This window comes from Ammospiza nelsoni, chromosome Z (genome assembly GCF_027579445.1).
Source record: "Ammospiza nelsoni isolate bAmmNel1 chromosome Z, bAmmNel1.pri, whole genome shotgun sequence".
NCBI lineage: Eukaryota > Metazoa > Chordata > Aves > Passeriformes > Passerellidae > Ammospiza > Ammospiza nelsoni.
The window spans coordinates 88399535-88460982 of record NC_080669.1 but is presented as its reverse complement, the minus strand read 5'-3'; the positions used below and the strand labels follow the sequence as shown (position 1 = coordinate 88460982).

General features: G+C 50.5%; 4 protein-coding genes across 9 annotated transcripts in view; 3 read left to right on the top strand and 1 right to left on the bottom strand.

The window, feature by feature from the left end:
* The first annotated feature begins 866 nt into the window (after positions 1–866).
* ATP8B1 (ATPase phospholipid transporting 8B1) lies at positions 867–22806 on the top strand. Of its 2 annotated transcripts, XM_059492313.1 has the most exons (30): positions 867–946; positions 1219–1391; positions 3124–3227; positions 9200–9392; positions 11835–11932; positions 12232–12345; positions 12831–12929; positions 13025–13086; positions 13504–13576; positions 13684–13754; positions 14100–14182; positions 14342–14500; positions 14667–14755; positions 15028–15218; positions 15305–15513; positions 15942–15985; positions 16120–16276; positions 16835–17023; positions 17245–17357; positions 17587–17751; positions 17847–17958; positions 18157–18232; positions 18340–18472; positions 18696–18981; positions 19563–19786; positions 20198–20281; positions 20552–20797; positions 20950–21088; positions 21170–21300; positions 21817–22806. In XM_059492313.1, the coding sequence occupies exons 4-30, from the start codon at positions 9212–9214 to the stop codon at positions 22048–22050; spliced, it is 3762 nt and encodes a 1253-aa protein (XP_059348296.1). In that variant the 5' UTR covers positions 867–946; positions 1219–1391; positions 3124–3227; positions 9200–9211; the 3' UTR covers positions 22051–22806. The 2 variants fall into 2 exon arrangements, with proteins under 2 accessions (XP_059348296.1, XP_059348297.1); XM_059492314.1 differs by lacking the exons at positions 867–946; positions 1219–1391 and adding an exon at positions 1771–1873.
* A 312-nt stretch (positions 22807–23118) lies between these two features.
* Positions 23119–30789, top strand: NARS1 (asparaginyl-tRNA synthetase 1). 3 transcript variants are annotated; one of them, XM_059492498.1, is made up of 15 exons: positions 23119–23200; positions 23792–23874; positions 24057–24122; positions 24229–24321; positions 24495–24584; positions 24733–24811; positions 25146–25216; positions 25464–25550; positions 26801–27022; positions 27125–27324; positions 27482–27617; positions 28223–28336; positions 28753–28884; positions 29163–29294; positions 29437–30789. In XM_059492498.1, exons 1-15 carry the CDS (start codon positions 23158–23160, stop codon positions 29566–29568), a joined length of 1680 nt encoding a protein of 559 aa, XP_059348481.1. In that variant the 5' UTR covers positions 23119–23157; the 3' UTR covers positions 29569–30789. The 3 variants fall into 3 exon arrangements, with proteins under 3 accessions (XP_059348481.1, XP_059348482.1, XP_059348483.1); XM_059492499.1 differs by having other exon boundaries at positions 23147–23200; positions 23795–23874; XM_059492500.1 differs by lacking the exon at positions 25464–25550 and having other exon boundaries at positions 23147–23200.
* Positions 30790–30938: 149 nt separating this feature from the next.
* On the top strand, positions 30939–44499 carry FECH (ferrochelatase). 3 transcript variants are annotated; one of them, XM_059492063.1, is made up of 11 exons: positions 30939–31087; positions 34855–34960; positions 36020–36139; positions 36455–36603; positions 38753–38887; positions 39110–39216; positions 39959–40057; positions 40165–40272; positions 40595–40759; positions 41162–41221; positions 41480–44499. In XM_059492063.1, exons 3-11 carry the CDS (start codon positions 36042–36044, stop codon positions 41612–41614), a joined length of 1056 nt encoding a protein of 351 aa, XP_059348046.1. In that variant the 5' UTR covers positions 30939–31087; positions 34855–34960; positions 36020–36041; the 3' UTR covers positions 41615–44499. The 3 variants fall into 3 exon arrangements, with proteins under 3 accessions (XP_059348046.1, XP_059348043.1, XP_059348044.1); XM_059492060.1 differs by lacking the exon at positions 30939–31087 and adding an exon at positions 32445–32525; XM_059492061.1 differs by lacking the exon at positions 30939–31087 and adding an exon at positions 33604–34102 and having other exon boundaries at positions 34181–34960.
* An 11859-nt stretch (positions 44500–56358) lies between these two features.
* The window catches only part of ONECUT2 (one cut homeobox 2), a 9001-nt gene continuing 3911 nt past the window's right edge, over positions 56359–61448 (bottom strand). The window contains exon 3 of the mRNA XM_059492808.1: positions 56359–56645. Coding sequence (XP_059348791.1) covers positions 56359–56645 — 287 coding nt within the window. The remainder of the gene's footprint in view (positions 56646–61448) is intronic.

Genomic DNA, 61448 nt, shown 5'->3' with positions numbered 1-61448 from the left:
AGGAAAATTGAGTATTGTTGCTGCTGAAAAAGAAACCAAGTGATCTCTGCAATACCTGCCAGTCCAAAACAAAGATCACTTTTAGTACAGAACAGCAGCCCATCATCACTTTAAGGGACAGAATTTTCCAGATTTTTATACTTAATCAGATCAGTAACCATATCTGCATTCCACTTGCCCTAAATTGCATTATTTGTGAACAAATGTGCATATGGCAGAACAGCACTACTGTTATCCCTAAATATGACCACTTTATCTATTAATTAATTTATCTGCTTATTAATGAGCAGAACCATCAGTTAATAATATCACTCCTGAGCATCCCCCAACTCCCCAGTCTTCCTCAGAATGATTTGGGAACCAGGAGTCCATTCGGAGCATTTAAAAGACCAAAAGGCTCAAATCCTGTAGCCCTTCCAAAGCTCTCTAATGCTGTGCAGCCCAGTGAATAAGGAGCGATAAAGCAACCCTGCCAGGAGGCAGGTCCCGGCTGTCACCAGGGCAGGGCTGGACCCGCACCTCGGCACCTCCGGCGGGTGGGATCACCCCGGCCCGCACCTCGGCACCTCCCGCGGGTGGGATCACCCCGGCCCGCACCTCGGCACCTCCCGCGGGTGGGATCACCCCGGCCCGCACCTCGGCACCTCCCGCGGGTGGGATCACCCCGGCCCGCACCTCGGCACCTCCCGCGGGTGCCGGCAGCGGCCGGGGGGTCCCGCTGCCCCCGAGCCCCAGCGGGGAGGGGCGGTGGGAGTGGCCGCGCTGTGCCGGGCCGGCCCCCGGCCCCTCCCCGCTGCCCCCGGCCCCTCCCCGTTGCCCCTCCCTGCTGCCCTACACCCGCCCGCAGAACCGGGCCAACCCGTCGGGCCGGTCTGGCGGCGGCTCCCGGGGAGCCGGGCGGGCGCGGGGCCGGCGGGCGCTGGGCGAGCGGGAACCCGCGGGGCAGGTGAGGCCGCGGCCGGGGGCTCCTGCCCAGCTGCCGGAGCGGGGCTCGGGGCCGGTGCCGGTGCCGGCCGCAGCCGCGGGGCCGTGACCCGGGGGCCGCGGTGCATCCATCCCCGCCAGGGCCGTGCAGCGCCAGCTCCGCAGGTGCCGCGCTCGCTGCGGGCCGGGGGTCGGGGCGGGCTCTGTCCCGGCCCGCCCCGCCGCACAGGTGGGGCCGGAGCTGAGCCCGGGCGCACCCGGAACGCCTTCCCTTCTTTTCTCCTTCCTTCCCAGAACATCCCCCGCTCGGAGCGAGGACCCCGACGCGTTGTTTTGGAGGGTTTAACCCCGCGGGAATCGGCGTCCCCCTCGCTCCCACCCGCGGGATGTGCGGCCGGTGACGGTCCAGCTTAGCGCAGAGTCCCTCCGGTGTGAAGTGTAGAGAAAGCGCAGGAGTTTGCTGGAAGGTGAGCTAAGGCAGCTCGGCTGTCTCCGGTCTCCCCGAGCCCCCGGGCACTGACTCCAGCTCGTGGCCCTGGGCTGGTTGCCTTGCTCCCGGCTTTCCCCCCCATACGTGTATACAACGAGAGCAGCCTTCAGGGCTGACTCATTAGTCAGTGTTTATACAGTCATCAGAGCAGCAATAGGTTTCTGCGGTAAGGAGCAGTAATTCTGCAATAGAAAATACTGGGCGAGTTACTTGTGAGGTCAGTGACTTGCTTGGAAAACTAAACAAAACCTATCCGGTGTCTTGGTCCTGTTAGCTGGTGCTTCGTGCCTGTAGCTCAAAGAGCATCCCTTGCTCGGAGCCGGGATGGAGCTGTGCTGAATGGAGCAGGGAATGGAGCATTTCCCCGGCTCGGGTGTCAGCAGGAGCGCTCTGAAACCCAAGAGGCCGAAGAGCCCGGGAGCTCTGGCAGGGAGCGTGCTGGTGATGAACAACAGCCGGGTGGGTGTTTGGTCTCCGGGCCGAGGGGCTTTGGCTCTGGAGAGCGGGGCCGCTGGGGTTTGGGGTGTTTGGGGTGGCAGCCTGGCCCTTGAGCAATCCCCGCCTGGGTGGCTGCTGCTGGAGCGAGTCCCTGGATTAACTCCCTGTCAGTGTCTGTGCTCCATCAGGCTGCTCAGGTTTCTGTTTGGTCGAGGGTTTTGATTTGTCTTCGTTTTCAAAGCCTGGTTTAGAAAATGAGTAGTATCTGGCCATTTTTGAAGCTTTCCTTGTCAGCTTCTGCACTGGTGGCCACCGTAGAATCTGGTTGCTTTCGTACCTGTCCCGGGCCTCTGTTTGTCTATTTGTTAACTTGTAGCTATTGTAGAGATTATTTTCAGTAATTTCTAAACTATTCTCACTTAATTCTGCCATAAAGACAGCATGTGAGTGTTCTGGACCTTTGCTTTAGAGTTTGGGATGGTGAGTTTCAAGAGGCACTTGCACTGAAGTTATTTTAAAATGAACTGGAATTTATTTCTCTGCTCTCTTGTTGGTGTGGCTGTTGTTTGAGGGCTGAAAGCTTGAAGTGCTGGCTGCTCTCAAATGTGGAAAGGGGGCTGGTTGTTGTTGTTTCAGATCCGAGGGGTTTTGATGTTCTTCCTGGCCGTGGGCTTTGTCGGGCCTCTTTTAAATGAGATGCTTTGTGCAGCTGTAATTGAATGCAGGACGTTGGCCAGGAGCTCCTGAAACCCAGCCCTGGCTCTGTCAGTGACTTACCCAATGGCCTTGGGCAAATCACTTAACCTCTCTGTTTCTGTGCTTGTCGCGGTGAAGGTGAAGGGCACATTCCCATTCCGGATTCTCTGAGCCCCCCTCGGCAGGTGCCCAGCTCTGTGACAGCACTGCTGCTTTTTGGCAAGCTTACACAATCCCTCTGCAACGTCTGCTGGGTTTTCCCCGTGTGTTCTGATAGAAACTTGAAATGTGATTTTCATTTGACAATTTGGCAATCTCTGGTGATAGGAAAGATGTACTAATGACTTCACAAACAGGGTGTGGATGTTAATATCTTTAAAAGGTCTCTACCAACCTCAGGTTTATCACAGAGCCCAGACACCTTAGGGTCATAGGACAAACAGTTCCACACAAAGACTAAGAAATTTTTGCAAGGCAAATAAATGTCACGATTTTTCTACAGAATAGTTTTTGTTATTGTGCGCACACAAGGTGGAATCAGCCAATGAACCATTTTCTACATTGTTTCATTGCAGATGGAGCCTGATTTGAAGATGAACACAGGGGATCCTCTGTGAGTGGCCAGTGCCTGCGTCTGTGATGCAGTCTGGGCTTCAGTCACACACTCCACTGGATAAAGGTCAGTTGAGGAAAATGGCTTCAGTTTCTATTGTAGGTGCTGCCAGAAGAGGTGTGTTAATGGCATCTCCAATCTTGGTAGCAGGAAGTAACCTTTATTTAGTCCAGTTAAAAATACCTGCTGGTTTTGATGGTGATTACTAGGAAAAATCTCTCTATAAAGTTCCAAAAATCTTTTACCCCAAACAATGCAGTTTAGATGTGTACAACAATAATTATTTTTCCCTCTATTATCTTCAATATGTGCTGTTGTGTAACATGAACCTCGAGACCAAGGTAACACCCTCTAAAAGGCAGGCTGAAACCCCTTCAGAGAGGGCAGCTTGAGCAAAGGTTACCAACCCTTTTATCTTCTGCAAAGATAGCTTGCCTTGCCTTGGACTTTAAATGACAGAACTCTGCAGATCTGTTAATGAGAAATCCTAGGGCAGATAACGGGGAAATGATGATTTGGTTTCTGCAATGGCCCATCTTCAGCCCTTTTTGTGTAACCTCAGGCAGCTGTGGGTCTCTTTCTTGGAGCGATTTTCTGTTAAATTCTTGGTGTCTAGTTAATCTCTTCCCTGCCTCAAATCCTGTTGGCTCATCAGGATAAAGGAGTTATATTGGAAAGTCCTTCATTCTTATTTTCATACAAGTTTTAGTAAGTAGCTACACCGGGGAGTACGTAATAGCCTCTGCTTTCTATTTCAATTTTTTTCCCCAAGATGGGACTTGAACATTTGTCAGCAGCACAGAACTGAACCCTCTCTCCTCCCTCTAGAGGGTTTCAGGGTCTTGGTGTCTCAGCTTGCTTGAGCAGGTCTGCAGTGTGTTCAGGGGAGGAACTGTCACCTCCCTGCAGCCTGGTTGGCACGAACAGCTTTTTAAAGTTAGATTTTCAGAGCTTGGTGGTGCCAGGGTTACAGTTTTACTGTGGTGTTTGCCTCCTGTTGGTGCAGGTAATCCGGGTTGTTAGGGCATTGGAGGAGGGACAGGCTTGGTTCCTTGCATAGCATTGCAAGGTTGGCTGCATACAATAGCAATTTAAAAGTCTCTTTTAACTGGAATTAGTCCTTAATCTTTAGAGTTGGTCCAGCCTCCAGAGCAGTAGTAGGTGCCTGTGTTAAGGCCCTGTTGTGAATCAAATAGGTACACTTTGTATTTAAAAATGGTGTGTGTAAAACGTGTGTAAGATGAGGGGCTGGGTGCACAGCAGCACTCGATGGTGCAGCCAGGCTGCCTGCTCTGGGACCTGCCACTGGCAGAACAGGAGCCCCAGGGACCTCTCAGCTTGCAGGGAGAGCTCAGTCCTTGGTGCTTCTGTTGTGTGGGGTATGACACGTTGTGTCTCAGATAGCACATGTTGTGCTCTCCTGAGTTGTGAGGGTGCATCACTTCCCCACAAGCGCTTTATCTGCAGCCGTACTGGGATCCCTCAGGTTTTATCCTTTTGGGGTGGTGGTGAGTCACCCCGTGTTGGCAGGTTCCAGTGGGAGCTGCTCCCAGGGTCACAGGGCAGGGAAGGTGTGCAGGGTCAGCAGTGGGGTTCCATGACCCTACACTCTCCAGGCTCAAAGTACATCCCTCAGCTCCTGAGCTCACCTTCTCTGGGCCGTCCCAGCAGCTGGGCTTTTCCTTTCCTAGGGTGCATGTGGCAGCCAGTGTGTTTGCGAACTGATGACTAAGGGAAATCATTCCCTTCAAGATATAACTTTTGTGTGTTCAATTACTGTAAAGCAGTCATTCAAGGAAGTATCTGGAACTGTTGTGTGTGAAATAGATCAATAAATTAATTAGCTCTAAGCATGTAATTTGCATGGCTATCTACCTGAAGCTTAGTACTGTTTGGAGTGAAGGTTATTTCCTTGGCCCATTTGTGCTGATTCATGCTATTCGAGCTGCTGTTTTCTTTTACTCTCAAAATGTCGTAAAGATTACCTGGAAGGTTTTAGCTGTTCAGAAGACCTGTCTATCAGCCTGTCCAAGCACTTGTTACCAGTCACATTTCACATCTGCTGTGAGTAATCAGTGATCCATCTCATCTATTGGAAGCAAATCCAGTTTGTGATTTGCTGGTTTCCCTGCAGCAGCTCTGGTTCCAGGGAGATGAGCTGCTGAACACATTTTTAATGAAGGCCCATACTCTGCCAAAGTCTCAGGCTGGGATCGCTGAGGGGAGAGCAGAAATGCAATATCCTCTGTTTGAAGCCTTGGCTGTGCTTTGGAGGTGTTAAAAATAACTCCAGAAGCATTAACTGGTACCAGTTGGGTCATTATTGGGCTGAGGGTGAATCATGACCTGAGAGTGGGCTCTGGACTGTCTTTGCAATTCCAAATTTCAGGTCTCAAGTGCTGTTACAGCCATCCCTTAGTCCTGTGCCCATGGATGAACGATGAGCCTGAAACCTTGGGGTATGATATGGACTCGAGCTCCTTGAGTACAGGTGTCTGCTGTGGTGGAGCCATGCAGGTGCTCTGTGGGCTCTCATTTCTCCTCTGGTGCTCTCCAGGGTGGCAGCCCTGAGTGCCCCACCAGGCTCTCTTTGTCCATGTTCCCATTTTGGCTCCGATTCCCTGTTCCTGCTGAGGTGAGCAGTGTGGGACAGCTGAGGATGGCACAGTAATTACTGCTGTCTCTGAGGGGAAATGTAATTGGAGTGATCATGCACTGCCAGCAGGTCCCTGTGGGAACCTCCCCAGAGGCTGGTGTCACACATGGCTTTCTGCTGCAGTTTGGGAGTTTGTATTCAGCCCTCCTGCAAGCAGGTTTTGTTTTGCAATGCTGGATGCTCCAGCAACACCTGGTAAAGAAATAAATCTTATATCTCTGAGGCTCAGGCTTTGCATTTAAGTGCTTTTTAAAATGCCAGGTTAAATCAGTGAAACTTCTTGCTGTAGCTCTTTTGTCCTATTTAAGCTCCAGAGACCTGAAGCAGTTCAGAAGGGTCTTTGAGTTACTTTTTGTACTATCTGAGTTTGCTTTATGATTCTTGCATAAAATACTGATCTTGTTGTGTTCAGGAAGAGCAGTGCGTGGCCAGGTTTGAGCAGCTGTTGAGCTTGGCACTGCCCCAGTGTGTGAGGTAGTGCAGAATGTGGTGCCAAGGACAGGAACATGCAGGGTGTGGGCTGTGCACAGGCTGTGGTGGCCAGCAGGTGTGTAATGGTGAGCCTTGTAGGTCTTTATATCCATAATAAACACAAAATAACCGGTCTAGTGGCATTTTAATCCTTCTACTATTCATGTCCCTTGTTCTAGGTGGATTCCTGAACTTTCAGGGCATTTTGAGTGGTGACCCAATTTGCAAGAAGTCACCCCAGGTTCTTGCAGCAGTGTCATGTGCAGTGACTCTCCAGAGAAAAATTTAGAATAAGATTGCTTTGCGTTGTTGTTTACTGCCTTGAAACAAATGCAGTAAGTGGAGTTTTTACAAGGTTTAATTTATTCCCAATTATCTGGTGCTTGCCCTGAGGCAGAAGTAGACACAAAACCTGAGTTACTGAAGCCCTCTTGCCCTTTTAGTAAATAAAGTGGATCAGGTATACTTAAACCTGTGCTTACTACTGTTTTGATCCCCTTTATCTCCCCATGTATCCATCCTGCTGTTGGATCAGCAGGATTTTCCAGGCTGGAAGGCAGAGCTGGGAGCTGGGCACTGCTCCCCACCCACCCAGGCAGTGGAAGCTGGTGCTTCTCTAGACTGAAGTGGTTAATGGAAGGTTTTCTGGTCTGAAACAGTGTGATAGCCCTGGGTGTCAAGTCAGGAACTAGAAAATGAGGGCTGTGCAGCCAAGAACCAGCTTTTTAAAGTGTTCTCTGAGTATTTGATCACACAGTATTTAACAGCCGTGTTGTTCCACCTCAGGCCCTCCATGACCTGTTTCCACAGTCCTCAGAGTAGTGACCAGAAGCAGTAGTGGCCCCTCTGTTCTTGCCATGTGTGTTCCCCTGGAGCTTCTGCTGGGTGCTTCCTGCATCCAGGCTCTGCTGGGTGTGTGCTCCCTCTCTTACCTGCTCCCTCGGGCTTCGCTGGCATCTCTGCTGCTCCATGCTGTGGTTTCTCCCGTCTCCCCTTTCCCATCATGATCCCTCCCTGCCTTTCTCGGAACTTCTTCCAGACCAGGTGTCAAGAAACTGAGCTCTAAAGCAGTTTGTCGGCCTGCCAGGGGAGGACCCTTTGCCCCGGGTCCCACAGCAGCGCTCATCTCTCTCCCACCTGCGGGAGCTTTTCCTCAGGCTCCCGGCCAGCCCCGGGCACAATTCCATTGCCTCCTGCAGCATGCTAATGGTGTGCCCGCAGCACAGAGCGCTGGTGCTGCCTGCGGGGTAACACTTAATGAGATCTCCTCTCCTAACGAGGTTTTCCAGGGCGGTTTAGTTCTCTGAGGAGGGAAAGTGACTGCAATTAATTTAACCTTACCCCAGGTCACTTGGCGGGCTCTGTTCAGGGAGCATCAGGCTGCTGCTGGTGGCATTGTAGGAATTGCCATGCAGGCACACATCTGCAATGGAGAACAAAAGCAGCAGTTTTTGACATCTCATCTACCCTTTGCATGACTAATTGCTTCATTAATCATTAAGCAGGTAATCAGTAAAATTTAATAGACTAACAGCTGAATCTCTGTGTGCCAGGGATATGAGATTGTTTCAGTTGTTGTAGACTGAGAGCCAGTCAAAGATCTGGTGGCATTTTGTGTTCTAGGCACTGTGTGTGGGAGGAGCTTGTTCCCCCCAGCAGTCCCCATAAGAGGTGTTAGCAGGACAGAAAGAATTAAAGCACAGAAAAAAAGGAGAAATAAACCTAGAATATCACTGTAAGGTATTCAGGGGCCTGAATTGGAGCTTGAAGTGTATTTCCTAACTCCAAGGCTATTTAGGAAAATGTGATCTGTCACAGACGTCGCAGGTTCTTCACCTGTGTTAGTGACCAGCTGGGTAATTCCATGAGGGAGAAGCCTCCAGCAGCTTGAGTGGGTCTTGGAGAAGCTGTGTGGACTCCTGTGCACTCAGCCTGGTGGATTTGTTGTATTTTTGGGCTGTCAGTCTGTGCTGGGCGGGCCCTGCAGCGCTGTGGCTCAGGAACATGGCCTGCCTTGGCTCCCTGCCAGCAGCCTGCCACTTGAGTAGCACAGTCTGTGCTCATGGAATATTTATCTCGCTCTTATAGCAGATATTGGGGAGGGGAGACGATTCAGCTTTGCAAAACCAGAAGCTGAGGGGGACGTCAGCAGGTTTGGTGCCAGCCCTGCTGGTTGCTGAGTTTGTAAGCAAAGGCAATGCCACGGTGGTGAGGCAGGTCAGGGGGCAAGCTGGGAATTGGTGTGTGGTTCAGGATTAGGATCACACCCAGCGGTGGCTGGAGATGTCCATTTGAGGCACAGCTGAAGGGCACATGGGCATGGCCACATCTCAGCTCATCCTCCTCTGATACAGCTCAGGGCTGAGCCAGAATGCCTCCCCTGGTGTCCTCGGGTGTTTGGGCAGCGAGATGTGGGATCTTGCAGTGACAAACACTGATGTTCAGCCGTGGGAAGAGAGAGGAAGCAAGGCTGGGTTGGGTGAGGCTGGGCAGGCTGGCATGGAGGATCAGCTGTGTGACTGAACCCTGGATGTCTGTCCTGGCACTCCGTGCCCAGTTCTGTGTCCCACTGTGGCCAAGCAGGGCTCCAGCTCCTGTGGCTCCTCAGGGCATGATGTAATGGCCCCTGGGAGACGTGTTTGTGTGCTCCCCAGTTCCTACATCTTGTGTTGGGAGCACACGGTGTTCTTGGGCTGCAGGGTGTAATTACACATAGCAGAACAGTAATGAAGGGCTGCCTGGGGCAGGAGTTGCCCCCTGATCCTGCTCAGTGCTGGGAAACCAAGCCCGTGCCCTGCGCTGTTCTGGGGTTTCACATGTGGGGTTTGGTGAGCAACACCAGCACAGTAAAACTGCAGATGTGATTTGCAGCACTTGCTAGGTGAGCTCTTGTCCCTAACTTGTCCCACAGGGTGCTAGCAGCATGATCTCAGAAAGGGACTCGGAGACCACCTTCGAGGAGGATTCCCAGCCCAACGATGAGGTGGTGCCGTACAGCGACGACGAAACGGAGGACGAGCTGGACAGCCGGCAGCCTGGGGCTGAACTGGGACCCAACCCAACCAGCAGGGACCCCAAGGAGAGCAGAGAGCCTGGCAAAAAAGGTAACAGCACCCTGGCCCTGCTTTGGGCAGCGCACGATGCTGGATGCAGAGGCTGAGCCTCAGGGACCGATTGGACTTTTGTATTTATGTGTCAGGTAAGGTTTGGAATGGCTTATTTGACTCTGGAGGAGTAAATTGATGGCAGTTCAGTTTAACAAATGTCAGAATGAGACTCAGCTTCATTCCAAGCTGCAGCCCAGTTCTGTGCCACCGCTCCTTGCGCAAAGATAATGAGCTGCATGGTGACCTCCTGTTAATTAAGGCAGGCCCTGGATGTGCATGGCCTGTGCTCTGGGAACCTTTCAGATAGACCTTCAGGTACTTGGTTTCCCAGCCCTCTGGAAATGGGCTCCAGCATAAGCATTTTGCTGTGCTCAGTGTTTTCCCTGGATTTCTGCTTGTGCAGAGCAGATTCCCACCTCACTGCTCACTTTATAGCCTCATGAATTTCCTAAAAGGTAAAAGGTGAGTAGGAGGAGTTCAAAGGAACCGGCAGGTACAGCCTGTGGCTGCTGCCAGCATAAGAACCTCAGTGGGAGGAGCCTTTCTGCCATCCCTGCTCTGAACCTCTGCCCAGGAAACATCTGTAGCTCCCCTGAATTCCATTTTCTTATGCTGCAATGACAGTATTTTCAATGTAACCAGAGCCTGTGTAATTTATACAGATTTTTTCCTGTTTGTGTGGGAACAGCTGATCAGCTCTCATTTCATAACCAACTGTTGCGTGCTGTCATTTTACAAGCACCCATCACATGTTTAGTTTAAGAGTTTTTTTATGATGACATCCTTTAAAGTTGATGAATTACCAAAGCAGCTTGCCAAATATTAGGTGTTAGTACCACACTTCAATTTCGAGGAGCTTCCTTCCTGCAGGTTTTGCCTCGGACCTAATTTGTCAGCTTTCGATCAGTTTTATCAACACTGCAATGTTTTTGGTATGTGTTAAAGAAATGTTTATGTAGACTTTGTTTTTCTTTATGCCCTGTCACTTTGACAAACTTAGTAACTTTCTAAACTTATGCATATAATATTTAACTCAAAACATGTTTCCTCTAGATAAATATTTCTCTATTATCTTCCGGGCTTGTAACCAAGGTGCTGGAAATGAAAGTTGTATAGTCCCAGGAAAAGTCCAGATAAGTCCGTGTGGAATTTGCTCTGTGGTGGGCGGGAAAAACAAAACCACCTTTGCAGTTGGCTTTGGGTTTTGAAGCGTTAGTCACAGCCGTGCCCACGCCTCTGCTGCCGGCAGTTTCACCCCGTCTGTCCGTCCGTGGTGAGGAGGATCTCATGAAACCAGGAAGAGCAGCACTGGGGACAATCCCTGTGGGCTGCACGAGTGGGGAGATGCCTGGCCGCTGAGTCAGGAGAGCTGCGTTTCCAAACCCTGCCTGCGTCAGTCATCCTTCCCAGGCAGGCAGAGCTGCGGGAGCCGGCTTCCAGACCTGGGCAGGAGCTCCTGGGATGTGGGCAGGGCCCGGGTGCAGCTTCCAGACCTGGGCAGGAGCTCCTGGGATGTGGGCAGGGCCCAGGTGCAGCTTCCAGACCTGGGCAGGAGCTCCTGGGATGTGGGCAGGGCCCGGGTGCAGCTTCCAGACCTGGGCAGGAGCTCCTGGGATGTGGGCAGGGCCCGGGAGCCGGCTTCCAGACCTGGGCAGGAGCTCCTGGGATGTGGGCAGGGCCCGGGTGCAGCTTCCAGACCTGGGCAGGAGCTCCTGGGATGTGGGCAGGGCCCGGGTGCAGCTTCCAGACCTGGGCAGGAGCTCCTGGGATGTGGGCAGGGCCCGGGTGCAGCTTCCAGACCTGGGCAGGAGCTCCTGGGATGTGGGCAGGGCCCGGGTGTCTGTGCTAAACCGGAGCTGATGGGGCTGGGAGGGAAAGCCTGTGAAAGAGCAGGCACAGAAAATTGTGATGGATGCAGTTCCTGTTCCTGAGTTTTCTCGCAATGGAACAAAACTGGTGGCTGAAGATACAAATCTGAAGCACTCATTTTATATTTTTTCATGGGTGTGAGTGAAGAGCATGGCACAGCATGGTTGAATCAATTAATTGCCTTCAAAAGGTGAACTGACCTCTTCATTTCCAGCAAGACACATACCTGGGTTGGAGCGCTTAGCGCTTCGCGGGCCTCACGGAGGCAACCAAAAGAGGGGAGAGAAGGGAATTCACCCTGAGTAAATGTTACTCTGCAGGTGTCCCACAGAACTTTCAAATGTTAAGCAAGCTCCTCCCTTCCTCTGGATGTACTTGAATTGCTAATAAAGACAAACAGCCTGGAAATGCCTTGGAAAGGTTTCTTTAAGGATATGTATTGTAAAGCAGGTACCAGCCTTTCTTCAGCCGAAAGTTCCTTTAAAATAGGGATTAGAGAGAAAACCTGAAAGTGGCAGATTTGTTCCCTCATTGTTTGTAACACTTTTCAACTCCTTTTGTCCCTTGCAGACTGCAGCTGGCAAGTTAAAGCAAACGACCAGCGTTTCTATGACCAGCCGGGCTTCAAGAGAACAATCTTCCTGTGCTTCCAGAAAAGCAAATATGCGGTAAGTTGTTTTATCCCAATGAGGTGCTAATTGTCGGGAGAATGCTTCCTTAATCTGGGTAAGATCTTTGGAACGGCTGGTGAGTGGTGTAAAAGCCACCGTTCACAATTCCTCAGTGTTTCCAGCACAGGAGGGGAAGAATAACTGGGTTGGGGTTTTGGAATGGAAAATGAAGAGTCTATCAAGAGACTTGTTTAAGGTGAGATAGAGAATTGGGAACTTAAACCTATGCACTGTACATTTGTGTTGGAAGGAGAAACTCTGCTGTGTCACTGATGATGTTTGGGTTTCTCCCACAGGGAAATGCAATTAAGACATACAAGTACAACCCCATCACTTTTCTACCTCTGAATCTGTTTGAACAGTTCAAGAGAGCAGCCAACTTCTATTTCCTGGTTCTTCTCATTTTGCAGGTAAGCAAGATGGAGAGTACTCACTGTGAAGGGAATCTGGGCTCAATAATATTTGACACAGTTCAGTGCTGTCCTGCCAGGGAATTGAGGGGCACTATATGAACTGCTGCAGAGACCAAGCCCATCATAACAGAAACCTGCAACAAATCCAGATGAGCTATGGCAGGCTTCTGGGATGAGCTAGTTGCACAGAATTTGAATGAACTCGTTGCAGAGCTCATGAATTTCATGAGGAAAAGATATTTCTTGAGTTCATCTCATAAATCAGAAGCACCACCAGACTATACGAGCCAGTGCAATTGTTAAAGGGAAGCTGATTCCTAAGTAGTGTAACAGCCAAACTCTTCTTTTGTTCATTTTCACAACCTGACTTAAAATTCTCTCTGATGTGTTGGTTTTTTCTCTAGTCAGGTCACTGTGAAATATCTCTGATTTCAATTTGATTGATGATCCCGTGCTGACCTGATTTTATTGGTCTTTTGCAGGCGATTCCTGAAATAAGTACCCTGTCATGGTACACAACTCTGGTGCCCTTGCTCCTGGTGCTGGGAATAACTGCAGTCAAAGACCTGGTGGATGACATTGTAAGAACCATGTTCTGTAAATACAAAAGCAAAACCCTCCCAGTGCAGCTCATGTCTCCTGTTGTGACACAGGGCATTGTTTGCTGTGGTTTCAGGCTCGTCACAGGATGGACAACGAGGTCAATAACAGGACATGTGATGTCATCAAGGATGGAAGGTTTGTGTGTTCCCCTCTGAGCTCTGATCCTGTCCCCGTTGCTAAGCTTTGCCACAGATCTGAAGCTGTAGATGGTAGGAAAGGCTCAGCTCTGTTCTCTGTCTGAAAACCTAACTGAAGCTGGAAGAGAATTGCTTGAAGGAGTAATTTAAAGTTAATTCTCCGGGACTAAATCTGTGCTAAGAGCAACTTCTTTGGAGAGCAGGACAGGAATTCCCAACTAGGTGAAGTGGGAAGAGAAGAGGTAGGTTGGCTTCTGAGCTGTAGACCCTCAGCTAAATTGCAGTTTCTGAGAAGCAAACCCACAGCACACCAAAAGGTCATTTTTTTCCTAAGGAAAGTTCAATATTATAAGATTTATAGAGTGGATTTTTTCTACATTAAAAGTAACAATTATTAAACTATCTTTGGTTTCAGGTTCAAAGCCACTAAATGGAAAGATATTAAAGTTGGTGATGTTGTTCGTCTGAAGAAAAATACGTTTGTTCCTGTAAGTTCCTTTTGCTCCTGCTTCAGATACATTTGTTTGATGTTTCAAGAGAGCTCTGTAGGAGTTTTTACCTGGCTTTATTTGATGTCTATTTATTTGTTTTCTAGGCTGATATTTTGCTGCTGTCCAGCTCAGAACCAAACAGTCTGTGCTATGTGGAGACAGCTGAACTGGATGGGTAAGGCTCTACTTGAGGATGCCTTGGAGTTAATTTGGGCTGAGTAGGAAAAGAGCAAGGATTGTGTATGTTAGAGTCTGCTTGTTAAGCCACACATGGGGAACTGCATCCAGCTGCTGATTCCCACAATTCAAGAATCATTAAAACTTGTCCACTGGAGTGCTACAGGCACATCAAAAGTGTTGGAGAATGTGACATAGGAAGAAAGGGAGAAGGACATGGATTTATTTTTTACTTTAGTATAGGTTGCCCAGAGAAGTGGTGGTACCTTAATTTAATTGTGTTTAAACTTCTCTCCTGTACCCATGGTTTTAATAAAATCACCTTTTTATTTTTTCTTCTTAGTGAGACTAACTTAAAATTCAAAATGGCCCTAGAGGTGACACACAGACACCTTCAGGAAGAAAGTGCCCTGGCAGACTTTGATGGTTGGTACAGTTCTACACCTAATGCTGTTAGAACCTAGCTCAAATTGTTTGCAAGTCAATAAAAGTAAAGCAAAGCTACTTTGATGTTGATGGTGGGTACAAGTCAATGCATTTGGATTTAACTTGTACATTAAACACATTCTCCTCCACATTTTCTAGGTCTGGTTGAATGTGAAGAACCCAATAACCGGCTGGATAAGTTTACAGGAATGTTATCCTGGAGAGACTCAGTTTATCCCCTGGATGCAGATAAGATTTTGTTGCGTGGCTGTAAGATCAGGAACACAGACTTCTGCCATGGAATGGTCATATTTGCAGGTGTGTAATACTTCCCCACTAAAAGCACACCTGTAGAGTGAAAAAGAATCTTCATCCTATAGACACCAACTGTATTTCATGTCCCAGTTTGGTAAAATTGTAATACTAGCATGTGTTTGCTTATCCTATCTTTCCCTTTTTTAATTTTTTCACTCTTTATTTTTAGGTGCTGACACAAAAATAATGAGAAATAGTGGAAAGACAAGATTTAAAAGGACAAAAATTGACTCCCTTATGAACTACATGGTTTATACTGTAAGCTTTTTTTTAAAATTCTGATCTTAAGTGAATAGTGTATGTGAAGTTGGGCAGCTTCTTCCTGTGTATATGTAATAAATATGTTTTGACTTTTTCTGGCCTGCTGAGCTGGGATGGAGTAGGAGGAAATCTGAAATGTGCCTTTGTGGGAAATGATGGCTCCATTTCTCCTCACAAGTATCTGTCACATTCTGTTAGGAGCATGGGGATTTGGGATTTAAGTCGAGCAGATGTTCCTGAAGTGTGAGAGGGCTCTCTGTGCCCTGCAGATCATTGTGGTCCTTATCCTGCTGTCGGCGGGGCTGGCCATCGGCCACACCTACTGGGAGCAGCAGATTGGCAACTCCTCCTGGTACCTGTACGATGCTCAGGACTCCAGCCCTGCCTACCGGGGCTTCCTCACCTTCTGGGGATACATCATTGTCCTCAACACCATGGTGCCCATCTCCCTCTACGTGAGGTAGGTAGGGCAGTCCCTGAGGAGCTGTCACTGGGTGAAAATGGGAGCTGCAGCTGGAGTGAGAACCTCCCTTCTCTTTCGTTCAGTGTGGAAGTGATTCGCTTTGGCCAGAGCTATTTCATCAACTGGGACCTGCAGATGTACTACCCCGAGAAGGACACGGCTGCCAAGGCCAGGACCACCACGCTGAACGAGCAGCTGGGCCAAATCCAGTACATCTTCTCTGACAAGACTGGAACCCTCACACAGAACATCATGACCTTTAAAAAGTGCTGCATAAACGGGCAAAGATATGGTAAGCTGTGCAAAGGAGGAGGAGGAAGAATTTTAATGCTTGCTGGAGGTCAGGTACATACAAGTTCTCTTAGCTCCAGCTGAACTTCCACAATTTAGACCTGGCACTGGGTAAAGCATAGGGTTGAGTTGTTGGGATTTTCTCACTTACAAGGTGGAAATAATGGAACTTTAGTGGGAACTTCTCAGCTTTCAGAAAAACTGAAAATTGGTAATTTGCACCATTTTTTGTACATATTTGCTTTTGCTAGAAATGCTCTGAGGACAAAGTCAAGAAACAGACAGGGACATTTTAGTGTGAGCAGCAGTTTGTCCTTTCCCTTCCCGTCCAGTGGCAGGGCAGTACATGTTGTGGATATGTTTTATTTGTGGTGGGCTGTAAAAGCTGTGCTGTGCCCGGTGCCCTGAGTGTGGGTGCTTGCCTTGCAGGGGACTGCCGGGATGCAGCAGGGCAGCTCCAGAGCCACGCAGAGGTAGGTCCATGCCAGCTCCATGCCAGCTCCATGCCAGCCACTGCCTGGCCCATCCGTGGGACAGAGAGGTGCGGGTGGGCACAAAGCAGCGGCACCTCGGTGACTCAGCCTCTCTTCCCCTGTTGTCTAAGCAGCAAGTTGATTTCAGCTGGAATGCGTACGCAGATGGAAAGTTCTTATTCTACGATCACTACCTGATAGAGCAAATAAAGGCTGGAAAGGAGCCAGAAATCCAGAAGTTCTTTTTTCTGCTTGCTATTTGTCACACAGTCATGGCTGACACTTCTGATGGTGAGTGTGGCTTTTGCTTAGTTTGTTTTCCTTGTGTAGCAGAAAACAATAATTCAAATTCAGTTCCACGAGGGAGACATCTGCAACTAATGCTGATACCATAAGGAAGGAGTGTTCGGCTGCCCTTTTAAATTAAACAAAACTAAATGTAGAGGGGATCAGTTTTTGAATTCATGAATTCATGGGTTGGAAGATTCAATTACAACATGGAATATGAATATTGCTTTACTCCTATCCTTGTGAAATCTCCATGAAACCAACAGTGTCCTGTCCTTTCTTGTTCCTACTGTTTTTGGGGTTGTTTCCACTCACTGTATTGGTGTCTCTGGCCAAGGATGTGTGTTTTGGAGCTTCTTTTGAAAATGTTTAAATGACTGGATTGAGAAATTAGGATGTTGAGGTAGCAAACGTGGAGTTTTGCAGTCTGAGGACCGATCCTGTTTGGGCAGCAGGTGTCACAGACTGGGGCTGTGCTCCCTGCTCTCGGTGTGCCCTGCTGGCGGGTGCTGCAGCAGCGTCCAGTGCACCCTCAGCTGTGTGCTGGCTGCCGTCCTGCAGGTCAGCTCCACTACCAGGCAGCGTCCCCGGACGAGGGGGCCCTGGTGACGGCCGCGCGCAACTTCGGGTACGTGTTCCTGTCCCGGACGCAGAACACCATCACCATCAGTGAGATGGGCGTCCAGAGGACCTACGATGTCCTGGCCATCCTGGATTTCAACAGCGACAGGAAGAGGATGTCTGTCATTGGTAAGCTGACTGCCACCAGCCTGCGTGGAGGTCTCTTGTTTAGGGGTGAAAAGAGATGTGCAGAGGGAGCTGGGGTCAAGAATTACCAGTCCTGGGGCATGTTTGAGCCCACTGAAGGAGAAACGCCATCTTGCACTTTGGTACTTGGCAGTAGGCTGAGAAATCCAATCTGAAGTGATTCCTTGATGTAAGGGTGCCAGCTGTGCTGTTTCCCTCCGCAGTAAGAGAGTCCGGTGGCAATATCAGGCTGTATTGCAAAGGGGCTGATACGGTGATTTACGAGCGGCTGCACCCCTGCAATGTCAAGAGAGAAGCCACAGAAGAGGCCCTTGATGTATGTTTGTATTTTGTATGCACTTTTTAAAACAAAAATTGTTTCTTTCTGACAATAGTGTTATTCATTTCCTTTTCCTAAGCTATTAAGACAAATGGAAACCTGCAATTGGTTCTGAAAGTTGGACTTGTTCTGTCAAACTTGTCAAATGCTCATGTTCTTCCCCTATGTTTGGATTGAAAATGAAGAGTTTTCTTTTGTGATATGTGTGGTTTTAATTGTTTTTCAGGTCTTTGCAAATGAAACTCTCAGGACACTCTGCCTGTGCTATAGAGACATAAGCCAGGATGAATTTGAAGTGTGGAATAAAAAGTTTCTGGAGGCCAGTTTAGCTACAAGTCACCGGGATGAAGCTCTGGACAAAGTGTATGAGGAAATAGAAAAAAACTTGATTGTAAGGAGCTGCACATTTTTAGTACATTTCAATTCTTATATTAAAAGAAACATGTTTCAGTGCTACTAACCACCTGTATTTCAAATGCCTTCCAGCTGCTTGGTGCAACAGCTATTGAAGATAAACTACAGGATGGAGTTCCAGAAACTATCTCCAGACTCTCCAAAGCAGACATTAAAATCTGGGTGCTTACTGGTGACAAAAAAGGTGGGGTTACAGCCAAACAGCTAAAAACAGGAGGATGTTTTCCTGTTCATCTGCGCTGTGGCATTGAAAGGGAATTCTCATACTGAAACGTAAATCAGAAATTACTTAAGAGCACTTGAGGTGCTTCTGGGCTGCTCCTAACAATTGTTTGTGGCAGAACTTTCAGTAAATACTTCCCTCTCTTAATTTTTTTTGTAGAAACTGCTGAAAATATTGGATTTTCTTGTGAACTCCTAACAGAGGACACAGCCATCTGCTATGGAGAAGATACCAGGCAAGTAAAAGTACAGAGGAGTTAGTTTTCAGGATTTTCAGTCTGGGACTGACCTAGTTTAAAGTTTATCCTTGACTTTTCAGTACAGTTTCCCCCTCTCTTTGCAGTGCTCTCCTTCAAACGAGGCTGGAAAACCAGAGGAACAGGGCTGGCTCCAGTCCACATTCCTCTCTCAGAATGAACGAGCCGTTCTTCCAGGGCAGCAGAGACCGGGCTCTGATCATCACTGGCTCCTGGCTGGTATGTACAAAGGCTGCTCTCCCAAGTGTTTGGGGTTTTGGGGCACCACCAGCCTGCCGTGTCTTTCACTGAGGACTCTGTTCCGTTGTCTGCATGAGCAGTTCATTAAAATGCCAGAAGTGGATGCTGGGAGCATCATGACCTCAGGTGTTGTTAGGCAGTGCCTGGAGTAGGACTGGAAATGGTGCAGAAGAGAATACAGTAAGTTTTATTTTTTTCACAGAATGAAATCCTGCTGGAGAAGAAAAAGAAGAAAAAGAAACTTAAACTGAAATTCCCCAGAACAGCAGAAGAGAAGAAAAAACAAACTGAGAAAAGGAGAAGGGCAGAGGCCTACAAGGAGCAGCAGCAGAAGAACTTTGTTGATCTGGCCTGCGAGTGCAGGGCTGTGATTTGCTGCCGTGTGACACCCAAGCAGAAGGCCATGGTGGTGGAGCTGGTGAAGAAGTACAAGAAGGCCATCACCCTGGCCATCGGGGACGGGGCCAATGATGTGAACATGATCAAAAGTAAGGCAGCTGTCAAGCTCTCCCGCTAGGACAGATCTCCTCTGGCCTGTTCCTGCGGTCTCTCCACTGTCCCTCTCTGTCAGAAGACTCTTCCATCTGCTTTGCTGCCGTGGGCCCTTTAGCTTCTGTGCCTGTTTCCCTTTCTGAGGAAGCACTTTAGAAAATGGTTAGTGATTTTTCCTGATCTATTTTTTTTTCTGTAGACATTCCCTGAGCAGGAATCTGTTCTCATGCTGTGTGTTACCGAGTGTAATATAAAGACCAAAGCAGTAGCTTGGCTGCCTCTTGCCTGGTGGCATTAGCCATCCCACATTGTACCTGCTCTGCTTCCCAAGAGATGCAAGTGAGGAAAAAATGTCTAGGATAGTGTTTATGTCCCAAGGGTGTTTGTAAACTGCCTGGCCAGTTTGTTCAGCACTTTACTCTCTCTGTCCCATCGCTTGGTTCTCCTTTGGTCAAATTTCCCGGTGCATTCTGCCAGAACAAGCACTGAGAGACAGTGCAGGTGACAGTAGAAATGGCCCTGGTCGTGTTCGTGTCCCTCTGTCCAACCTCGTGTGTGGTGTTTGTCCCTCACCCAGCTGCCCACATTGGAGTTGGGATCAGTGGCCAGGAGGGCATGCAGGCTGTCATGTCGAGTGACTACTCCTTCGGGCAGTTCCGCTACCTCCAGCGGCTGCTGCTGGTCCACGGGCGCTGGTCCTACATCAGGATGTGCAAGTTCCTGAGATACTTCTTCTACAAAAACTTCGCTTTCACACTGGTCCACATCTGGTACTCATTCTTCAATGGCTTCTCTGCCCAGGTAGGAAGCTGTGCTCATGTGGGATAGCAACAGGCAGGTGCTTCTGTCAGTGTGGAACAGCAAAGGCTTAACCTGGGAAGTGTCAGGAGTGTGAAGTTGTCACCAGCGATTTCTGCAAGAGGATGTGATGAGTACTGAGTGAGTTAGTTACAAGCAGTTAGGTATGATTCCAGAGCACTGAAGTCAGGATCATTGCTGTACAGGGAGGAACATTTGGGAGGAGTGAGGCAGCTTAACACAGCCTAAGGAGCTTCAGCAGAGCCTTGAGCCAAGGTGCTGCTGCCTTTGGGTGAACACCAAGACAGGGAACTTAAAGCTGTAGTAGAGCACATGTGAGTTTTCTCAGGAACTGGAGGGGAAGGGTGTAATCAAATGAAATCACCAAGTCCTGCAATTCCCACTCTGTTGCAGACAGCCTACGAGGACTGGTTCATCACAGTGTACAACGTGCTGTACTCCAGCCTCCCAGTCCTGCTCGTCGGCTTGTTCGACCAGGTATCCCCATGTTGTTACAGCAATGAATCCAAAGGCACCTGTCACCAGGTCTAAGTTATGCTGGTTGTCCATGAAACAAGAGGGGTTTGGTTTTGTGGCTTTTAAGAACATCTTCCTTTTGCATTACTCTGTGCAAATCCCTGCTATTGGAAAGAGAAAGGGATCTGCCATTCCCTTTGGGACACTGTATAGTTCAGCTTCTCACTTTCCAAACCTCAGGCTAAGAACAGCAATTCACAACTTTCTTTTTTCTTTTTCCTCTTTATTAAGGATGTGAGCGACAAACTGAGCCTTCGGTTCCCCAGACTTTATGTTTTGGGTCAGAGAGATTTACTTTTCAACTACAAGAAGTTCTTTATAAGTTTGCTCCATGGAGCTGTAACTTCACTGATCATCTTCTTCATCCCGTATGGAGCCTACCTTATATCTATGGGACAAGATGGAGAAGGCCCTGCAGATTATCAGTCCTTTGCTGTCACAGCAGCATCCTCTTTGATATTTGTGGTCAATTTTCAGGCAAGTAAGCTTGGTTCCCTGAGCTCTGGTGTTCTGAGAACACTTTCTGCTCACTGTTCTAAATTTCTCTACTAGAAAGGTAACAACATGTAAGAAGTAATTGACATTATTTGGAATTAAGAAACTCATTTGGCACTTTTGTTTGCTTTTAGATTGGCCTGGATACATCTTACTGGACTTTTGTTAATGCTTTTTCAGTATTTGGGAGTATTGCACTTTACTTTGGGCTCACATTTGACTTTCACAGTGCTGGAATCCATGTTCTCTTCCCTTCTGTCTTTCAGTTCACAGGTGAGTCCTGGTGCTTTGTGGTTCTCAGTCCTGTCTGATGTAACATTATCATAAATTAACTTTTGCTCCTTTTATTCCCAGGAGCTGCTCCGAATGCTCTGCGGCAGCCATACCTTTGGCTTACCATGATTTTAACCATTGCCATTTGCTTACTGCCTGTAGTGGCACAGCGCTTTCTGTCCATGACAATCCGGCCTTCAGAGAGCGATAAAGTGAGTGAAATCTGGTATTTGGGTGAATGTGGCAGGTGTTTATTTACAGGGGCTGGTGTCAGTGCTAAGGTGTGGGCTAGTGGAGGGTGTCCCTGCACATGGCAGGGGTGGGACGAGATGGGCATTAAGGTCCCTTCCAACCCAAGCCATTTTGGGATTTTATGACAATGTTAGAGACAAGTAAGTGATGGTGTCCTTCAGAGAGTGACACAAGCCTGGCTTGGGTCCCGTGAGCAGAGTGGCTGCAGGGCTGGCCAGAGGCAGCAGCTGAGTGGGGGCTGTTTCCTCGTGTGTCTGGCTGAGATCTGGTGGTGCCACTGAGACCCCATGAGGCTGCTGAGGGCCCCAGTTTGGGTTTAATTTAGGCTGGCCTGGAGCGCTAGGGCTACATGTCAAGAGTGTAGGGGATGGATTTGGCTACCTGCCCTGCCTTGAGCCAGCGCACAGCTATGAGAACAGATCAGCTGTGGCGATGCTGCCTAATGCACGGCCCGCGGTGTGTTTGCGTGCGCGCAGATCCAGAGGAACCGTCGGAAGTACCTGCTGGAGGAGCAGCAGTGGAAGCGGCGGCAGAGCGCGTTCCGCCGCGGCGTGTCCGCCCGCCGCTCCGCCTACGCCTTCTCGCACCAGCGCGGCTACGCCGACCTGATCGCCTCGGGGCGCAGCATCCGCAAGCGGCGCGCCCCGCTGGACGCCGTGCTGGCCGCGCCGGCCGCCGGGGACACCGCGGACACGGGGGACACCAGCTGAGGGACTGCCCGCCTGCTGCCCGGGGCTGTTGGTCACAGCGACTGCACAGAACTGTTCCGCACGAACTCAGCAGCTTGTTCAACCACCTGGCATGAGGATGTGAAGATTTTTATGTCTCAGAAGTTTCTGGGTTTGGACTCCTGGGAGCACAGAAAGGCCAAGAGTTCTCTGTGGAACTACTGATCCTTGTGTGAGTGCTCTATATGACAGTGAAGGATACACGTGCTGGGAATGGAAACCCGGCAGTGTCTGGTTTTAGTGATGCCTGGAATTGCAGACTTTTCACTTTTGAATACTAGGCTGGTATAAAACTGTATCCACATTTCATCGTTGTCATTGAAAGCAATTTTGCTTGTGTGCTCCATTTCATTAACTGCTCAGACATGGGGTGCTCGGCTCTGGAGAGGGCTCTGGACGTTCCCATCGGAGCCGTCACAGCTGAGCTGGGATGTCTTTGGTGATGAACTCCTGCCCGTGTCAGATTGGATTGGGAATCAGGATAGATCTCAGCTCAGGAAGCTGCCCCTGGAGCTGGCACAAGCTATTCATTTCAGTTCTGGACAGTCAGTGATGGATAACTAGAAATCGGTCACTTTCATTGGAATGTATTTCAGTTGCTGGTGCCTCAGTTCTTACAGTGTAAAAAGTGGTTTTATCAGTCTCTTTACATTTGCACATTCTTTACTGGAGTTGAGGTGTTTGAATGTTTCACTTTTATCTACTTCCCTCTCCCGAACTAAAAGCTAATTATTGAAATGGTTTTGTCGAGGTGTTTGAATGTTTCACTTTTACCTACTTCCCCCTCCCGCACTAAAAGCTAATTATTGAAATGGTTCTATAGTAACAGTTATGCCCTACAGCTCTCATTCAATGGAATGTACATTTCAAAAGTGTAACGCAAATAAATATGCGATAGCGCGCTTCCTTGCCATGAGTCCGGGGGTTAGCCCGGCCCGTGCCGACGTGTCAGCCGCGGGCGGGGAGGAGGAGCGGCGCTTCTGTCCCGCCCGAGCGCGGAAGGCGAGGGGCGGAAGGGCGGCGCTGGCTGACGCAAGGCGGCGGCGCGTTGGCTCAGCCCGCCCGTGATGCAGTTCCTGCGCCGCGGCCATGGCGGGGGACGTGCTGGGCAGGACGGCGGCGCTGGCCCTCGGTGAGAGCCCGGGGCGCTCGGCCCCGCACCCCGGTTCCCATTCCCATCCCTCGCAGCCCGGCCCGTGCCGGGCCCCGGCGGGCCGGGCCCGCAGCGCTGCGCTGGGGGCGCACCGGGAGCGGCCGCAGCGCCGGGCCGGGCCGGGCCCTCCCCGGGCACGGGAGGGGTCGCTGCGCTTCTCGCTTCGGGTCCTGGCTGGTCCCCAGGCCCCGTGCCCTGCTTACCTGCGCAAAGCTGTGCCCTTTGGGAAGGAAGGGCTGCTCCTTCTGGGTCCCCGTGTGCAGCCGGTGGCTCCCGAGGGTTCGGGACCTCGGGAACCCTAGAGATTTTAGCGAACGCACTGCATCGATTGGTTTTTTAAATTAATATAGGATCTAATTGTTATCTTGACTGACCAGGTGGTGCATTTGAAGGTTTATTACTGCTGATAACCAGCAAGATTTGGTATATTAGAAACGGTTGGGTTGGAAGAGGCCTTTAACGATCACTTCTTCCGGCCCCCTGCAGTGAGCAGGGACACCTCCGTGTGTGTCCATTTTCTTTCTCATAATTTTTTTTTGAGTAATTGCCCGTATTTGTCCTGTATCCCAGAAGAGCTGTATGTGTCTGAACGAGAGGGCAATGACTCCACTGGTGATGGAACACAAAAGAAACCATTCAAGACCGTGTTGAAGGTGAGTGTGGAAAACACTTTGTGCTTTGTTTGGCAGGGTGGAGTATGTTCTGGGGCAAGTGATGGCCCTTGTATTTTTAAATGTTTCATACCTGTTTTTGCAACCTGAGCAGGAGCAAGGTGCCTGCTCAGGCTCTACAAGGATGATTTTGGCTCATTTTGGTTATTTTTCCCCCTTTTTAGGCATTGATGACAGCAGGAAAAGAGCCATTTCCTACAATTTATGTGGATTCCCAAAAAGAAAATGAGGTGCTGTGGCATTGAAGGGTTTCCTAGTGGGAATTGTTTTCTGCACCTTGGTGTGAAGGGACACAGTGTAATCTGCTGTCTCTTGCTCTCTCCTTGAATTCTTTAGAGATGGGCCATCATTTCCAAATCACAGATGAAGAATGTCAAAAAGCTGTGGCACAGGGAGCAGATGAAAAATGAAGCTAAGGAGAAGAAGGAGGTAGGTTTCAAAAGGAGCAGAGCACCTTTGTTTTCCAAAAACATTACAGTGTCATCATCATTCCTGCCCCTCCAAAAAAGTGGCATGTTGTTCCTTACTGGTGCTGCTGTTTCACATGTTATTTACAACTGGCCTGGTTACAGCTATTTAATAAGTAATTTTATTCCAACCAGGCAGAAGATCTCCTGAGAAGAGAGAAGAACCTGGAGGAAGCCAAGAAGGTTGTTATCAAGAATGATCCCAGTCTTCCAGAGCCCAAGTGTGTGAGTATGATCCCGTGCCTTGGCACGTGGTCTGTGCTAGGGCATCTGGCCAGCACAGAGACTGTGCCGCTCTGGTGGGGGTCTGGATAAACTCCAGGAGGTGGTGAACCACTCCCCTGTTTAATGGCTTTTATTCCTTGCCTCGCAGGTGAAGATCAATGCTCTGGAAGCTTACAGGGGGCAGAGAGTGAAGATTTTTGGCTGGATCCACAGGTTACGGAGGCAAGGTAAAGCACAAGCATGGTTTAGCCTGTGCAGGGAGCTAGAACAAGGACAGTGGCCTTCAAAATTTGGACACAGAATGAGTCTGACAGCACCTGGCCTCAAATTTTAAACCAGTCAGGTGCCTTTGGTTGATCTCCATGGTCACCGCAACACTGACAGTTGCCCCTAATGTGTGGACATACACACATTTCTTAGTTCAAATCTGATGGGATTTTCAGTTTGGAGGCTAGTCCTGCAGAATTTCTTTAACTTCTGTGTTTTAAGCTAGTCCTGCCAAATGAGGAACTAACCAGCAACTGCTCATAGTGAAACCAAATCCCTTCTCTTTTTAACTAGGAAAAAATCTGATGTTTATTGTCTTGAGAGATGGCACAGGGTATCTTCAGTGTGTCCTTTCTGATGAGCTGGTAAGTTGTGATGATTATGTTGTGTCATGAATTTAATAGTTCGTACCTCATCTGGTGTTCTCTTATGTAAATGTTATTTCTCCTCAACCTACTGACTCAGTTGTGTTACTGTTAAATTGTATGTCACTGCAGTTTGTCAGTGTGAGAGCTGTTCAGAAGTGACTGTGGGCTAATGTGTGACTCCAGTGGATGCTGTAGCAAAGTGAGGAATAAAATCTTGCTCACCTGTGCCTCTGTCTCACTGCAGTGCCAGTGCTACAACGGGCTGGTGCTGTCCACGGAGAGCAGCGTGGTGGTGTACGGCACGCTGAACCTCCTGCCCCAGGGCAAGCAGGTACAGGAGCTCCTCGGGCTTCTCCTCCTCCCTCACAGGTCCCTGGTGTCCTGAGGGAGGCACAGGCAGAGGTGGGAGGAATCATTGCATTATTCCAGAGGGAATTAGGGCTAGAGAAAGAACAAAGCTCCCAAAGCTGTGCTGTCCAGTGTGAGACAGGTGAACTGTGGGACTGTTCTGCTGAACCGATTTTCCACTGATAGACAACTCCTAGACTATAACATGGAGAGCTGTGTTAAGTAAATGGCATGGTTTCACTTTCCTTAACAGGTTTATTCAGTTTTTATTTTGTGAGGCTAAGAATTTTTTCACATCTCTTTTACTGAGGTGTGTTTGTAGGCTCGACCCAAGGTTAGGTAATGTGAGCCTCCTCAATCACATTTTGGTAAAATTCTGTGGGTTAACCTTTGAAAATCTGCATTTATGCCCTGAAAATTTTAGTGAATAAAATAATTTTAGTTCAATTTAGAGGTTGAGCTGCAAATGCCACTTGTCGGGGTGGAAGGCGGCTGTGACCACACGGGGGCGCCAGTGAGAGCAGAACGCGGTCACCCTGTTTGGGTGGAGGGACCTTATGGCCCATCCAGTGCCACCGCTGCCGTGGGGTTAATTCAGTTTTTATTTTGTGAGGCTAAGAACTTTTTCACATCGGATTTATTCAGTTTTTATTTTGTGAGGCTAAGAATTTTTTCACATCTCTTTTACTGAGATGTGTTTGTAGGCTCGACCCAAGGTTAGGTAATGTGAGCCTCCACCATCACATTATGGTAAAATTCTGTGGGTTAACCTTTGAAAATCTGCATTTCTACCCTGAAAGTGGCAGTGAATAAAATGGTTTTAGCTGAACTTAGGGGTTGAACTACAAATGGCATTTGTCAGGGGGGAAGGCGGCCGTGACCACACGGGGGCGCCAGTGAGAGCAGAAAGCGGTCACACTGTTTAGGTGGAGGGACCTTACGGCCCATCCAGTGCCACCGCTGCCGTGGCAGTGACACCTCACACCATCCCAGAGTGTTCCAAGCCACATCCAGCCTGGCCTTGGACACTGCCAGGGGTGAGGCAGCCACAGCTGCTCGGGGCACCCTGTGCCAGGGCCGGCCCACCCTCACAGGGAAGAATTCCTGATATCCCATCTGCCCTGCCCTCAGTCTGTGGGAAACCATTTCCCCTTGTGCCATCACTCCAAGCCCTTGTGAAAAGGGGCAAGCAGGGGACTTTTTCCCCAGTGTTGGTTTCTCTCCCACTGGCAGGCTCCAGGAGGCCACGAGCTGAGCTGTGATTACTGGGAGCTCATCGGCCTGGCCCCGGCAGGAGGGGCTGACAATCTGCTCAACGAGGACTCCGAGGTGGACGTGCAGCTCAACAACAGGCACATGATGATTCGAGGTGAGAACATGTCCAAAATCTTCAAGGTGCGCTCCATGGTCGTGCAGGCCTTCAGGGATCACTTCTTTGCCAACGGATACTATGAAGTAAGTGTGTGTTCCCTGGTCAGCAGGTGACTGCTCTGGTGCCCTGACCCATCCGTGTGCTCAGTTCTTCACTCAAGCAGTGACAGCCCTCTTCTCCTGCAGGTCACACCACCTACCTTGGTGCAGACGCAGGTGGAGGGAGGCTCCACCCTGTTCAAGCTGGATTACTTTGGTGAAGAGGCATACCTGACCCAGTCATCCCAGCTCTACCTGGAGACCTGCCTGCCAGCTCTGGGAGATGTCTTCTGCATTGCTCAGTCCTACAGAGCTGAGCAGTCCAGGACCCGCAGGCACTTGGCAGAGTATGGACAGTTGTCCTTGTTTCTTTTTAAACAACTAGATTTCCTTTATGGTGTGGGAGTAAAAGGGTTTGGATTGTGGGTTTTTTAGATGAGTTTGTTTCGTAGCTGAAGATGTGTTGCTGGTATGTGACTTTGCAGTGGTGTGGCTTTGTTCCAGGTACACTCACATCGAAGCTGAATGTCCTTTCATAAGTTTTGAGGATTTGTTGGACCGTCTGGAGAACTTGGTGTGTGATGTCGTAGACAGAGTCTTGAAATCACCTGCAGCAAGCTTACTGTACGACCTCAACCCGGTAGGCACAGCAATGGGAACAGCCAAGAAAATAGGACCTTAAGCCTTTCCTACTCAGCACATTCCTTTGGGAAATGCAGGGCATGGCAGTGAGCTTACTTGCTATTTGTAAGGCCAAGAAGAATATTAAACATAATAAGAATGAAAAAACTGCAAGGCTGGTAAAGACCAAAGCAGGGAACTGTGAGGGAAGATGTTCCCTGCTAGCGTGCTCCAGAAGCCAGCAGCGTGCCAGGATCTGTGGAAGCGTGTGCTGTGCCAGTGGAATAAAACCCTCCATCCCAGAGATTGGATATTGACTGGCTGGTGCTTGCTGATGGAGCATGAGGGAGTGATGAAACAAGTAGTCTTTCAGTTCCTCCCCTGGAATATGAGCCTAAAGCTCTGGAAATACTTCCTTATCTTTCCTCCCATGTGATCTATGAGATTTACTGGGCTTGAGATGGTTGTGTTTGGTTCTAACTCTGTAATACTGAGCTTAATTTGTTCATTTAAGTGATGATTTGATGGCCTGTGAGCTGGGAAAGGTTATGGACATGCTGATCAGCTAGAAAAGTATCCCTTTTAAAATGGTGCTCCTGCACCTGTGTTTGCTCTTATCCCCAGGGTTTCCAGCCCCCCAAGCGTCCCTTCCGACGCATGAACTATGCTGAAGCCATCGAGTGGCTCAAGGAGCACGATGTGAAGAAGGAAGATGGCACTTACTATGAGTTTGGGGAGGTATGTCATCTAGGGATGCAGCTGTGGGTTGGGCTTTGATCCTTTTGGTCCTTCAGCACTGGGATAGAAACCTGTGTTGTCACCTGCCATCAATTCGCTGGCCACACTTCTCCAGCATGTGAGACAGTTGTTTGAAGGAGCTCAGGAGAACTTGACAGCATAGCCAGGATTTTTCTTCCCCTTGGTTTTCTGTCCCATATATTGGAGAGACTTAGATTTTAATGGAACAGATTTTTCTTTTCCCAGACATGTGGGTTTTTATTTCTTCTAAAATAAGTTTTAAGAGTTTAGGTACATTAGGATGAAAGCATGGACATGTGCAGTGTGAAACTCTCGTTTCACGCCCGCTTCACGTGGGACTTGTGTATGGGTGTAGTTGTGGTGCTGAATAAGAATACAGCCTGTTCTGACCCTAGGACATTCCCGAAGCTCCCGAGAGGCTGATGACAGACACCATTAACGAGCCCATCCTGCTGTGCCGCTTCCCTGCAGAGATCAAGTCCTTCTACATGCAGCGCTGCAGCGACGACTCGCGCCTCACCGAGTCTGTGAGTCCTTTAACCTGCTGGGGTAGCTTGGAGCATGCTTGGTGTGAGGGCACGAGTGCTGCAGGAACCCCTTGGGGAATCCCTGCCGGGTTTTTCTGCAGGTGCCTTGGCACGGCTGTCTGGGGTAGTTTGGAGCATGGGGATGTGTGAGGGCACGAGTGCTGCAGGAACCCCTTGGGGAATCCCTGCCGGGTTTTGTTGTGGGTGCCTTGGCACGGCTGTCTGGTGCCCTCTGCGGTGGCTTAGCTGTAAGTGGGCCGTGCTGTGGTGCCCTGCAGGTGGATGTGCTGATGCCCAACGTGGGTGAGATCGTGGGCGGGTCCATGCGCATCTGGGACAGCGAGGAGCTGCTCGAGGGCTACAAGAGAGAGGGCATCGATCCCACGCCCTACTACTGGTACACAGATCAGGTCAGTACAGCACCCTGTGCTGGGCTCAGACGGCACTTGGGGCTTCTCCCCTTCTACAGGGCTTGGCTGCTTTGTTTCTGGTGGTGTTACTGCAGCTGCAACTTACTCGAAAATGTGTAATATCCCTCCCTGGATTTCACAGAGAAAATATGGTACGTGCCCTCACGGAGGATACGGTTTGGGATTGGAGCGGTTCCTGACCTGGATCCTGAACAGACACCATATCCGAGATGTCTGTCTCTATCCACGCTTTGTGCAGCGCTGCAAACCTTAGCCATCCTTGGGAAGAACTCCTGGAAAACTGAGCAGCCGATGCTTGGGAAAGAATGATACACGCTGCTGTACTACAGCCTGCCTGACAACAAGACTTCCTGAAACCTGTTGCTAATCCAAATACCAGTTTAGGATATGAAAAGGAAAAAAAACCAAAACCTCTTTTTTAAAACAATATACTAGTAATTAACTGGAAAAAGCCTTAGAAAAATTGTTTAGGTGCATTTATGCTCTTGAGTAATCAAAAAACAAAGATCCTGATAAGTTGTGATTTAGAAAACAAGATACACTTCTGCTTTTAATTTCTGTGACTTAAAATATGCTGGGCATTTGATCATTTTATTTTTAAATTTGCTTTCATTTTAATCTCTTTTCTCTTGGGGTTTCTTGTTGGGGAAGTCAGGAGTTCAAGCTCCTGGAATTCCCTAAGAGTGCCCTCTGAGACCAGTATGGAGAGGCATGAACAAAGGATAAAAACAGGAATAAGTTCCTTGGGCACTGCACATTTTTAGTTCCTGCTGATTTAAATGGGGGTTCTCTGAGTTGATTCGGTAGCAGGGTGTGAGTACAGTGCACTGGACTCCACTGTGAGGGGGCGGGCTGGGGCTGGGCCTTTGGGGTTCTTTCAGATTATTTATAGTTGCTCAGCGGTGCTGAGGCTGGCGAGGCAGGCTTTGCTCCCTTTCCCCAGGCTGTGGGTGGAGCTGCCATGGGTCCATGCACGCCCAGCTGCACGTGTCTGGTGGCTCCTGGGCACGGGGGTTGTGGTGCCTTTTGTTCCCTGTGTGCAGCCAGGAGTGACTGACTGAGACCCCGAGGAATAGCAACTGAAACACGTTGGGTTTTCAGACTGTAGTGCCAGCAGGGCTTTCCCATGTCGTGCTGAGATGTGTTCATAGAGCAGCTCCCTATTCCCTTGTGCTACTACAGCTGAGCAGCTCTCCTGGCTGTAATGAACTTATCAGATAGGGATAATGAAATACTTCATGTGTTCAGTCATCGGTATTGTTTCTAGTCATAAAGCAATTCCTTTACCAGAGAGATGAAAAAGGTAGGTGCACCGTTTGCCACCTGCACTGAGACTTGGGCTGCATTTGCCATTCACTCCTGGAATTGTTGAGCTGTGGATACCCACATTTTTGTAATAAGTGATCGGTTTTCTTCATCTTGCATGTTATATAAACTGGTCTAAATCAGCAACCAATAAATTATGGCAACACAAGCTGGTGTGCAAGACAGTATTTGAATGCCTGTTCGTTTTACTGAGTCTGTGGAGCTTGCTGCTTGATACAGTGTGGACAAAACCCCGCTTACCCAAGTGCAGTAAACGTACCCCAAGAACTGGCATGAGATTTTTTTCCCTTTGTAAACAAAATCCCCACTAATTAACTTAAAAGCATGATTTTTTTCTAATTTGGAGGGACCATCTCAGCTGCCCAGTGAAATGTGCTGGAGACAATCAATGTGGTGCTGACTAAGGCAGCAGTGCTGGGGGGAGCAGCCTGGACTTCTGGCACCAGGTAAAGACTTTATAAAATACTTTGCTTTTATTGTCTGAAGTGATGGGAAGGCAGGAGTGTCAGGAAAACATCCCTTGTTTGGGATGAGTTCTCAGTCCTTAAACCTGACAGGGCTGAGCTGCTTTATAAAGGTTAAAGGCCTTCTTATCAGGGGAGCTGCTAGAGGAAGGCCTGAGGACTTAAGAAGTGCTCATGGAAGAGGCAGATCAGATAAGGAGCTTAAAAGGTGACCAGATGAAAGATGCTGTGGAACTTACCAGAGACTGCTGTGCAATTCCCTCATAGCTGGTGGAGAGAGGTGGGCTGGGATCTGGGAAAGATGCTCAGCTCTTAGGAACACAGGAGAACCTGCATTTATTTTTATTAGACAGGGAAAACAAGCCTGCAGAAGAGAAAAAATGTGTAATCAGAACTTGGATCTCATCCTCACTTTCATTTTCCTTCACAGTATCTCCAGAAAGTGAGATTGGTAATTGGATTAGGAACTGGTATACTGGGCTGGCAGCACTGGTTTCAGGACCTTTCAGCCATGTCCCTGGCAGCTTTGGGGTGACTGTGCTTTAGCTTTGATTAGATTACCACTCCTGACATGCACTATTTTATATTTACTTGTGTTAAAGTTTACCTGGCCCTGCTTTGTAGGGCACTTTTGAGGAGCACGTGGTGCTGCCAGCCTTTGGCACCGAGAGCTGGCTCTGCCCTCGGCCTCCTGAGACGTGGGATGCAGGCCACCCACATGTGCAGGATAAGTGCTGTGGTGTTTGTTCCTCTGTGTTTCAATTGCAGTATCCTTATCATAGAATCATCAAGTCCAACCACCAACTTAGCACTACCTCTGGAATTCCTAAACCACTAAACCGCATCATCCAGTGCCAGATCCAGATGCTTTTTAAACACCTCCAGGGATGGTGACTCCACCATCTCCCTGGGCAGCCTTTTCCAGTGCCTGAATTCCAGTGCCTCAGTTTCTACTGGGAATGGAGTTTACCAGCTGAGCTCCGTGCTCCTGCACACTTGTGTCTGAGGGGTGCAGAGCCGAACTCTCGTCTCTCATGCGGCGCCCACTGAGAAAGCCCCCTGCACTTTTTACAATAACATTTTAAATCTCTTTTTAGAAGATTTTGCAGTTTTAAAACGTTTTGCAGTTTAGGGTGTCACTTCAAACCGGGGCTCACTCGCCTTTATTCCGTAAGACTCCACAGGGGCTACTGAGGGGAGCCGGGGCAGCGCCCCCTGCGGGACACCCGCCCCGGGCCCGCGGCCTGCTGTCCCCGGCCCGCCCCCTGGGCCGTGCGGGTGCCGGGGCGGTGCCGGGGCGTGCCGAGGCGGGGCCGGGGCGGTGCCGGGGGCGGTGTGAGGCGAGGGGCGGCGGCGGGGCTGTCTGAGGGAATGCGAGCGGCCAAGATGGCTGCCGCTGCCGCCGCTGCCGCGCGTCACCGTGAGTGTGAGGGCGCCGCCGCGATGGCGGGAACGGGGGCCGGGGGCGGCGGGTGGCCTGAGGGTCGGCCGGACACCGCGGGCGCTGCACGGGCGGGAGCGCCGCGGCACCGGCGGCACCGCGTTACACAACGCCCGAGAGGCGCCTTTCATAACGCTGACGGCGCTGGGGCCGCGGGGCCGGCGGGCTTACCGGGGCTGCGGGAGGGCTTCGCGGGGCTGCGCGCGGTGATGGCGGCGTCCCCCCACTGCACTGAGGGGGCCGCGGGCGCGGGGTCTCCGCGGGCAGCCCGCAGGGCTCTGTCCGGCCGAGGCCAGCGCGCCCCGGCCCCGGCCGCAGCCCCGCCGCTCTCCCGTGCGGCTTTTCTGTGCGGCTCTGTCTGCTGCCCGCCGCGGAACCGCGCTCCGAAACAGCCGCTTTTTTGTGCGGTTCTATCTGGTGCCTGCCGCGGACCCGCGCTCTGAAACAGCCGCTCTCCCGTCTGTCTGAAGGGGTTGGTGCGGGGATGCTGCCGGTGCCGGTCGCTGCCGGCCGGTGCGGGCTGTGAGCCCGGACTCAGCGCTGCCCTCCGGCCGCGCAGCTCTCGCTGTGTCCCTGCCCGGAGGCACTTTGGGCTTACCCACCCCGCTGCTCGCTTTCGACTTTGATACCGTAGTGCCGCTTTTAAAACATGTGAAAGAGCACTTTTATCGATGCTCCATCAAGCTGGGATCGTACTCGTTGCACGTCTCACTCTGCGCTGTCCTTCACGATGCAGATGGAAACGTGCCTAAACCTCAGCCTAAGTCAGACGCTTGCAAGGTGTCCTGGGTTGGAAGGGACTCCTGGTCATTGATTCAGCTCCTGGCCCTGCACCGGACACCCAGCAATGCCACCCTGTGCCTGAGAGCGTTATCCAAGCGCTCCTGGAGCTCTGGCAGCGTCGGGGCTGTGACCATGCCCTGGGGAGCCTGATCGGTGCCCAGCCACCCTCTGGACCAGGAACAAGAGTTCTTACAGGGCAGAAGTATCAATGCAGCCATTGAAACTTCCCTTTTTATTGTTCTCTGTAACTGGCATATAGTGCCAGCGTGTCAGAAAGCAATAACCCCAGAACTGGAAGTAAAAAATGATTATTTGAAAAGGACCTTTCAGGCATCAGCAATGCTTGAAATTCTTTAGTTTGCAGCCTTTTGTATCAGTGCAGATGCAGGCATCCGTGGCTAGGCACTCGTGATCCCGTGTAAGAGGCTGGATTTGCAGGATGCGTTTTGTTGCCATTGATTTCAGCAGGTTTTGAGGCCGTTCAGCATCTGTTCAGGAGGTTATTAGAGAGCTGTGAGCTGTAAGATGCTCTTCCCAGCGGGTGGGTCGGCTGCTGAGGAGCTCTGTGCTGTTGGGGCTGAATTGCTGCTGAGCTCCCGTGGTCTGGCAGGGGAAATGTCGCACTGAACAATTGCCGGAGAGACGGGGATGCAGAATTTAGCCTTATTTTTTTTTCACCATGAGCAATTCACACTATTTCTGTGCTAAAAGAATACCGTGTAATGACGATGAACTCCTGAGGAGAACGAAGTGTGCCTTTGAAAAGGCAGGCTGTAAGCAGCATGGAATTGTATGGAGCTGTATGGAATATGGGTTGGAAGGAGCCTTAAGGATAACCTTGTTGTGTTTAGCTTCAGGGCTGAATAAGGAGATGCTGAAGTGAGTCCAGAGAAAGCCATGGAGATGCTCCAGGGCTGGAGCCCCTCTGCTCTGGAGCCAGCCTGGGAGAGCTGGGGGTGTTTAGTGTGGAGGAAAGAAGGATCCAGGGAGACCTCAGAGCCTTTTCCGGTAGCTAAAGGGGCTCCAGGGAGCTGGAGAGGGAGGGGGATGTGTGCAGACTTGTACATGGAGTCTGGAGTTGCTGCATTCAAACAGGAGCAGATGTCTAACCTGCATTGTAGACACGGTGTGGAAATCCTGTCCTGTCTGGGATTAGCCCAGGTGTGTCTGACCCACAGGAGGAGTGACACAGTCTGACGCTTATTCCTCAGGGTCAGCCCCTTGTTTCCACCGGGTGTTTTGGAGTTATGATTGGAACTCACAGATGAGCAAGGCTTTGCTTTGGATTTTGGTGTGCTGGGGGTTTGTGTGCTGTGCCTGGGGGATCAGCACTGCCCGTGCTGGGGGTTTGTGTGCTGTGCCTGGGGGATCAGCACTGCCCGTGCTGGGGGTTTGTGTGCTGTGCCTGGGGCAGCTGCCCGTGCTGGGGGTTTGTGTGCTGTGCCGGGGGGATCAGCACTGCCCGTGCTGGGGGTTTGTGTGCTGTGCCGGGGGGATCAGCACTGACAGGGCTGTGTCTCTGCAGTGCTGAGGAGCTGCAGCCAGCTGCGGGTGCCGCTGCGATGGAGAGGCCAGGCCACGGCGGCGGCGGTGACGGAGAGCGCCCGGCTGCAGGAGCAGCCCCAGGAGCGGTGGGTCTGTGTGTGGGTGTGTATGAGGTGTGGGTGCCCTGTGTGTGTGTGCGGGCCCTGCCTGTCCCGATAGCCAGGCTGGGCTGCTCTGTGTGTGTGTGTGTGATTGTGTATCTGCCTGCCTGCACTCACACTGCTGGGCAGGGACAGCCCTGCTCCTGCACAGCCCCTGAGCCAGGCCCACATCAGGCCTGAGCAGTGCAGGGACATTCATTATTGTCACTGTTCATTGTCATCCTGCTTCCTGGGTCTCATTCCTTCTGATATGTAGCAGACAGGGAATGGAAGCTGAGGTCCCGAAACATTGGGGCAGGTCTGGGCTCCTCTCAGTGCCCTGTTGTGAGACTTTGGCCTTAACAAAAGGGCAAAGCTCCCTGTGCAACCTGAACCATCTGCTGGGGAACTGAGAGACTGGTCTCTGGGCTCCCTTGGGCAGGGCAAACAATTCCATGGGGAAATTGGGCGAGAGTTGTGATCAGCAGCCATTCTGTAAATGCTGATACCACCGTCCGTGCTGCTGTGCCCTGTGGGACATGATCCTTACGACAGTGTGCCAGACCTGCACCCAGATAGAAAATCCATTCTGGTAAAACCCAACTCAAACACAACTGCAATGAGTTGGTGTGTAGAAAGGCTCCTTGCTGCTGTCAGTGCTGCAGGAGATGAGATGTGTCCCCACAGTACAAAGACAAAGACTTGTGTGAGTGGCTCATTTGCTTTCCGGGGAAGCTGCTGCTTGGTTTGGCTGGAATGCACAGCTGAGACCCTGTTTTATAACCTTGCTTAGAGCCAGCAGCTGTGAGACAGCTTTCTTAGTGTGTTTCCAGCTAAAGTCTGTGTTACAAAGTGGTTTCCTTTTAAAAAAGCAAAGATCATGTAGATACTTGTGTCTGGCCGTTCCTGTTTCTAGTGCAAGTGTTTACATAAGCAGGAGGAGCCTTGGGATAGGAGCTGCCTTTGCAAAAGGCAAATGTGGGAGGATGAGCTGGTTGTTTTGTCATTGTAATAAAAATACAAGCAGTGGGTCACTAGGATTTGGAATCTCTCTTGTTTTCCTAGGAAACCTAAGACAGGGATCTTGATGTTGAACATGGGAGGCCCGGAGCGGCTGGACGATGTCCACGATTTCCTGCTGCGTCTCTTCCTGGACAGGGATCTGATGACCCTTCCCGTTCAGAAGTGAGGAGCACTGGGATCTCCGTGGTACAGGCGGTGTTGGGTGTTGCTGTAACTATTTACTTCTGTGGAGGGCAGCACTCCTCGAGAGTGCTTCCTCCTGGGAGCAGTCAGGGCAGGGGACAGTGCTGGGACCCTCTGGATTGGGCCTGCCATGGCTGTTCTCTGTTAGCTGCAGGCCGAGGTGTGGGAAGGGGGGTGGAGCAGAGCACCACACAAGCCGTGCTGCATTTGGCAGAGATTGCCAGGCCAAGGCTGCAGGGCAGAGCTCGGGAGGGGGTTTGGGCTGTCTGCTAACATGCCCCTCTCCCGCTGCAGCAAGCTGGCCCCGCTGATCGCCAGGCGCCGCACGCCCAAGATCCAGGAGCAGTACAGCCGCATCGGCGGCGGCTCCCCCATCAAGAAGTGGACGGCGCTGCAGGGAGAGGGCATGGTGAAGCTGCTGGACAGCATGTCTCCTGGCACTGGTACTGCTCTGCTCAGCCCCCACGGGCTGCTTCTGCTCTCTGGCTTGGGACCGTTTGCTGCAAAGCAGCTTTGGCTGCCTGGTTTCCTTGTGGGGCGGTGTGCGTTCCCTCCCTGCTGGGAAATCCCATGGCAAAGACAGTGCAGGAGGGATTCCATTCATTGTGAGGTTGTTATGGAAGGAAGGCTGGGCTCGGGGAGCCACCTCTGTCTCTCCTGTGACCATGAGAAGATGGCTGTGGCAGACTAAGTGTGTTATTTTCAGGTGCCAGGAGTGTCCCTCGGTGTGTGGCACTGCCAGGCACCGTGCCTTGCCCTGTGAGCCCTGCTTGGGCCTGAGGAGGCCTGCACTGAGGACAAGTGGCTGAGGCCTAGAGGGGAGGAAAGGGGAATGTATTTCATGTGAGCACCAAGGTGGGCGTGGGAGGGGGTTCCCAGCAGCTGCTGCAGGGCTGAGAGGAGCACAGCTGGAGCAAAGACAAGGCTTTGTAGATGGGCACTGGAGGGCAGGCTGAGCGATAGCAGTGAGCCCCACCCGGGGACACAGCAGGAGATAAGGCTGGGCAGCTTGGCTGGCAGGGAAGGAGAGGCTCTCTTTGCCAGTCCTTCGTGATGGAAAACCTTCAAAGATGAGTACAGCCTCCTTTCCCTGTCTCTGTGTCACAGAATCCCTCCCAGCAGGGATGGCTGGTATGGGATAGCCTGTGCCACTGTGCCTGATAGCATCAGTTTGAGCTGGGGTCCCTGCAGGTGCAGTCAGAGCCTGAGGCCTGCTGTGTTATCCGAGGCAGGAGTGCTCTTGGAGCAGGAGCCCTGAAGGGTCAGCCTTGCAGCAGGTTCTGCAGATAAGGCTTGGAAGGTTTATCTGCTTTTCCCAGTGTCCCGCTCCCACTTGCTTTTGTTTGGTGACCACTCTCTGTGCAGTCACACCCTTCTCTGGGCACCTCTCCCACCTGATAAGTCCTCTGGAGGCTCCTTTTTGACTTGACAGCAGCTGCACTTTAACAATAGAATGTGCAGAGCACTATTATTTAAACAGCCTGTGCACAGACACCAACACCTCTCTTTGCTGCCCATGCCCTGGACAAAACCTGGCACTGGGAGGGCATTGCTTTCAGGCTGGCCGCGTTCTTCCCAAAATGTCCTTTGCCAGGTTAAACTCCTCCAGTCCCTGCTGTGGTCGGTCAAACTGCTGTCTTTAGTGCCACTGAGAGATGTTAATGGGGTTACTGGCTCAAGGGCTCCTGAAGTTGGGTCTTTATTTGCTGCTGCTCCCAGCTGGGAGCTCCCCTGCCTCCTGCAGAGAGCTGGGGCTGAATAAACCTGTTTCTGAATCCTGCACAAGTGTACGGAGTGGAGCCCAAGCACGGGACATCTGCTTCCTTCAGAAACCTGATAAATGTTAGTTCAGAGCCACTGACCCGGAAACCCTGACAAAGAAACTTTGCTTTTGTTCTCATAAGAACCTCTGTCCTCCACTTAAAAAAACAAACCAGCAAACCTTCCCTGCCTGCTTCCCGTCCCTAACCAAGCCATGCTCCCAAAGCTGGCACCCAAAAGATTGGAGATAAAAAATGGAGGAACCTGAGATCTCCTCAGGGGGAATCACATTGCTGCCAGAATTAGGTGTTAAAGCCATGCAGCTTTTTATGAAAGCCCTCCAAATTCAGGATGGGAGAGTGCGTGTACCTGATTCACTGCTCTGCTGCTTGGGTGCCATCAGAGCAGGCGTGCAGGGCAGGGAGGGCAGCTGGAGCTGTGAGGGCATCGGGGTCTTCATTTAGCTTCTGCTAGTGACACTGTTTTACCTTTATGTCCTTAAAATCAGGAGTTGCCCTGTGAGACACCGGCGCTCTGTCCAGGCTGGGAACTGTGCCTCTGCTAAGTGCAGGAGAAGCAGGCTAGTGATGTTCCTGCAGAAGCAAACCATACTATAAATCACTTTTAAATTCTAATCACAGCCCAGTGAGGTACCAGAAATGTGCTTACATGACAGAGCTTTACCAAAGCAGCCAGAAAATACCAGCAGGTTAATGTCAGGAAATACCAGCAGGTTAATTTCAGCAGTCCAGCCCGCTGTTCCTGTGTGTGTGACGTGTAACAATGTGTTTCTGTGTTTCTCCCTGTCCCTGTCCTGCCGTGTGTGTGCAGCCCCTCACAAGTACTACATCGGGTTCCGCTACGTGCACCCGCTGACCGAGGAGGCCGTGGAGCAGATGGAGAGGGACGGCATCCAGAGGGCCATCGCCTTCACCCAGTACCCCCAGTACAGCTGCTCCACCACAGGTGAGCCCTGGGCCTGTGGGAGCCATGGGAGCTCTGGCCAGGCTGCAGTGCTGTGTGAGCTGGGGTGTAATTGTTCCCACTGGAGACACTCAGCTCTGATTTACGGCTGGGTTTTAATTAGGCAGCATTTTAAAATATGATTATAGCTTGCTGCCGAGCTGTTCCAGTCTGACAGCTTGCTGGTGGCCTGGCTGAACGTGTGTTGCGAATCCTCTGTTTCAGGAAGCAGTTTAAATGCCATTTATCGCTACTATAACCAGAGAGGGGAGAAGCCCAAGATGAAGTGGAGCATAATTGACCGATGGCCCACACATCCCCTTCTCATTCAGGTGTGGATCTGAAGTTATACATTTTCCTTTGAAATACAGAAACAAATACTGAGGGAGGATAACAGGAAGGCTTCAATCTGAGGGTACATTTTAGCTGTGTGATGAAATGGGTCTTGTCTACCATGTCTGAAATTACAGGAGGAGAGTTATTTCATGCCCCATGCTTTGGCAGGATAATGTGTGAAAGCAACCACTGTGCACCTCCTGATTTAAAAGCTGGGGATGTTACCGTAATGGTGGTGGCTGGAAGGAACCTCTGCAGGCCATTAGTCCAAATTCCTGCTCAGAGCACCTCTGTGGCCAGCACACACAGAGATTGTGTTGGTTTGTCAGATTCCCCTCTGGCAGCACAGGGTAATTCCTAGCTGTGGCAGGAGCAGTGAAGGGAAGCCTTCGTGCTGCTCTCTTTCCAGAGAAAATGGCTCTTTGGTCTTCATGAGGGAGCTTTCGTGGGGGTTTGCAGTTTCTGTGGTGTGCTGAGCAGGTGAGAAAGCACCGAGGGCAGGCAGGGACCTGGGAGCTGCCTGTGCTGGTGACTCTGCTGACACACTGCCTGAGTGTGGTGCACACTGGGGGAATTTGGGAGTGCTCGAGGCTGCAGGGACATGGGAGTGCTGGTGACTTTCCTGACACACTGAGTGTGGTGCACACTGGGGGAATTTGGGAGTGCTCGAGGCAGCAGGGACATGGGAGCTGCCTGCAGTGTTCCCCACTCAGGGTTTGTTTGTGTTTCCCTGAGCAGTGCTTTGCCGATCACATCCAGAAGGAGCTGAACCTGTTCCCACCAGACAAAAGGAAAGAGGTGGTCATCCTCTTCTCAGCTCACTCGCTGCCCATGTCTGTGAGTTACCCAGGGCAGGGTGTGGGCACACAGTGTGGGAGTGCCAGGCAGGCCTGGTCCTTCCCAGGGTGTTCACCGTGCCAAAGGTGTGCTGTGCTCGGGTGCAGGTGGTGAACCGTGGTGATCCCTACCCTCAGGAAGTGGGAGCTACTGTCCAGAGGGTCATGGAGAAGCTCAACTACTCCAACCCTTACAGGCTGGTGTGGCAGTCCAAGGTAAGTGCTCGGGGGAGCTGAGCAGGTAAAGCCTGTGCAGAGTCTCACTGGACTGGAAAAAATACACCTTATTTATTATTTTCTTCAGTCTTGTTCAGGCCAGCCCAGGTTCTGTTCCTTTGAGATGTAATGGTGGGAAGTGTGTCTTCATTGAACATTCCATGGAGAGAGTGAGAAGTACAACCAGAAGCAGGGAAATAAAAAATAACTGTTTGTATCCCATCCATAACCTGCTCTGTCATGCTGCCTGAGGAAATGTGGGTGCTCTTTGTAAGAATGATTTAATGAGCGTTTTCCCTTTATTTCTGCCTTTTTGTTCCAGGTTGGACCAATGCCCTGGCTTGGTCCCCAGACAGACGAGACCATTAAGGGCCTGTGCCAGAGAGGAAAGAAGAACATGCTGCTGGTCCCAATAGCATTTACCAGTGACCACATTGAGACTCTGTATGAGCTGGACATCGAGTATGCCCAGGTTTTGGCCAATGAGGTCAGTGCTCTGTGCGCTTGGTCCCTGCTCTGAAATTATTACTCCTGCGTTCCAATTTGCTTTGTAGTTGCTTCTTGCAATATTATTTGGGGTTAGCTTTATTTTCCCATAAATCAAAAATTAACCAGAACTGGCTTAACCACAAAACAGGTGGGAGTTTGTCTTTCTAGATTTAGGTGTTTAAACCATTACAAATATTGCTCAAAAACAATGAGTCATTTTCATTCATTCAGTGAATGAATGACAACACAATGTAATGTTGCCCCATAGTAATTTTTGCTGTGATGCTGCATTTAATCCACTCATTTTGGGGTGACTTCTGAATGATGTGGGAAGATTTTGGAGGCTACTCAGTGAAGGACCAGAACAGGTTTAACTTTTTCCTTCTTGTTTTTGATTCAGTGTGGAGTTGAAAACATCAGAAGAGCGGAGTCTCTCAATGGAAATCCACTGTTCTCCAAGGTATGTGCTATGTTGCAGTGGCTGTACAGGTTTGCAGTTGTGTTTTCTGCTGGGTGTGGATGTTTTCAGGTGGTTTTAAGGCATTTTGAGTTTCAGAGCAGCAATGGAACCCCGTGTAGCTGATGTGCCCAGCACGGAGGGGTTCCTTGTGCCGCAGTTTGTGCGGTTTGGTCAGGAGGGGACGCGGGGTGCCCGGGTTGGGCTGGGGGGATTGCACAGCTGGATTTGCTCCCTCTGACCTCTCCCCCCTCCCCGCAGGCCCTGGCAGACCTGGTGTGCTCCCACCTGCAGTCCAACGAGGTGTGCTCCCGGCAGCTGACGCTGTGCTGCCCGCTGTGCGTCAACCCCGTGTGCCGGGAGACCAAGGCGTTCTTCAGCAGCCAGCCCCTGTGAGCAGCCAGCGGCCCTCGGGACAGCCCAGGGCTGCTGTGGCCCTGCAGCACGCACAGCCTGGCTGGGGGCACCTTCTGGAGTTTCCTTTGGTTGAGGAGAGTTGTAGGAAGTAGGGAGATCAGGGCATTTATCCTGTCAGGTGTGAGGAGATCTCCTGTCATCCGACCCCGATGGGACTTATTGTGAGCCCAGTAGGACACACTGAAAATCCTACACAGCTTTTTTACAGTTAGCTTCTATTTCTATGCAGGGATTTATTGTGTGCAGGGTGGTCAGGAGCTCATTAACTTGGCCAGGTTGAAGGTGCACTGATTTTGGTTTTGCTTGAGGTGCAGTGTGACCAGCACAGTCTGTTGTCTGTTCTGAGAGGGACTTTGCAGCTGGCTTTGGAGACTTTGGAGATCAGGTTACTTCTAGTGCTTTTTAATAAGCTGTGTATGTGTATATTTATAATTTTTAATTTTTTTTTTAGAGCATAAAGATAAGGCTTTGTTTTGTTTTGGTTTTCTCCTGCCGGAAACTTCCTGTGAAAGCTTAGCTGGGATAGTAGAACACACAAAACTTGTTTACATTTTCTGGAAAAACATTTTCATTATCTGCAGAAAAGTATTTGAAGAGGATAAATTGAAAGGAATTAGCCTGCTTGGGTGATACTGGAGAATTTGCTCCATCGAAACTGCGTGTTTCAAGTCTAGCAGGAGCATGTGTGGAAACATGTTGGCTTATCTGTTAAGCAGAATGGGGTTTTAAATTCTTTTTATTTTTATTTAAAAAGGGCTTTTTTCTGTTTGGTGAAGTAAATGTAGGAAGTCAGGCTTGTTCTCCAGGAGGTGTATAGATCCACTCTGTGCTTTCTACTGTGCCACAGTGCTGTGGTTTTGTGGGGTACCTATGGAGTGCCGTAGGTAGGATCGACCTGGCTTGATTGCTGTTGTTCAGACGGAGACGATCGGTCAGGAGTGGTTTGGCTTTCACGCTGCAGATGCCTGAGCACAGAGGCTGCCAGCCCGCAGCAGGGCCGTGCTGGCAGGGCCCTGGCACCGGGTGTGCCCCCCGGGGCACAGGGTCCCCTCCTGCCTGCCTGCCTGCCTGCCTGCCTGCGGGGCAGGAGCAAAGCTGTGACCGTGGCACTGAGCCCTTCGTGGGGCAGCCTGCTGGCACCTCCTTGGGCACCCGTTTACTTGATGTCCTTAGCACTGAAATGCCAGGACCTGGGCACTGCAGGCTGGTTCCTGGAACTGCTGGTGGCTGGGAAGCAGATGCTGTGCTGCTCAGCCCGGCTGATCTGCTCAGCAGTTTGCACCTCAGGTCCTTTGGGCACAGGGTGTTTAAAGAGAGAAGAGGCCTCCTGTGGTGTATCAGGGGTCTGTCCCCTTCTGGTTTATTGTTGGAATCAAGGATGGGGTACCAAAGGAACGGATGGATCCCGTGTTGAGCACCCATGGAGTGCTGTAAATCCCAAATACCTCTGAAGAGCTGCTTGCTCCACTGCCATACCTGCTTCCCAGGGTGAGACAGACTGAGATTCCTCCAATGCCAGAACCTCCTGCAGCACCCTGTTCCCCACAGAAAGTCTTCCTTGACCCCTCATGCCTGTGCCTGTTTCAGTGGCAGGGAGCCAGGAGCTTCTCTTCTCCCTCCTCTCCCTGCCCCTGGGCTCTGCTCGCTGCCTGGGCAGGGAAAAGGAGCACAAATGTCCAGGATGTCTGGGAACACTGGCCTTACACCTCTCCTTGATAAAGAACTTCCTCTGTTTCACTCCTCTGTGTGACTTTGGGATCAGTGCAAAGCAGTCTGGTCTGTCAAATCTTCCTGCCCACTCCTGTTTCCTCACAGCTGGGGGGAACGTGGACCTTCAGGTGGTCTGGGCTGTGACCACCACATTTACAAGTGTGGAAAGCAGAGGTTAACATCATATGAACCTTGTGGTATTATAAATACAGCTGGCTTTTCATTTTCATACTGGAGAGTCCTGTCAATACTAGCTGGCACTGATTCTGAGGCATTACATTTGTCCCCTGTAATAAAAGGTACTTAAAATTCACTTTTGAGTGTTCTAACCACAAGCGGGATAATTACTCTGTTGCTGCTATTACAGCATCATGTGGAAATCACTTAATTTTCCAGCTCTTATCAGATGGAGCCAGTCTCACAGAGCTGGTGGTGCTGTTTGCTGTCAGAGGGTGGTTTTCTCAAGGTTTCTGAGGGGTTCCTCATCTCCCAGGCCGATGGCCAGCGGGTTGGGTGAGTGTGTGCCCTGAGGAGAGATGGATCCATGGTGCAGGTGCCTTCCTGAGCCCTGTCAGTGCTGTGTCCCTCTGAGTTTGCAGCTCACCCAGCACTGTGGAGCTCTGGCCTCAGGATGTCAACTGGAAATTGGAGTTAGGAACAGCCCATGGTGTCCTGAGGGAAGAAATGGGAGGGAAAGGGGTGAGCTTGTTTTCCTGCTTTAACACTCTGCAGTTCAGCTTATTTTTTCATTGTTGAGTGAATTTTTCTTTTTGAGTCTGTTTTTAACCTGTCCCTGGGTCCTCGCTGCATTTCAGAGAAGGTGCTGTGGCACCAGAGGGGTGTGGGTGGTGTCCGAGCTGGCCTCCTGCTGTCCCCTGGGAGGAGGATGGCACAGCTGAGCTCAGTGGAAGCTGGAAGCTCAGTGAGTTCTCCCTTCCCACCACCATCACCTTGGAGTGCAAGCTGCAGGCCAGAGCAGCTCCTTTGGTTCTGTTAATGCCACACGTGTACAGATCCTTGCTTTTGGCCCAACATATGCATTTCACATTGACCAAGGACTTCCATTTGATGTAACACAGCAAATTTGGATACTCCTTCTGTGTGTCGTTTGCCATAAGGATGGAATTCCAATTAAAGTTCTTTTAAGGAAATAACTGAGCTGTGTGTCCTTGTAAGAGCTCTTCATGCTGGTGTGTGAAGGTCTCTGCCCCTCTGGTGTCAGGTTGGGGTGAGTGACACCCTCTGAAAGGACTGAATGAGGGGTTTGCCCTGGTGTGGGATCCCACCTGATGGATAATTTATTCTGTTCCCTGTTAGCGGTCTCTGGGCAGCTCCTTGCTGATGTTGCTAATTAAGTGCTGGATTGATTATCTTCTAGAGCAGGGATTGGAGATGTTGGATACTTGAGCTGATCCATTAGTGATGGGGGAGAGCAGGATGCAAGCCCAGCCCAATGGAAGGTGGGCAGTGTGGAGCAGAGCAGTGATGGTGCTTCTGCCCTTCTGGAACCTCAGTGCAGGCTTTGCTGGGTTACCTTTGAGTGGGGATTGGCTGTGTGAGCCTGGCAGAACTTGGGCAATGTCATATTTGAATCCACAACAGTCTCTGACATTGTGGAAGCACTTTTCCTTCCCTCTCTCTTTCTGCAGGGCTCACTCTCCACCTGCTTTCCTGCTTGGCCATGGGTTTTTTGTGTTTCCAGGAGCAAATTTCTGAGGATGTATGGGCCGTGCTGTGTCTCTCGTGCACTGTGGAAGTACTTGTCTCCAGCAGCACAACCTGGGTGAGGGATTTGGCTGTCACTCAGCATTTCATGCCCTACTTCTGCCTGTAGAGCACAGGGATTTGCAAATTTGGACCAGGTCTAAAACCTGCCTTTTGTCTTCCTGCTAAATTTGTGCTCAGCACTAAGTGCCAGGAAGAGGTTATTTAATCTGAGTCCATTGGCCTGGCTGATGAGCATCCTTGCCATGACTCTGGAGATGGATTGTCTGTCCAGAGAGGGATCATCTCCACACACACAGCCTTTGATCCCCGGGCTCAGAGGTTGCTCCTGTGACACCTGAGCCCCAAAGGCCCCACCAGGCCACCACGTGGGGAGGGAGGGATTTGCTCCTTCCCACCCCAGAGCTGTGCAGAGCAGGCTTGGAGCATTCCCCAGGTGGGAGCTGTCCCTGCCCCTGGATGTCTGTAGGCTCTGTTCCAGCCAGCCTGGGGTTCTGTGAGTCACTGGAGGTGCTGCTGTGCTGCCATGGCTCACTGGCAGGGAAAGGCATGCAGATCTGGGGCCTGGCAGTTCCTGGAATGACGCAGAGGGAATCCAGAGCGCTGCAGTCTCCTGTCATCTTTAAGGATGATCCCTAACGTGTGAACATCACCCGCTCTTGAGGCCTAATTGCGTTTCTCCAGCGAGCAGGTGCATTTCCAAGGCAGCTTAAACGAGCACTTAAGGGATAATGCTGGGAGCACTCTGGGGGGGCTCCGTGCCCAGGCTGGGCTCCTCACAGCCAGCTCCCCCAGCGCTTTTATCCGCACTCATTGGGCTCCTCACAGCCAGCTCCCCCAGCGCTTTTATCCGCACTCATTGGGCTCCTCACAGCCAGCTCCCCCAGCGCTTTTATCCGCACTCATTGGGCTCCTCACAGCCAGCTCCCCCAGCAGAGTCATTGGGCTCCTCACAGCCAGCTCCCCCAGCGCTTTTATCCCAGAGTTATCGGGCCATTAGGGTTCTCTTTTACTGCCCTGGAGTTCTCGTGCTGTCAGGCGGGAGGGGAGGGAGGTGTAACACGACCCAAAGTGGTCTTGTATGTTTTAATCTGCTGGTTTAATATCTTATGGCTTCCTGCCATTATCCCTTTCTGAGCCGGACCCTGGAGTCGCTCCTGGAGGTTTGCTGTGTGCAGAGGCTGCAGGCAGCCTTCAGTGGGTTTCTGCACTTTCTGGCAGGCAGAGCGGGCCTTGGCTTGCTCTCGCCGTGTGTGGGCACTGGTGACAGATGTTCCCACCTGATGATCCCGCTGTGCTGTCCTGCCACGCTGCCTATTCCAAGGTGGTTTCTTTGTCCCGGCTGTTTTCCTTCAGCACCTCCATCCCACGTGTGCTGAAAATCAGTGGCATTGCAAAAGCTCCTGCTGTTTTCCTCCAAAGAAACCCACTTTCCTCACCCTGACTTGCTGTTGGTGTGCAGCTTTCCCTGCGGGCTGCATGCCAGGCTGTGTCCCGAGGGAATTCCCGCAGGTTTGAAGTGCTGTGCAGTGTTGGGATCAGAAGCGCTGCCAGCGCCTCATCTGCAGCGGGAGGAGCCGCGCTGTGCTCGGGGCGGGTCCCACACGGCAGCTCATTCCTGCCGGGCTCATCCCGACAGATGCACTGCCCGAGGAGCAGGAGGAGGATGGCAGCGGTGCCTGCTCCCGAGGGGCATTTACAGCACTTTATGCTGGGATAGCCGTGATTCCTGGCAGGGTTGGGAACAGTGAGCTGAGGAATGAGCTCCATGGCTCCAGAGCTGGCCCTGGACCCCAGCTCAGGGGCACAGCCTGGCACTGGGAAAGGCTGATGCTGATGCAGCATCCCGGCCCGGCTGCAGTCCTCCCACACACCCAGCTCATCCTTCAGCTTAATGAAATGGTCCCATTTCCCTCCTCCAGCTGTGCCCACTGCTAAGTGCCTGGAAAATGCATCCCCGGGGGAGCAATCCTGCGAGTGAGATGGAAATGACCTGCCGTGGCTGCATTAGTCTCGGTGTCACCACTCTCGCCTCTCTGCTGCTAAAGGGTTTTTACCCTTCCTGTGCCTCTGCAGCCCTCCCCAGCACAGGCAGGAGGAAAGAAGGCCGCAAGAGCCACGGCCTGGGCTCTGCCACACAAAGTGCTGAGGAAGCAGCTCTGCCTTTATCTGCGCCCGTGGCCACTCAGCAAAGTGAAATGAACCAGTGTAAATTTAATTAATGGCAGAATCTGGCTCAGTGTCGAGAGAGGGACACAAAGAGAATGAGCATGAAAACAAACTTTTCAGTGAGTTTATTAACCCCAAGGTTAGACATTGGTGCCAAGGTTAGATCCCAGCCAATAAACCCCAAGGCAGGGCCTTGTCACTGCTCTGGGGCTGGGACACGGTGCTGGGGGGCTCTGGGGCCCCCATGCCTTCCCAGGCTGACCCTGCTCCAGGAGCTCAGAGGAGTGAGCTAGGGCAAGAGGGGGCTGGGTTTGTTTGGATTTTAAAGACAGAAATACAACAAAAGTGCTTTTCTTGTGCCCTTTGTTTTGCTTTTTCCGAGGAAACGAAACAAACAAGACTTGTCCACAGCTAGGGTGAGTAACTGACTGACTGACTGACTGACTGAATGAATGAATGAATGAATGAATGAATGAATGAAGGCAAACCTGCTACATCCTCCTTGCCATGGAATTTCAGCTCCAGGAACCTCCTGCCTCCTCCCGTAGAGCTGCTTCAGGGAAAGAAAGTACAATAACTAGCATAATTTTACAGCAATTACATTGCATCATATAATTCCATGACTTACACAAATACAGAGTGGTTTCTCCTGTAATATCACAGCTGCACAGGCTGTGCTTGTGGGAGAAGGTGCAGATGCTTTTCCAAGCGCTGCTGCTCACGCTTGGCCAGGCCCCTGGTCCCAGGTGGCATTTTTGGGATGTGGTCCTACCCTGGGGCATGTGCTCAGCTCTCCTCACCCCTGAGAGCTGCAGCAGCCTGAGCCCCCTTGGCTCCTCTTCACCCCTTGGTGTGGGATGGGCTTGTGGTGGAAAAAAACCCTGGGGAAAAAATCAGGAACTTTTGATCGCACAAGGAAGCAAAAGCATTGTTTTCCTCCTTTATTGAACTTTGGCAAATAATGTGTGTGTGTGGGTTTTACATCGATAGCTATAAATAAAACTTTGAAAGCAATGTAATACTTGTCATTGAGATAAAGGACATCTATTGGCACAAATCAGTGAGTAAAAACCCTTTAATGATAAAATAACATTCACTCTTTAGCTACTTTATTTGTCTGAAAAACTCAGCTTACACTCAGTTCAACATACCACCTTCCACAAAGTTAAAAAATGACATAAAATGACATAGTAAAATAGACCTTAAATTTCATAATACAAGTACCTTGGCAAATTCCAGCCAGCTGGAGCAGCTCGTGGCAGCCCCGCCGTGCCCTTGCCGTGGCCTCCCATACCCCTGGTGGCCTCTGGGCTGAGGAATGCGGGTGTACTCGGCCTGGGTCACAACAACTGCGTGTCGGTGAGGAGTGGTGGCATCTGCCAGCAGGGCTCTGCCCAACGTCCCGCTCTGCTTACTGCGGAACAACCGGGAAACTTCTGGAAGATGAACCACTGTTACAATCATCAACTGTCTTACGAAAACTCCTGTTTAAAGTTCTTGTGTCTGTGACTGTCTTTGGCAGAGAAATCAGGAAAGAAAATAACCCGGCTATATTACACAGCTTCCATTATTATCACAACCTACTGAGTAAGGCCAAATGAAAAGGTCTCCTTGCACTAATGAGAGCACATCTCTAAAATACCCTTAATGACAGACCACATCAGCACTCAGAGGCCTCCTCAGCAGCGTGCCACTGCCCCTCCCAGGCCTGCTTTTCCACAGAGTGCAGGGTATGGAGCACTTGGTTTGGCTTTATGTCCAGCACGGCCTGCAAGCAGGGGACAGCGGGGGTCCAAAGCTGGACCCGGAGAGAAAACACAACCCATCCTTAAACAGGGGGCTCAAGCATGAATCTGGACAAATCAAAGGGGGATAAAGCACCTCCACAAACCTGGCCCAGGGCAGGGCGTGGGCAAGGGGCTGCCCGTGGGGCAGCAGCAGCAGCACAGGACCCATCTGGAGTGCTCGGATGGGCTCGGGCCAGGTGACACGGCGGGGACAGCGCTGCCGAGCGCAGGCTCCGTGCCCTGCCCCTGCTGGCACAACAGCGGCAATGGCTGGGCCGGGCAGGAGCAGGGGAGGGGCAGGGTGGTCCTGAGCACCCACCCCGGCCGGCCCTGCTGTGCCCAGGGGCTGCCATAAAGCCAAAGGAACTCCTGACCCTGGACAAACACACAGCAGCCTCCGTGAGGAGCGGGGCATGTACTGCCAGGGGACTGAGGGAATCGAATCGCTGGGGAGAAGCTGCCAGCTGGCCAAACTTCTCCCCAGATGGCAATTTGATTGGAATTGAATTTGGGTCTGTTTAGCACGGGGACAGACCAGAGCTGATCTGGACACCCGCCCCGAGCAGTGCTGAGCTGCGTGGGGCGAACCCGGGCGTGATTTCAGAGCGTAAATGCAAACACAACTGCGCCACGACTGCGAACAGCTAACAGGCTCCATGCATAAATAAACACACCAAGCCAAAGAGCTCGTCCCAAACCCAAAGGAAGAAGTTGCCATTAAGAACGACGATGCATCACACTGCTAAGGGTTTGCCTCATGCATAAACATGGGAGTGCTGATTGGCAGTTGCTAATTATAATACTACACTGTCACACAGGACAATCAGCTCTTCAGACCAAGTAGCACAAATGTAGAAAATAATTTTTTTCCTCTTTTTTTTTCTTTTTTTTTTTTTTTTTCCAACAGAGCAAATGAACACAGATTGTTTCTTCAGCAAAATATGAAACTGTAAACTTTGGGCTCATTCTGCAACTTTTCCCCGATCCATAATAACAAAAAAACCCAATGGGAAGAAAGACTGACGTACATTTTTAAGCGCACCTTCTCCGTCTAGTACAAAAGCACAACCTAAAACATATAAAGCTTCTTCTTCTGTTTTTTTTTTCTTTTAAATCACAGTTACCAAAAAGAAACAGTGAATAATTTATTACATACGCTATAATAACATTACGCTAAACAGCTATTCTCTATGAGGTATATCTGAGAAAATTCGGTAAGGGATTGCACGGTCTGCGTTGCCAACATGCCCAGTTCGTAATAAAGCTTTGGAACCATGGAGAGAGAGAGATCAGGGACACGGGGAAGAGGAGGAGGAGGAGAAAGAGGAGGAGAGCCTTTGGTATCATCAGGAGTCTGTTCTTTGCAGGGCTGCATTGCAAAGCACCACAGTACAAAAGCCCACCAGGTACAATTCGGCGGCCCAGTCGAAGCTGAGGTATTCACAGGAAGAATAAAAAAAAGCACAGAGAGGTCTAGACTGGCAAAATCGTTGCTTTGGTTCAAGCAAGGCACTCGTCCCGTGGTAACATCACTCTTTGCAAGTGAAGCAGGAGTCGGGGGGCCGCGGGGACCCTGCCAGCTCTGGGGACTGTCTGTGTCCGAGGGCACAGGGACAACCGGCTCCCCCCGCCCAGAAGGCATCCTGAGAATTATTATAGCTTTGTATCGAAGGAACACAGAGACAGAGAGAAAAGCACACTTGTCAAGTCCTACCGTTTCCAACACAGACTTAAACCCCCAAAGAAACACAAAATAAAAGGCAGCACTTAATTGAAGCGGAGCGTTTGTGTGGAGCTGTCGGTAACTCTGCGCCTGCAAGAGCACGGCCCGGCAGATTGCTCAGGGAATCCTCAGGACTCCTCCTGCCCGGGCCCTGCAGCAGCCGTGCCAGCCTGTGAGCAGTGCCCAGGGCCGGGCTCGGCTCCTCAGAGCACTGCTTCAGCCCATAAACAGCACAGAACGGGCTCAAACCCAAGCGCCAAAGGGCACCGCTAATTCCCAACCAAATAACCAAACAACTTGGAAGCAATCACTCAGGAATGTGATGCTAATGGAGCTTAATGTAGCCTCACTTCATTGCTAACTTGAGAAAAGTAATTAATTGATTTCTATCTGAAAACGGTAATTGTAGGAGAGGTGAGGAGAGGGAGCAGCTCCTGGACGTGGGCACGAACTCCTCCCCTGCCCCGGGCTCTGCGGCCCCACGCCGGCCCTGGGCTCTGCTCGGGCACGATAATAATAATAATAATAATAATAATAATAATAATAATAATAATAATAATAATAATAATAATTAGCAATGCTAATTGCTGCTGCAAACACACCCATGGGCCCGGGCAGCGCCCGCAGGTTCCCCGGGGGATGTGCGGACGGACAAAGGCCGGAATCGCCTCCAGCTCCACACAGCCCGGCGGGACCGGGACCGGGACCGGGACCGGGACCGGGACCGGGACCGGGACGGGAACGCTCCGCGGCCGCGGCGGCTGGCAGGAGGGAGGAAGGAACACAGAAAAGGGCATCGCCAGAACTGGCAGCTTCCAGGGTAGCGTTTCTTTGGGAATCTGGGCTCTGCTGGACGTTTCTGGGTGTAGGAGAGAACAGTGGGAGTTGTCAGAGAGCACAAGCAGAATGCAGACCGCACAGAGAAAGAAATCTTTGGTATCTTTGGTATCATCAACACGATTAAAATTACAAATGGAAAAGTCAGTGAGGTAGCCTCTTTGGTTCTCACTAGAAATAGAAAGGTTTTTTCTGGTTTTTTTTTTTTTTTTTTTTTTTTTTTTCTTTTTTTTTTTCCTTTTTCTTTTTTATCCACACACAGAAGTTCATTCTTGGAAGCAGCTAGTTTAAGGGTTTCTCTCTTTTTGCTTGGCATGGATTGTTTTCCCCCCAGCTTAGGTTTTAAGAAGCCACAAAGTTCAGGCAAAGTATCCCAGTGTCTTTTTTTTTTCCCCTATCTTTCTGAACGCAGAGTTTTAGGTTGAATATTCATTGCTTGTCCTCAAAGTTCGCTCTGCTGCTCTTACAGGAAATCAGCTGTAGTGCTTTATAGATAACTCTAATTAAAAAATAAAAACTCTACGAGGGCATCCCCGGGTGACGATGAATAAGTTAAATAAATAAGTTATATTACGAAGGCTTCATGTGCCATACTAAAGGTATGTTGCACTTTCTAATCAGGAGGGAAGAGATTAACTTAAATAATTTAAACGTTGATATTTGAACAATTAAAATGAATTAAAAGAAGGGATCAAAACTAGACTTTTAGGGAACGAGTTGTTGTTCCTCTGTGTGACAGAAGCTGGCTGCTCTACAAAGCAGTGCCAGCTCTGAAGTGAATTTACTAACAGGCTTCGCATCCCCGATGCGCTACAACAGCCCTGCAGATAAATAAGCAAAGTTACTCCCAAATGAACTCACAAATGGCTGAATTAAATAGACACAAATGGCTAACACCAGAGCCTGACCCCCATCTACATTCAGGCAAAACTCCAAAAGCTAAAACGAAACACAAAGGGATTCAGACTGAACAGAGATCTCAGGACCTGCCCTAAGACTAAATTAAATAAATTACATTATTGATAGATAATATATCGGGTTAAAACCCACAGGCGTCTGGAAAAAAATAAAACCATTTTAAGCTTTGCCTTCTTAAAAAATTTAAACGATAAAAATTCCCCATAATAAATATAAAGGAGGCCAAGTAGAAAGTTTCCCCATGTCATACAAACACTCGGGCTGGTGCCGGCCAGGGGAGCCGGGCCGCGTCCGGAGCCAGCCCGCCCTGCAGCGCGGGGCCATCCGTGCCTCCCCGGGGCAAGGAGAGCCCTGCCCTCCCGCGGGCGCTCCGCGGCGCTTTGCCTTCCGCTGAAGGGACGGCACGTCCACGGTGCAGCTTCGCAACCGCACTCAGCGAGCACATTCTGTGTTCTGCACGGCACGTCCAGCAATGGCCAAGGCTTCTCGAGAGCTGAATTCATCTGGGCTGTGCCCAAGGCTGCGGCTCCAAGTTCCTGGTCCAGAAGGTGATACTGGGATACTCTCTGTACACACCAGTCTTTGGCAGCACAATAAATAAAGCAACAAGTTACATGACACAGCTCTATAGATTCATCGGCACAGGGCCCGGAGGTGGAACACAGCTGCTGGGTCTGGTGGGGTGTGGGCAGGACAAACACCTCACCACAGTCCGGCTGCCACGCTCCTGTCTCAGGGAGCTGCTACATAAAGGCCTGAGGGGGTGGACTGTGAAATGGAAGACACACGGGGCCATGAGAGATGCAGGGATAAAAAATGCAGCAGGATCTTGGGGTGAAAATGCATCGGGACTGATGACAGGTTTGAGGCCCCAGCCCAGAGAAGCCTTGTTGTGTTGCTACTCTGTAATGCTGTATAACAAACACTTCCACAATGTGGAGGGAATTTCACTGAGGAGAAATTTGTAAGTAATTCAGTGCCTGATCTAAACTCCCTGTGTTATAGCTATTGGATGAGCTCTGACAGGAGCAAAAGGCCCAGGTCTTTGCTGCCAGGCTCCACCAGAAGCTGTGGGCAGCTGCCTCTGCCTCTGGGGAAGGCAGAGCTGTGCAATCTGGATGTCCCTCAGGGCAGTGTCCCTCGGGGCAGGTGAGCCTCACTGAGGCGTCCCACACGCTCAGAGACGCCTGGGCTCATTCCCTGTGGGACACAATGCACCTCCCTGCCCTCTCACTGCAGGAAGGGGAGCTGAGGAAGGAGCACTGCGGTTTTCACTGGTCCTGTGCCATCCCCTGTCACTGCAGACTGCAGGGGACACATCAGCATGAGACAGCTCCCCTGAGGGCAATGCCGAGCTCAAAATGCACCAGGGGCTGGTCTGATGGACACTCAGGTGGGAATGAAAGGGAAACTTCAGCTGGGCCCTGCTCCACAGCCTGCTGGCTCCAAACTCTGCACTCAAACATCTGGCATTTGGGTGAGAAGCCCTCAGGATACATCCACACAGACTGGGACCATTTTTGGGCAACTTTATTCCATGTCTGGCTACAAGGATTCTCCAAATCTCCTTGGAATCTGCCAAAGGATCCTTTGATCCCCAGAGCAGGCACGTGCTGTCAATTTAGCTGTGAGGATCCTGAATCTGCTTTCCAGAGACTTTTCCTTCCTGGGCAGGTGAGGCTTCTTGATTTTTTTTCTATTTTAATTGGAAAGTGACAGCAGCAGTTGTGTGAAGCAGTTAAAATGAAGCCCTTGTTTAAAGGCAGAGAGGAGCAAGATGTGCTCCAGCTCTGAGGATAGATTTGGACATGTCATGATCTGGATTATCATGACCTGGATCAAAGAACATTACAAGGTTAGTATGTCAGCAGCAGCTCCTGAATTGGCCCAGGAACTGCTGAATACTGGTTTTGGTTCAGGTGGAGGTTTGGAGCCAGGCTGTGGCGCTGCTCAGCACTCACAGTGACAGAGATGGGAACACACATATTGCAAGTTTTATCCCTGGGGAGGAGAAAGAAGGGTGGAGGTCACAGGACCGATGTCACACGCAGGAGGGTGGCTGTCCACGGCTCCAGACACACAGGAGACCAACACACAGGTCACAGCCAACCCACAAGTGTTCCCTGCAGGGAGGAGATGCACCAGGGTAGTATCCCAACATCCTCACTTGGAGTCCATGCAGCTCTCAGAGAGGTGCCATGTGGGGCAGAAAGAGGGAAAACATAAAAGAACCCACCCTTCTGGCTTCACGGAGACTCACGAGCGGTTACCTGTCCAGAGATCAGTGGGGTTATGTGCATTAGTCGTGCAAGAGGAGAAACAAACTGAAACACAAGTAGTGAGAATCCTCATCTTTGGTATTGTAGCTGTTGAGGTTTTGGTTGCTCTGTTCCTTGTTCTTTTGAAAAAACTGCATAGGCACAAATTAAAGACAATCTTCGACTTTAAGAGGACTTGAGTTGTCAAATGAAGCAGCAATTGTACTGGCTTTGCTTTGTTCTCATTCTTGTCAACCCTTTATTTGAGATCTGCTTCCGAAAACGTCCGAGATGTTTGTAGAACACAGTGTGGGACTCGTTTGCTTCCTGACATGCTTCCTTGGTTTTTTTTTTTTTTTAATTTTTATTTTATCTTTCAATGGAACAGTTTGTTGCAGAAGAAGTAGGTGCAGAAAACGTTTCTTTGGTTTCGATTAATAGTACATAAAAAAGTCTCAAGTGTCTGTGGCGGAGCCCAGGCCGGTCAGCAGCCGGCGGCCGCCGCCAGGGCGGCAGAGAGGGCCTGGGGCTCGCCAGGCCCCCCCGGCGCCGGCCAGCCACCCGCACCTGCGGCCACAAGGACAAATGGCAAGGTATAAACATCTTTGGCTTGCAGAAATCCTGTCTCTTTGGTGTGCTGTGTTCCTGCCGGCTCGGCGAGCTGGCAGGGAAAAGGAACTTAGGGATGCGATAGAGCTAAACGCGGCACATCTGAAACGGTCAGTGGCATCTGAAGGGCTTGTTTCTGTTTCTTTTCCTGCTTGAAAGTACCATAAAATACTGATAAAATGAACAAAAATACACTGAACGCTGAAAAGGTTTCGGTAACAGCTGTTGCTGAGGAGAAACCAGATTCCCAGAAACTAAAAAGGATGTAATAATGTAAATTAATCTAAGTTCCAAAACATAGTGTTTGCTCCATGAACTGTAGCAGTTCCATCGACCTCCTGAGTGTGCCTTAGGTACAAGCACAGAGCTTGTGAGGAACTGCCAGCTGTGCTGGAGGCTCGTGCGCTGTTCCCGGGATGTCAGGCTGCAGCTGGCACAGCCGCCCTGGGCAGCCCAGGGCCGGGCTGTGGCTGGAGCTACCGGCTTTGTGCTTGATGCTTCGAGCTCAAGAGAACTGAACTTTTCTGATCCAAGAACAAGCTGATTAAATTAAACTAAAAAACCGACCAAAAAAACCTCAAATCTGATCTTTCCCTAAAACACGTAACAAAAAAACATGCCTGAGTTTAAAAACAGGGTCTTGGGTTTTTAGTATCTGACTTTGTGCTCCGTTGTCGTGTGGCCGCAGGGTGGTGTGGCCAGCACACAGCAGGCGCCGGGCACGGGAGGCTGCCGGGCCGGCCACGGAAACCCGGGGCTCAGGAGAAACCTGCCTCAAGAACAACTCCCCTACGTTTCAGACCTGCTTCGCCTGTCCTGAGCATAGTATTGTGTGGAGAGAGGTTAAAGCGGAGCCTGCGCCTGCTAAGACTGAGAGAAGCCGTAGGAGTGGGACCAGCCGGGCTGGGCTTGGTTGCGGGGATTGTGCTTTAGTCACCGGCGCGGGGCCACGCTGCTCTCCGCGCTGTGCCGGCCGCGCCGCGCCCCTCACGCCTTGGTGCAGGTGCTGGGGGCCGAGGAGGAGCCCCCGGAGCTCAGGTCGTCCTGCCACTTCTCCAGGCTGCGCCGGCGCGCGTTCATGAAGAAGTTGCTGACGGTGGTGAGCTCCAGGCCCAGCTGCTGGGAGATGGTGATCTGCATTTCTTTGGAGGGACGCTTGTTCTCCTTGAAGATGGCGAAAAGCGTTCGGCGCTGGAGGTCCGTGAAAACCAGGCGGGATTTCTTCTGGGAGTTGTTCCGCTCTTTGTTGGGCTCTTGCTCTTTGCGTTTGCAGGCTGGGAGAGGGTGGCAGAGACAGAGAGAAAGCGTCAGGGTGGTGCCCACAGACCCTGCCAGCCACCCCGATGGCAGGCACTGTCACATGGTGTGGGCAATGTCACCAGCTGAGCCAGCACCATGCTGGCACGTGGGACCGGAGGGCTCCCAGAGGAATCCAGTGGGCTGCATTGCTTTTACATCCCCAATACCTCTCAATAGCCAGGAATAACAGCTGTACGTTAGTTTAGTCCCTTGAAACAGCCCAAAGCAAACCCCAGTCAAAGCTCCAGTAGCAGCAACTTTGCGTGAGCACCAAGGGGAAAAAGCACCAGGGAGCTCCCAGGGCAGGCCCTGGCTCACCTGGCCCTGCCCTGCTCCTCCCCTGCAGTGCCAGCACCCCAGGGCACCGCTCCCATGCCTGTCCCCTTCCCGGGGCATGTCCCGAGGGTGAAGCCAGCCTCAGAGCTCAGGTCACGCAGGACAGCAGTGCTGGGCCATCGCTGAGCCCTGCTAATGGATCCTAAACCCCATTCGTATTAATAGCTGCTCTGTATTTATTAGCAGAGAGAGAACAGCAAGTGCTGAAACCAATACCGCTGCCGGAGCACACCCACACTTAAAAATAGCCTGCCCAGGCCGTCTGCAGCGGGCACAGAGAGAAAATCCATATGTTGATGTGGTTAGGTAATGTGCTGGGACAAAATGAGCCCAGAGAATTGATAAGCGGGCGGGTTTTAAGCAGCCCTGTTAAATAATTCTGCAGGTCTGGAACGTGAAATGAAGCTGGCCCAAAAGTAAAAATCAGACTGTGGAAATGTCTGTGATTAACCCAGTCAGGGCTGTACCTGTGTGGAGCCTGGCTCAGCCACTGTGGCACTGACTGTCTCCTTCCATGCAGGGACAGGACCTCAGAGCATTTCTGCAGGAAACTGGGGGATTTTCATGGAGTGGCTGACCCTGACCCCTCCCAGCTGCCAAATTCCAGTGGCTGCAGCCGAGCTGCCTCTGGGAGGGAGGTGAATGTCAGACCTCAAAGCACCCCAAAGCACAAGAGAAGGCTGGTCCTGAGAGTTGGGCTGAAACCAGACAGGGGCTGTGGTGAACGTTCCCAGCACACCACGGCAGCAGGAAGCAGCAGGGATGCTCCTGTGAGCATCAGCGTGAGCCTGCCCCTGGCCCCAGTGGCCAGACTCACCTCTCCAAGGCCATTATCCCACAGGCAGCAGGAGGGAAGGGTTTGGGCCCTCTGAGTGCACCCCTGACACTGCACAGATAACATCCAGCTGCCTGTCTGAGCTGAAAAAGCAGATGTTAAGCTGGGTCCACTTGGCCACGTGTCCAGAATCCAGGAGGTGATGTCCCTGGTGCTGGGGACATGATGAGCAGCAGCATCTTTGCTGCAGCTCCTAATCGGTTCCGGGACACTGGGACGAGTGGAGTGTTTCCTACCATCACTAATTTATGTCCTGAGATACTCTGCGTTTTACAGTTATTGGTATCTGATAATAAATAATGCAGAGGTATGTGCTTTTTGATGCATTCAGTAAATACTTTGCTTGAACTGTTGAGTTTGCTCTTGAAAAGGCCCCACAAAGGCAAATGCTGCGCCTGACGTGCATCTCTCAGCAGAGAAAAATGGGGTGAGCACTCTAATAAAATCAAGTGATTTTCCGGGAAGAAAGAGAAAGGTTTTAACAGCAGAGGGAAGGGAAGAGACCATCTGGATTCTAAGCACAATTTGATTTATTAGCTGTGGTTAAACCTGAACATATCTTATGGAAGAAAATGGACAACCGGCAAGAACTGAAAGCCGTAACTGTGGAAAAAATATACATAAAAATATAAAAGAAAAGTTTTTTCTTCTGCATTGGTTTAAAGATGCTCTTCAATAGAAACAACAGGAACTGCTCAGAACTGGGGCCAGTGCTGCTTCCCTTAGATGGACCAAAGTGGAGCCCCACAGCTTGAAGGGCATTAGGAGGATGCAGGGACCCGACACTGCACTGTGACACCCTGAGTATCATCACACTGAATTTCCCTGACTTTCTGCAACAATGACTCTGATTTTCCATTTTCTTCCCCACAAGAGAGGAACCTAGCCAGCCCAGGCATTCCAAAATGCCAGAAGTCCTGAAAAATACCGAGAAGCTCTAGTGCTCAGCTCAATCCCACCCTGTGAGCCCCCTGCAGCCACGAAACAAAGAGCAGGGGCTAAGCAGGAGCCAAGCAGAGACCAATGTTCCCTCAGTCCAGCAGTATGTCCTCACTCCCCACTGTTCCTAAGGACAAGTGGTGAATATTGATCTGCCCGTGTGGTTTGTGTGGGTGCAAAGTCACCCAAACCCAGTTATCTGTCTGATGGAACTAAAACTGCTCCTCTATTCGATTTTGGAGAGGACTCAGTGAGAGGGAAATGTAATTACTCTGGTAATACTGAACACAATGAAATGACCATCAAAACATTTTATAAAGATTTAAAATGTTTTTCTCTTGCTGTGATTCACTTAAAGCAACCCCTTGTATATCCCTGTTACTACAATCTTTTAAAAACTAGGCCTCAGAAATCAATTTGATTACCTCTCTGAATTAAGTATGCACGAATGAGAGCGATTGAGATCAATACAAATTAGGTTAAGTACTCCGCTGTGTACAAAATCATTATGGAACAAGGAGCAATCAGAATGAAGATGCAAATAATCACATTGTCGGGGTGGGCAGCCTCTGCTGCTCATCCCTGCTGCTGCACACACACCAAACTCCTCATTTTTGAAACCCTAGGAATGCCCTTGATGGCATTTATCCCAAAAAACAGATTGGATGTGTAGCACAAAGTTAATTCTGTTCTTCCAGGGAAGATCTGCTTGCTCATCCATTGTAATGGCGAGGTGTTCCCTGTCTGGAGATCCAGGATTCCTGCAGTGCTCTGAGAAGTTCACACCAGGAAGGTGTTCTCTTGGTACCCCACCTGCTGTTTCCCTCCCAGCACAGAGGAGAAGGTGTGTGGGAAGCCCTCCTCTGCTCTGCCTTCACCTCCTGCAGCCCAGCGCTGCCTGCCAAAGCTTAATGCCTCGTGCTCCCATCCCATTATGAGGGGATGAGAACTGCTGGAAAATCACCGCTGCTCATAAATATGTTCCCTGCTTACTGAGAGATATTTTGGTCTTGGAGACAATTTGCGTTTTGGGAACCTGCCAGCCTCTATCGCTTGTCTAATAATTCCTCTGAGCAGCATTTACCAGTGGTTTGAGTCCCTTTTTTCACAACGGAGCAGTTTGATTTTATAGCTCAAAACCCCCAAACAACCCCAAAACACTCCAATTTCTTTTTTGATTGCATTTCTCTCTGCCATCAGCGAGTTGTCTGGCTGATGTTATCACCAAACCCATTTGAGATTAGTCTGTTTGGTATGATTTCTGTGTGCAAACCCCTCTATAAATCAGAGAGCCTTTTATGTGAAAGTCTGCAAGATGGATAGAGCTGGATACAAAATCTTTTACCTTGGAAAAAGAGATGTATTATCTGTCCCGTTGGATATAGAGCTTTCCCTGCATATTCATCGCCCAGGTATGATGGGCTTTTTCCAGAGAAGACAGGAGACAGGATGGGAGCCTTAAATACAAACACATTGCTATCAGAAGGAAGGGAGTGTTCTTCTTCGCTGTGTCTAGTGGGGATAAGATGAGAAGCAAAGGGTTTAGAAGACAAAAAGTGAGATTAAGGCCAGTCATTAAGGGTTTTTTGTACCTGTAAGCCCTGGAAGAGATCGCTTAGGTAAAAAATCCCCCTCTGGATATGCTGAAGAAAGGGGCAGGCTGTGAGGACAAGCGATGCCTGCAGTCCCTTTCAGCCCGGAGCTCCATTCTCGGCACACCTGCAGAGCCCCGTGTGCACTCTGAAGGCAGCTCCAGGGGAGCTGCTCTGATGAGCGGCTGCTGCTTTAGTGCTCCGAGCCCGGCACAGCCGTGCTGGGGACTGCAGGACGCTTGTCATCTCCCTGTAATGGCTAATTGGGAGGGAAGGAACAGCTCCTGCAGCTGCTGGATGGCAGCAACATCCAGGACAAGGGTTTGTGAATAGCACCAGGGAGGAGCGCCAAGGATGAGCACCCGGGGCCACAGCGCGGAGCAAAAACACTCCTACAGAGGGTGGGAAGGACCGACACCGGTTACTGGGAAATAATCCTGTTGGCAAAAATGTTCTCACCTCTATGCATTCCTCAACAAAAGTAAATTGTGGCAATTTTCAGCTGGAGAGGAATACTTGAGACTGGGATATTTCAGTTGAAACAGTGATGGGCAAGAGATACAGGAAAAAAAAAAAAGAGATGCTGGGGGGAAAATCTTCTAAGGAAAACAGCTTCAGAATGAGTAACACTTGATGGCAAATTAATTGTTTCTTTTAAAAAGTAGGGGAGAAAATACAGAAATGCATTTAAGCCAAAATGTACTCAGAATGAACTTCATCAAATAATCAAGAAACTGATAAAACTCGTTTGCTTTGCAAAAACAGGATTCAGATTTCTGTGTGGCAGAAACGCCTTCAGAAATGATGTGGAACAAAGAGCTGGGGCAGGGGATGATTTCGGAAAGTTGGTACATGAGAAATACAATTTATCAGCCAGCACCACAATTTACCGCATGGATTGCTCAAACACAACCACTAATCTATAGCTGAAGAGAGCACCAATATTTCAAGCCACTAAGCACCTTTCAAAGAACCTTTACATACCTGTATATTTAGTTCAGCACTAAGAAATAGCTTTATAAATAGGTAACGTGCCTGATACAGATGTTATCGTGCCTAATTTTTAGCTGGGGATG

Coding starts and splice junctions, on each gene's coding strand:
- ATP8B1 (XM_059492313.1), top strand. CDS start 9,212: ATGATCTCAGAAAGGGACTCGGAGACCACCTTCGAGGAGGATTCCCAG. Junction 17,358..17,586: donor CCACAGAAGAGGCCCTTGAT/GTATGTTTGTAT, acceptor ATTGTTTTTCAG/GTCTTTGCAAATGAAACTCT. Junction 21,301..21,816: donor GGCCTTCAGAGAGCGATAAA/GTGAGTGAAATC, acceptor GCGTGCGCGCAG/ATCCAGAGGAACCGTCGGAA.
- NARS1 (XM_059492498.1), top strand. CDS start 23,158: ATGGCGGGGGACGTGCTGGGCAGGACGGCGGCGCTGGCCCTCG. Junction 24,585..24,732: donor GTCTTCCAGAGCCCAAGTGT/GTGAGTATGATC, acceptor CTTGCCTCGCAG/GTGAAGATCAATGCTCTGGA. Junction 27,023..27,124: donor TTGCCAACGGATACTATGAA/GTAAGTGTGTGT, acceptor CTTCTCCTGCAG/GTCACACCACCTACCTTGGT.
- FECH (XM_059492060.1), top strand. CDS start 32,477: ATGCGAGCGGCCAAGATGGCTGCCGCTGCCGCCGCTGCCGCGCGTCAC. Junction 32,526..34,854: donor CGCCGCTGCCGCGCGTCACC/GTGAGTGTGAGG, acceptor GTGTCTCTGCAG/TGCTGAGGAGCTGCAGCCAG. Junction 38,888..39,109: donor GTACAGCTGCTCCACCACAG/GTGAGCCCTGGG, acceptor CCTCTGTTTCAG/GAAGCAGTTTAAATGCCATT.